The sequence below is a fragment of the Pseudochaenichthys georgianus genome, chromosome 23 (assembly GCF_902827115.2).
Source record: "Pseudochaenichthys georgianus chromosome 23, fPseGeo1.2, whole genome shotgun sequence".
Taxonomy (NCBI): Eukaryota; Metazoa; Chordata; class Actinopteri; order Perciformes; family Channichthyidae; genus Pseudochaenichthys; species Pseudochaenichthys georgianus.
The window spans coordinates 18,585,926-18,657,545 of NC_047525.1; the positions used below are offsets into that span (position 1 = coordinate 18,585,926).

At 41.5% G+C, this 71,620-nt stretch overlaps 4 protein-coding genes across 6 annotated transcripts; all 4 read right to left on the minus strand.

The window, feature by feature from the left end:
- Positions 1 to 6,007: 6,007 nt before the first annotated feature.
- Positions 6,008 to 19,520, minus strand: etnk1 (ethanolamine kinase 1). The gene is made up of 8 exons (XM_034074685.2): positions 19,208 to 19,520; positions 17,418 to 17,677; positions 16,851 to 16,991; positions 14,587 to 14,729; positions 10,446 to 10,529; positions 10,204 to 10,364; positions 8,907 to 8,980; positions 6,008 to 8,683 (listed from the first exon to the last, which is right to left on the minus strand). Exons 1-8 carry the CDS (start codon positions 19,352 to 19,354, stop codon positions 8,611 to 8,613), a joined length of 1,083 nt encoding a protein of 360 aa, XP_033930576.1. The 5' UTR covers positions 19,355 to 19,520; the 3' UTR covers positions 6,008 to 8,610.
- Positions 19,521 to 21,460: 1,940 nt separating this feature from the next.
- Positions 21,461 to 32,496, minus strand: pyroxd1 (pyridine nucleotide-disulphide oxidoreductase domain 1). Of its 2 annotated transcripts, none has more exons than XM_034075285.2 (13): positions 32,184 to 32,496; positions 31,991 to 32,071; positions 31,640 to 31,759; positions 31,137 to 31,265; positions 29,339 to 29,412; positions 29,058 to 29,254; positions 28,868 to 28,965; positions 28,610 to 28,712; positions 28,405 to 28,517; positions 23,760 to 23,882; positions 23,191 to 23,328; positions 22,625 to 22,714; positions 21,461 to 21,816 (listed from the first exon to the last, which is right to left on the minus strand). In XM_034075285.2, the coding sequence occupies exons 1-13, from the start codon at positions 32,259 to 32,261 to the stop codon at positions 21,658 to 21,660; spliced, it is 1,503 nt and encodes a 500-aa protein (XP_033931176.1). In that variant the 5' UTR covers positions 32,262 to 32,496; the 3' UTR covers positions 21,461 to 21,657. The 2 variants fall into 2 exon arrangements, with proteins under 2 accessions (XP_033931176.1, XP_033931175.1); XM_034075284.2 differs by having other exon boundaries at positions 28,405 to 28,520.
- A 2,503-nt stretch (positions 32,497 to 34,999) lies between these two features.
- On the minus strand, positions 35,000 to 38,247 carry LOC117439319 (islet amyloid polypeptide). The gene is made up of 4 exons (XM_034075216.2): positions 38,195 to 38,247; positions 37,165 to 37,260; positions 36,407 to 36,547; positions 35,000 to 36,310 (listed from the first exon to the last, which is right to left on the minus strand). The coding sequence occupies exons 2-4, from the start codon at positions 37,242 to 37,244 to the stop codon at positions 36,136 to 36,138; spliced, it is 396 nt and encodes a 131-aa protein (XP_033931107.1). The 5' UTR covers positions 37,245 to 37,260; positions 38,195 to 38,247; the 3' UTR covers positions 35,000 to 36,135.
- A 2,348-nt stretch (positions 38,248 to 40,595) lies between these two features.
- On the minus strand, positions 40,596 to 55,490 carry LOC117439373 (solute carrier organic anion transporter family member 1C1-like). 2 transcript variants are annotated; one of them, XM_071201804.1, is made up of 15 exons: positions 55,399 to 55,490; positions 54,715 to 54,850; positions 53,485 to 53,587; positions 53,219 to 53,351; positions 53,010 to 53,131; positions 46,725 to 46,871; positions 46,501 to 46,599; positions 45,659 to 45,892; positions 45,375 to 45,539; positions 44,317 to 44,512; positions 44,016 to 44,181; positions 43,233 to 43,417; positions 42,842 to 42,906; positions 42,377 to 42,494; positions 40,596 to 42,251 (listed from the first exon to the last, which is right to left on the minus strand). In XM_071201804.1, exons 2-15 carry the CDS (start codon positions 54,814 to 54,816, stop codon positions 41,726 to 41,728), a joined length of 2,361 nt encoding a protein of 786 aa, XP_071057905.1. In that variant the 5' UTR covers positions 54,817 to 54,850; positions 55,399 to 55,490; the 3' UTR covers positions 40,596 to 41,725. The 2 variants fall into 2 exon arrangements, with proteins under 2 accessions (XP_071057905.1, XP_033931174.1); XM_034075283.2 differs by having other exon boundaries at positions 40,597 to 42,251; positions 53,485 to 53,626.
- Positions 55,491 to 71,620: the final 16,130 nt, after the last annotated feature.

A 71,620-nucleotide genomic window follows, 5' to 3' on the forward strand; every position in this document is an offset into this window, starting at 1 on the left:
ATATCTATATATTTTATACTATACTGCTTACCGTTTTCATACTTTATATATCTTAGCATATTCATACACACTGTTCATACTGCTCACAGGCTGATATCTAGTGTATGCATACCCCTCACTGTTTATTCATCATTCAATTCATTCTATATGTTATTCTGTAGATTGTGTACATTACTTTTCACTTTACTGCTTGTTGCACCTGGTTAGAAGCTAAACTGCATTTCGTTGTCTCAGTACCTGTAATCTGTGCAATAACAATAAAGTTGAATCTAATCTTGAGCAGGAACAAATGTATTTACTTAGTACATATCTGACATTAACGATTAAACACATGTGTGCATTCTTTATAAATGCAAACCGAGTCAAGCCGACTCCGGAGGTGGCGGTATGCACCTTAAAGTTGTTTGCAATCCGCCAAAAAACCGAGAGAAGAAGAAGAAGAATGCAAAGAAGAAGATGAAGAAGAAGAAGCCGACTCGGAGCTGTCCGACTTCAGGCGAGCTTTTTGACACCTCCCCCGGCTGCGATCGGCTACTCTCGTCTACTTTCGAGGCGAGCCGCAATGTGTCTCAAACAAGCCTATTGTTCTCGTGATGGGAATTCCGGCTCTTCTTGGTGAGCCGGATCATTTGGCTCACCAAGAAGAGCCGGCTCTTTTGGCTCCCAAAGGGCTCTTCAGTTTACCACATATTATACCTTTTAATTAAATCAAATGTAGCGCTGTTTTGACTAATGATTTATATGTGTACATATATATCACTTAAATTATTCAAGACATCCTTTGTACTAAAGTATTCAAAAGTAAAAATTACATGTTTAATATAAATTATTTGCTGTGGCCAATTGTTTTCATTGCATTTACAGACCCGTGTAACTCTCTGATACCACCCAATGAATGCATTGACTTGCTTGTAGAACTACGCTACACAAAACAAATGGCAACACCTATAAAAACTATTTTAAAAAAGGGGCTACTGTATCAACCTATATAAAGTATATAAATATAGTTTTTCTCCCTGCAGGAGAGGGGAGCTTGCTTTGAGATCAACTGCTAGGCTGCAGCGGGGAGAAGAGGGGGACAAAAAGAGATCTCCGTCCTCCGTGTTTTATTCTTATAGAAGTAAGAAGAGAAGTAATGGGTCAGAAACCCTCCTTTTTACGCAGCGGTCCAGACATAGACATCATAGCTACGGCGACACATATTCAGTTGCCAGTTACTTTTGGCATTAGGGCAGGGATATCTTTCAAGGTTTGACATAATGAATTGTGCTACTTTTAAAGCAAGCAACGATGTTTTCAAATCTGTAATCAAAAAGCTCCTCAAAAACACTATAGAAGCAGTTCCTGCCGTTGTTACGTTAGTTCAAACAGTAACAACGGACTACTTTTCTTAGCGGATGCATGTCAATTTAAATCAATACATACAACTATTTTTTAAATCAATAAAATCTTTTTCTAAATCCATAAAAGCATTTCAATTATTATTGGGAGTCATGTCGTTACTTTGTTGAGAATGTGGCCATGTGTAATAAGCGGGATAATGTCCACATTGCACATTGCATAATGTGCCTTCATGCCGATCTAGATCCCTCCGCAAAAACAAAACAAAAAACGGCTCGTTCGCAGGCGAGAGCCGGCTCCCGTCGTTCACTATAGGAAACGCCCCTATAGGAAACGCCTCCTTGCTGCGGTCTGCAGCCAGACTCTATTGGAAATGCCACTAGGCTTGTTTGAGACAAGCAAGACCTGCGCAGACCTGCGCAGTTGCGATCAACGTCTTGCTAGTGCGTTGCATGATGGTTAGTCATTTTGTCCGACTTGCTCTGGAGGCTCGCCCACATGAGACTTTGAAATCTCGCGGGACAAAGACGCCCGCAGCCTTGAGAGCGAGGCGAGTTGGCGCAGTTGGCGCAGTTGCTCTCCACGAGCTGCGGAAGCGAAATGCTTGATGGGAAATGGCTCGCTGGTATCTCGAGCTGAGCGCTCATTGGTGGTGTTTACCACGTGCTGCTGATGAAACTCTCCAATTGGCTGGCAAAAGTTTGTTGTTGTTTTGTGTCAGTTTTACGTCGCCACATCCATTCCCATTTTTCATCATTGTTCCACAATGTTTATCATCATGAAATTAATATCTATATATTTTATACTATACTGCTTACCGTTTTCATACTTTATATATCTTAGCATATTCATACACACTGTTCATACTGCTCACAGGCTGATATCTAGTGTATTCATACCCCACTGTTTATTCATCATTCAATTCATTCTATATGTTATTCTGTAGATTGTGTACATTACTTTCCACTTCACTGCTTGTTGCACCTGGTTAGAAGCTAAACTGCATTTCGTTGTCTCAGTACCTGTAATATGTGCAATAACAATAAAGTTTCTCTTTAAGTTAAACCAAATCATTAAAATAAAATCTATTGCATCCACTTCATCTGCAACGAAAAACGCCAACGCAATTTCCGCCATTGCAAACCCAGCCAGTCAAGCCGACTCCGAGTCCGAGCTGTCCGACTTAAGACGAGCTTTTTGACACCTCCCCCGGCTGCGATCGGCTACTCTCGTCTACTTTCGAGGCGAGCCGCAATGTGTCTCAAACAAGCCTGGGCTGAAGTCGAATAGTCCATTTAGCTTAGGAACCTTCCTAAAGGAGTGAAATGACCCGGGCTGCAGTCGGATAGTTTAAAAATCAGCTCCTAAATTCTAACCCTATCGTCTATTCCTTGACCTCTGAGTGAAACGTCACGGGGTTAAGGGATAGTGGATAGGAGAATTTAAAAGGACTTAGGAGAAGAGACTGCGGTACTTTAGAGAATCCGAATGCACTTTCACTATCCGACGTGTTTATGATGCGCCAGCGGACGTCATTGTGTGCGTCTGCTGCTGTGGGGAAACTATGGAAACCACAATTTTCTATACAGCGGACGACAACATGGATGTTTAATAAGAACGAGGGACTACTGTAAACTCATCTAGAGACTCTGCACCGTGCTCTGATGCTGCTGCTTTGCTTTATGAACGTGGACAACAGAGAAACATATTCTTCAGGACCAAAGTTGGAATTGAAATAAAAAAGGAAAGTGAAACTGCTCGTCACCCTCTCCCTCCGGTCCACATTAATACAAATGATCCCAATACGTATGATTGTATGAACTAAAGATCTTAAAATCAATACAGATGTATTTATTATAAACGTTAGTCCTTAACATCTATCACTGTGTATATCACCATTCAAACATCTTTTAAAAGTTGAACAAACCCCACACAGCTCAGTGAAGACTGAAATGTTGACTTTATTTGATCATTTCAGTAAAAACTAAGGTTCATATTTCTCTCTTTGATTATAATACTGATGAACGTTCAAAACAAAGCACTTTGGCAACTTACCACCTATGTTTTAAAAAGCTTAATAAGCACCGTAACTTTCATGATATAATTTCTCCGTCATAATCGTTTTTTTCCGTGAACGGCCGACTGTTGAGTGACGGCAAATGCTGCGGCTGCAAGGCATTGTGGGGCAGCATTTTCGCTTCTCCTGCCGGTTAGGGAAGTCCAGTGGTTCCTAAGCTAAAGGAGGTTATAAAGGAAGTTTGAAACCTCCTTTCCTATCATTCTCATCATTCTAGAGTATTCGAACGGCACTTATCATGGCTGCCACTGAGGGACTTCCGGGTCATTTCACTCCTTTAGGAAGGTTCCTAAGCTAAATGGACTATTCGACTTCAGCCCCGGAAGTCCCTCAGTGGCAGCCATGATAAGTGCCGTTCGAATTCTCTAGAATGATGAGAATGATAGGAAAGGAGGTTTCAAACTTCTTTTATAGCCTCCTTTAGCTTAGGAACCACTGGACCTCCCTCACCGAGAGGAGAGGAGAACATGCTGCCCCACAATGCCTTGCAGCCGCAGCATTTGCCGTCACTCAAGATTTAAGATCTTTAGTTCATACAATCATACGTATTGGGATCATTGGTATTAATGTGGACCGGAGGGAGAGGGTGACGAGCATAAGTTTCACTTTCCTTTTTTATTTCAATTCCAACTTTGGTCCTGAAGAATATGTTTCTCTGTTGTCCACGTTCACAAAGCAGAGCAGCAGCATCAGAGCACGGTGCAGAGTCTCTAGATGAGTTTACAGCAGTCCCTCGTTCTTATTAAACATCCATGTTGTAGTCCGCTGTATAGAAAACTGTGGTTTCCATAGTTCCCCCACAGCAGCAGACGCACACAATGACGTCCGCTGGCGCATCATAAACACATCGGATAGTGAAAGTGCATTCGGATTCTCTAAAGTACCGCAGTCTCTTCTCCTAAGTCCTTTTGAATTCTCCTGTCCACTATCCCTTAACCCCGTGACGTTTCACTCAGAGGTCAAGGAATAGACGATAGGGTTAGAACTTAGGAGCTGATTTTTAAACTATCCGACTGCAGCCCTAGTGCTTTCTGTAGAGGGAATCCGAGCGAAGCTTACTTCCGGGTTTTAGGACGCGTCACTGCACCACTTGCATAGACCTCACAGCGGGCGGAACCTGTCATAAAGTCCGCGAAAATAAAGCCCGCCCATTTAGAGGGAAGATATGATTGGTCAATTGTACTGTCATTTGACATTACTCTCTCGTTGAGTTACTATAGCTGGCCCTCTCTCCCGTCTTCACATTCGAGACTGCATTTAACCCTTCACATTCCAACAGAAACTGAACAGGCAGATTCGAAGGATTTATTTCTGTGGAAATATTATTTTAAATACAATTAAATCAAGTTATTTTGGTAAAATTAATGAAAAATTTAACAACAACAAAATATAAAAAATAATATTTAATTTTTTTTTAATGTTTTCAAATATTATTTTTTAGAATATCTTAGGCCCTCCCTGACGGATCGCCACTGACCTATGCAGTGGTGTAAAGTAGCTAAGTCCACTACTTAATTACATTTTGTTCTACTTAGTAATTCTAGCCCACTACAATTCAGACTTAATTAATTAATCGTGTACTTGTACTCCACTTCAGTAATTGTATACCTTTAGTTACTTTGCAGAATTTGATTAGTGATGTGAAATATAATCAACATTTAAATAAGACTTTATGTGTTTTGTGATAAACACATGAAAACATCAACAATTAGTCAAATTAGTTAATCCAAACATTGTATATTATTAGAAAATGCCAATACTTCTGCCAATAATATTATGCCAATACTTCTGGTACTTAATATGTTGATGCAAATGCTTTTTCTTGAGTAACATCTGCAATGCAGGTCTTTTAATTGAGTATTTATAGACTCTGGTATTTCTACTTGTACAAGATCTTCTTCTACCCCTGCCTAAAAGTAACAAGTGGTTTTTAATGTCACCTTTGATTTTCGTCCTATGAGAAGCCAAAGGTCAAAATATGGGGATAACTTTAAACAGTATGTACTACTGCTGTTTGGAGGCCTTTCTGTCTTTCCTTCAACTGTTCTTCCTGTGGTATACTTACATGCCATTACCACAAAGGCGCGCTGTTTCACTCAATTAAGGCTGAGTTACATTTCAATCAGGAGAGACTTCATTTTGTTTAAAGAACATTTATTGACACATGCGCCATATGATAAATGTTAAGTCTTTGGCGATTAGACCCCAATCCTGGAATCGTATATCTAAAGGGGGAAATGCAACCGTGAGCATATAGGAAACCCTCCATGGGGTCTACACACTGGTGAAGATCTGGATTTGATGAAGAGATGGGATGAAGAGGAAGCTGAAGATCTGGATTTGATGAGGAGATGGGATGAAGAGGAGGTGTGATGAGATTAGCTCTCCTGGGCACTGGATATGATGATTTTTATATATATATTAAAATAACATGGGGCCAACATGTTTTTAATGTTGAAGTGCAATTTTAAATAAAAGTATATGCTAATGCTAAAAAGAAAAATCCCACATATTTTATTTTATAAACTGGTTAAGCAGCATCAAAGACAGATCCAACAGAGACACAAAATGAAAAGGAGGAGACACGGATAAGGGTAAATAAACTTTATTTTCATAGCATGTTTACAGTATTGAAAATGTCAGGTTTCTAATATCACCCGCAGGCAACTATTTACCTTAATGCAACTTTTAGAAAAAAAGAACTCCTTCTATGTACATTCATTCACATTTGATAACAAGCAAAGATAATATTACATGGGTTTACTGTACATATAAACATATGCTGAAGTGGCCAGAGGGCTTTCAGGACAGCTTTTTGTACAATGTTAAATAGTAGTGGAGGTTCATATTATTAGCACACTGAGATGACCTATGCATGATGGATGTTTCAGAAAGAGGGGAAAATAAGCCTTTAGGAAATATTTCAGCTGTTTGATTTTTGAAATTTAGAATGTTTGAATTATGTGAAAGTCATCTTGGACACACGTTAATTTAAGCGTGTTAATGGTAAATGTGGTCTGACAGTGTTCTAACCAATGGAAAACTATCTTTCACAGACCACATTTTCCTCCAACACATATTAAACCAATAACTTGTCAAAACACTCCCTTCATGAAAAATACAACACCAAATTAAAGACAGAAAAGAAGAGATAGGCCTTCAAACTTTTAAGTATAAATTAAGAGCTTTCACAGGCACACTGGCAGACTAGTGTGAACATGAGACTTGGACAACCCAGTATTGTCAGTAATTGTCTCTTTACAGTGCTTTGCAAAGATGTAACAGCAGAGTGCAACTGCGCATACATGCTATTTTTGAAATATTCAAAACACTTCTGGGAGTAAACAAGAAAACGTTTTTCGCCACATTGTTCAGGTTTGAATTGCGTCACTCTCACATTTCGTAATTCTTTTTTAAATATATATATTTGTCAAAGATTCATCTGCCATTGCATCAGCAAACATCCACATACTCAAAGACCTCGGCCTTAACAACAAGTATAAAAAGTCTATATATAACCGTTTCTGATTCTCTTTGTGCTACATTGAAAAAAATTATACATTGTGCATTATGTGCAAGCAAAAAACATATGTCAGCACTTTGGTGTAGGCTTGTTAAAGTAACCAAGAGTTGAACTTGTTTTTCAGGTTTTTTTTAAAAGACCTACTAAAGCTCATTTAAAAAAACAAAAACATGTAGGTGAAAGTAAATATCAAGAACAGCCATTACTTTCTTTGTCCAACAGATGATGCTCTTCTCCCTCAGGTTGCACTAACAGCTGGCTTTCATTACATTGTTTTAAACTCAACACAGATGTGTGTAACCAACATACTCTACTTTCTTTTTCGCCCAATTTCGACTTTTCAACATACCCTCAACATTGGGCTTAGCCATAAGACCATATCACACTAATCTTAATACATACTTGAATGAAGACTGGTCTACAAGTGTATAAAATGTCCTTGAAATTGGACAGGAGTGTTTTTTATTTTATTTTAAAGACGATTCCTTAACGTTCCCTGACACAGAGCAAACAATATAAATGTTTGGTCTTGTTTAGTACAGCACGTCGAAGTCAGAGGGAATACAGTCCCCAACACTGCTACTTAACCAAATCCCTATCTAGAGTTATGAACATGGAATGTTCAAATTACAGTGAGATGCAAGCTCTTCCCGATTAGATTTCGCCAAGTGTCAAAACATGAAATGTACATAACAGTGGAAAACTCCCTCAAGTCAAAACCCTGCTCGAGTACAACTCAAGGAAGAGGTTAGACGTAAACACTATAGGCTCTCCTACAACTCAATGTTTCTACCTTTAGTCCAGAAAGTCAAAACACACAAACCCTCAGCAAACTTCACAGAAACAATGACAACACGGCTAGTCTGGCCTACCACCCCATGCCCATAGTCTGCTGAGGAAAATAAGGGTAAAAACAAAAGTCACAAGACAGGCCACAAGTTTTTTGTTTTTCAAATGATTTGGCTCATACCACATGGCATTAATGGACATCACTGGCCTTTCCAAGTTGGCATTTCATTTTTTCCTTCATCTCGGTGCTTCAGCAAAGCAGGCTTTATGTTGCTTTCACTTTGTAATAAATGTGGTCGTTAGCTGGGCTGGCCCTCAAGCGTTTTTCCCATTGTTGCACATATAAGGAATATATGTCTCCAGGCAAACCTGGCAAGGTTAGTGTTTGGGCCACCTGTCAGTCATGGAAGTGGTGACCAATGTTTTGAATAACGTGACATTCCACCTCCGTCTGGTGATTTGAGCTACAAGAATAGCTGCCTACAAGTAAATGATATATATATATATATATATATATATATATATATATATATATCAAATTGATATCCCAATTTAAATTAGAATAATTTAACACATTTGGCCGTGTGGGGTTCACATTGTAGCAGTAGTCTTAAATCTGTACTTCACACGTGCCCACAAATGATGTGGGCTGCCGGTTAACAAAGGTGTGACAGCAGAGGATGGAAAAGCCTGTGGTCCATCCAATGTCTAGAGACAAGGACACGTGAAGGGGACTGTAGGCATCGAGCAGGACTGACTCTCAGTCTGGTTCTTCCCTACAAGGACCACCTCAGGGCGTTCTGCAGTCGACATGTGAAGCCCAGAGTAGGTAGGAAGGGAGGAAGAGCAGGAGGAGAAGAAGATGAGTGGGTGGGGGATTTTATTCGGGTAAGTTTAGCGAAGCCACCTCCAGTTTCATCTTGAAGTACTGGTTGAAGCGCAGGACTGCATATCTGGGACAAACAGAGAGAAGTGGCATCAGCGGTAAGATAAAAAATGTACCCGACACATTAGCTACGTGCACTGACAGACTGAGATGACACAAATTATATCAACCTGAATGCTTCACAGTTTGTTCTCACACATATGATATGATTAAAATAACTAGATCTGCTTGGCTAAACAAACTGGCTGCTGATAAGGAATGCATGAGGGTTTATTAAGATGTAAACTCACCCCAAGAAATCAAAGTCAATGGTGGAGACCTTGGCCTGAATCAGTGCCCAGAGACCCCAGAAGAAATGAGATGCCTAGACACAGAGGAGAAAGAGAGAAACAAAAGATAAGCATGTACTGTGAATGAAAACGTGTTTCTAATTACCCAATATGGCACACTGCGTCATGCACAAAGCCAGCAGAAGCCCTATGGCAACAACACCAAATAGCTGACACAGAAACACAAATGCTTCTCTTGCCCATCCTCCACACTGCCCTCTTTCCCTCTTGACAGTAAACAAGGCACAGTGAGGCTCAGGGGAGAACGCAGAGCCTTAGAAGGGTAACAAGTCATTAAAGAGAGCCTCCCATATGCTGGCCAATCATCACAAACAACCATCTCATCAGCAGGTAGTGCAGGTGATCCCGCATCACACTGTAATTCCTGTTTGCTGACCCAACACCCCTGGCAGCAGGCCTCAGGACGCTTACTGTGCTCCACAAGGGTTTGGTTTCAATTATTTGACCATAATAATTATTAGCTAACTGTTTAAAGAGGCACTGCCAACCAGAGAGGCTTAGCTAAGAGGCAACATAACAAAATAGTTTATGACTTAAAATAGCCTACAGTAGTTTTCCTCCGTAGTATCTCATGATGTGATTTTGAGCCTCAGTTTATTTTTAATTCTAGCATGAAGCAGAGTATGGTGTCTAAAATATGTCGTTTTCAAATTTGAAAAAATGGTATCAACTTATTGCAATATTCCTTAGGCAAACTTAACACTACATTTATTCATTTTTCTCAGTGACTTGAATTATACACAAAATAACACTGTAAGAAACACATAATAATGACATGGTTTGTATGAAAATTGTCCATCAGTAGCAATTTCTAGGTTAATTTTGCAGAAAAATTACTTTTAATTTTTTTTTTTTTAAAGTTCAGAAACTTAAAAGATAGCAATTCTTACATGAATGGATTTCTTCAAACATTTTCCCCAGCCCGATATTATTTTTTGATAATAATTTATTAATATCTGTTTTTTTTTATTATGTTTATAAGATATCTTATTTTATTTAATATTTGTATTGCTCATTTGTTCTCCTTTTTTAAATTATAATATTTTATTTCATTCTAAAATGCAACAACTATCACAGTCTTATTTCACACGGGATAAAAAAAGTACTTCTGATTCTGATACCTCCCCAACTTGAAAATCGAGACATGACCTCAATGCTAGTCAGGTGCAGATGTGCTCGAGTGTAACCCTATATGGTTCTTAATATAATAATATTGCATGTTTAATACATTGCTTACCAGGGCAAATTTGTTGACTTGGACGTAAAGAGTGTCCACCTCTCTGTCGGTCACCACGCTGCCCTGGCCTTTATTCTCCTTAAAGGCCTCCAGGTAGGAGCGCAGCCACTCCAGCTGGAAGGCCCGCTGAGGGTAGTGACTATAATCCACCTCATTCAGGCCTGCAACCCATAAACACGCAGTTCAAACACTCCGTAAACATTGTACACCTGCAACTTTGTCCTACATTATCCACAACTCACCAGCAAACTCGTTGAAATGGTTCCCAATGTCGTAGGCTTGGTAATTGTACCCAGCGTACTCGTAGTCAATGAACTTTACATGGCCTGGAGAGAGAAGCAGCGTTGTTTAGACAAGAGACACGGGAAGAAGACATCAAATGATGACGTATTTTCCCTTTTATAACTCAGAATGTCAAGGGTTTTCATTTTACACTGTAACTTATTTCCTGTCTGATTGGCTAGTCGGCTAACGTCGGGCAAGGGGTAAGAGCTTGCATTTTGAGGAAAGGTAGACTGTACAGGAAATGAAATAAAGACACAAGTCACAAATCATGCTGCTAAGATTAAAGCAAGTCAGAGTCAATCCATGTATTCACAATAGGAGATCTAAGTGTGGGACAGCATACCCAACAAGGTATCTTCATGGAGGTTAAGCATTCAATCTCCAATTATATTTTAGTAAACAGATTAGATGTACTTCTAACCCACTTATCACCTTTTTTTCCTACAAAATAAGCAGCAGGCATACATTAGCAGAGATGGAAATGTGCAAATACTGATGCAACACATGGCAGGCATACAAACAAACTAGAGTAAAAAAGGAGAACATAATTGTTGCTTTTTATGCATGCACAAAATGAAGGGGAGATGAGCCAATGCTTATGTGTGTAAGACATGGGGGCATGAGTGCAAAGAAAGAAAAGGGAGATAGGCGGTAGAATACAGAGAGGCTAAAGTGGTGTGTAGAAAAGTATTGTGAGCTGCCAAAGCAAATGTTAAGCAACACACTGTTTGATACACGCTTTCTTTTCATCTGTGTTGACTCACGACAGACGATGAAGTCGTCAATAACGAGAGCCAACTGCAATTAAAGCTCCTACATATGCACTAAACTCTGGAGCCGCAACCATTTAAAAGTTTTTTTTTTACAGTCTTACAAAGTGTACGAGGGTCCCATACTTCTTGATGTCAACCCACGGTCCACTTGAATGCTTCAAATTCTTCTCGGATATTTTCAAGAAGTGTCGCTTCAAACATTTAGATCAAATGTTGGGGTCAAAGAATGTGTTGATTGCATTTGTAGGCTAGCAACTTAATGAGGTGTTGACGTTACCAAAGAGGGAAGTGGGGTTTAAAAAAAAATGGTGGCGGTGGATCTCAAAATACAAACCCTTACTTTTAAAAAGCCCGGTTGTTACAGAGATATAAACAAATACAAAATATAACTTTAACCAACAATACATTTATTCCAATGTCTCCACTCTTGGTTTTTGGCTAATTACTTTGGCTTAACATATGGAATATTAAGTTTTGAGGTGGTGCTGGACTACAGAGAAAGACACTTTGAGGTGGGTTACCAGGTGGCGTGTAGGTCTTAGCGGGACACAACTGAACACCTCCGGGCAGTGGCTATAGCCCCCCCTGTGCAGCAGATGAAAAGGTTGGGGCAAACACATCTCTCACACATGCTCACTCTCACACGGACATATTCGTCTTTTTTTTTTTATCCATTCTTGCTCCCACGCTCAGTGTCGGAAAATATCAGGCCCTGCTGCAACCCTCCCCCCCTCTTCATACATGCAAACCTCACTTCCCAGTTCTCACAACACACCCCTCCAATGCTCCCTTCCCATTGGTCCACTGTGAACCCAACAGCGTGACACCTCTGCAGCTTCTGCAAATGACAGAATCTTTTTAGAGGCTTCCTTTCGGCCTCTTGGTAAAATGAGTGCATGTTTATTTTTCTATGCAAACAGAGTAAAGTGAGAGGAGCAGGGACACTAAAGCAGCCCGTGACACAGTAGAGAGAGAAGGAAAGAAAAAAGCACTTGTTGAGTCTATTGGAACATTTGACCGTGTTTTGGAGATTCCCCTACTTGTTTATGTTTTTATCAATAGAGGAAGTGGTGGACTTTTGGTGTCGCGCTTGGCAGACAAGTGGTTTCAACTACAGCTGAGAAGTGACAGGAAACAGCCTGGTATCTATTCTGTCTTTTTTCGTGCCTACTCTGTTTTGAGAATGCGGATGTGAGTTTGCAGTGTAGATGGTATAGAGCGCAGCAACAAATGCAGCAACTGGAATTAAAGTCATAGACTTCTTTAGGGCGTTGGTAGGAGTGGTCTTTTTGCAGGCTTAATATATAATGTGATTAAACTAGAGTTACTGTCATAAGGGAACATTCCTTTTGATTCTGGTTTTTAATCTTCATTATGTCTAAAACAATTACTTCAGCTGTCCTTATTAAAGCCTGAAACATGATTCAGCAAGTCTGCAAAGTATGTACAAAGGCACAGGATTTAACATGTTGTGCGAGGAATACAATTCATGTGCAACACATTCGCCGCTCCTTGTGGAAGTTACAATTGGATTTCCAATAATTTAGGGAGATCTGGGTGTTGGCGCAAATCGAATGAAATCGGTATTAAAGTCAGCACTCATTTGATTTGCATAACCACAATTCAAATCAGATTCTGCAGGCGTCCTAGAAAATATATTTTTCTCTGTGCTGAGGTCAAAGCATTTTTGCAGAAGCATGTTTCCGCTTCAAGGGATAAAGCTGATGATATTCTAAATAATAACAACAAAACCCATGAAAATACCAAAACCAACAAGGCTTTTTGTACGTCTTTTATTACTTTCCAACTGCCCCGGCCTGTCTGTGGCTCTCCATAACAACTCCATTCATCCCTCGTCAAGACAAATCTCTCAAAATGGGGTCACAAAAAAGGCTTAAGCATGAGTAAACAGTGGATCTATTGACTATTTCAGTATTGGATCAAAATAAACTGCAACAATCATGTCACCCAGTGAACTGTGGCTCACTGTTGCAGACAACAATGGGTCTGTTATCACGGAGGAATAAGCTATAGATAGGGTTTTGACTACACAGGCAATACATTAATATGTTAATCTGATCAATTCAATGTTGGTTTCGGTCTTTTTGACGGGATTTGTCGCTGATAAAAAATATAAAGAATATCGCCAGACACATTCTTCTGCTTATACGGTCTGCCAGTGATCAATATTGATGCTATGGAGTGGAAATTGCTGAGTAAGGAGCAAGAAGTAGCTTGACACTTTAGGCATTTGGCTGCTGCTCAGAGTGACTCAAAGTGCAAACCTTAAAAAAAACATTCGTGTAATAACCAGCAATGTACGTAGCCTCTGTACTGTCAGAGGGAAAACTCGAGTAGCATTGGAGGGTAATAGGTAGTAACGTGGCTCCTACTGCTGCCATGAACTCATCCCGATTAGCCTGAGCAGAGGGCAGACTATGCGAGGGCCCTCAAAGCCGCCTGAGCGTGAGGTTTGTCTCTCTCCATTGCCTCCCCAGGGCAGGGCGGCGCAGGGCAGCCACAGCCTCGGCTGTCATTCCTATGGGAGAAAGGCTAGACACAAGGAGCTGTGAGAAGGGCCCCGCCCCTCGCCGCGAGCCGACGAGGGGGCTGACAACTCTCAAACCACCCCACCCAGCCTCCCACATGCATATAAAACCCCGGTACTCTCGTCTTTTCCCCGCCTGCTAAAGCAAACTTGTACACGTTTCCCTGAGGGTGCTTGATCTTCATCCAAAAAAACATTTTCTAAAGCACCAAAAACGTGTGCTGTCAATACAACTTGGTATGTGGTATGATGTAATGGCATTGTTTGCTCAGGCTGATTACTGTTGTTCTAGGTTCAGCAAAGAAATAGAAAGACAGAATAGACAACCGTTTTTTTAAATGGATTCCAAATTAAAAACTTTTCATTCTCCTTTAATTCAGAACAATGCTTTATTACAGGGGCTCCCCCAGGATTTAATCAAAAGGTATGGATGATTGTAATCCTAAATGTCAAGTAACAGATTGTTTGATTTAATGTGCTTTTTGTATTTGAAGCAGATACACACCCTCCAATCAACATACATATTAGATTTCACCCATTTTAAAATCTCTCTAGAGTGAAACTAGATTTGAATGACAGGTTTGTCTCTTCTCACCGTTCTAATTCTACGCCGGCAGCCCAATGCAAACGCTGATAATGAGTGAGGCATGTGACTAGGGTTGAGGAAGTGCAGTTAATGCAATCCTACCTGAGCGCAGAGACCAATGCAGTTCACACTACAACACAATTCAGTCACACAGTAACGTCTTTGACTACACTTGTGCAGTTAATACTCACCTTCCTCCGCATTATAGATTATGTTTTTGCAGAGAAGGTCGTTGTGGCAGAGAACTACAGGGGAGCCCAGCACAGACAAGCTCTGCTGGAGCCACACCAGCTCTTCTCGGAGGCACCGTGGGCTGGGCACCTCCATACTCAACCTGGGGGGGGGGGGGGGGGGGGGGGCACAGAGGAAGAGAGGGGAGTGTTAATAGAAGGAAGGGTGATTCCAATTCTGCACTTTAAAAAAGTACTTTCATTTAGGGGACTAATTCAAAAATAAACTTCACTTAGCACAGGCTGCTTTCCGACTCCCCCACAATAGAAGAATGGGTAGATAATAGTTAATGACATATACATCACGGCCTACAAATGAATATATTTACTAAGTTATAGTCAGAATGGGTTTCTATTGCACAACAGACTATAGAGTGAACAAACTACTGATGAATAGTTCTGCTGCCACGAGAAGCTTATATTTGTCAGATTTGATCAATTTAGTGTGACAACAGCTGTCTGATAGAAACCCAATTTTAGCAGACGGGGAACATTTCTCAAAAGTATGATAAGTTTTGTGAAAAGAATAAATAAAAAAGGTGAATTGAAATCCTTCCAATGTTATTACTAGAATATAATATTTTGACTTAAATCCTCACTACAGCTTATCAGCAACTACAACTACCTAAAGAAGAATTATTTCTAGTTTCACAATGTTTAACACTTTGCTCATGCACAGTGCTAACTACTCACATCGATATCCTTGTCAAATTCCATTTGTTTTATGCAAATAAGGAATTGCCTTTGCGATGCTAACATTTTATTGTACCAGGATATGATCATGAGACAGAGGCAGATGATAACCAAACAGTGTGTGACACAAAATAGAAAAGGGTAGGTTTCGATACTCGTGGTTAAGAGCCACATGCCAAGTTGTCCAAAACGTTTCACATACATTAACTTTTCGGATGTTGCGGGTGTCTTATTTATTATTTGGGAACCTCCTCGGAAATGTACTGCCTGCAAAGTCAGCGCTTGTTATGGATTTATTTTGAGTGCCAAAATATACAAAGGTTGTCGTTATTGAAACACAAAGGTCAAACAGGGAAGACTCAATGGAGCCAAAGGGCCCCAAATAGTCTAAACTCAATTGGCCTGGATTGTTTTGTGTCAACACTAACACCCGGAATAGAGGTCATACACATTTTTGGATAAAGGCATAATTACAAGGTATGCTTATTTGCATGATGCCAGACGAAAGCAGGCTGCTGCTTGTTGACGCATCATGCTTATTGACATTCGCTCTGCTGTGTTAACGCTCCTTCCAGGAATCCTAAAACTTGAATGTGAATTCCTACCTCCCGAGAGCATGAAAGGAATTCAACAAACGTACTCAGACGTGCTTGGGCTGCGTCACTGCCCGAGCTAATAAAAGAGATCACAGATGCAAGTGGAGATAACAGAAATATTCAACAGGCCAGCCATGAGCTTTCAACTAATCATAATCTGTTCAACAATCTGATTTCTTTTGAATCCAAATGTATATTTGATTCACTATACTACTTTTGAAAGAGTTGTTCTTCCTTTCCTGTTTTTATATCTCTATAGTTTAATTGCTGCAACTCAAAGGTTATTTGTCTATCTATAGCGAATAAAAAACACTGCAGATAACATGTTCAGTGACTCATGAACTGTACAAATTGTTCTATACATTTCGCAACGGAAAAAACGCACATACTTTCTGGGCCTACCAGAGAGGAAATAACTTACCAGCTGACTGTGGTATTCATAATAATTGAAATGTGGAAAAACAAAAAACAATGGCTGTGGATTTACTTGGCTGTTGTGACGCATATGTTAAAACAAAGCAGTGATTGCTGACCATTTTCCCACCACTCTCGCTTCATTTCAGAAGGCCATGACGTTGTGAAAATATTTTTGTATTGGAATAATCAGAGGAGAAGAAGAATATATGTTTAAGGGGTTTGTGTCATCCCTCTAAAATCTGGATTTTTGGACACTGAGGTGACAGATGCTCACAGATGGCCCTACTAATGCTTAGAACCCTATATAAACACTATGCATTACTTTGATGTGAGCAAATCGTGTTCATTTTAATAGTGTAATCTCTGTACTTCCATCCGAGTATTCTGTACGTTTTTTACCTTTACACCATTTTCTTTTTTTTAACAGTTGTATTTTTGCTCCTTTTCTTACATCGTATATGATATCCTCATACTGTGTTTATGTTTAGACCAAAGCAAAATATGTTTATGCGGCCTCACCTGGCGTTCTTCTCAGGGTCCTTGAGGTATTTGGGGATGAGAGCGAAGTACTTGCCCATCTTCACCCACAGGTCGGACTGGGGCACCCAGCCGTTGTGGGCGTGGATGACATGGTACTTAGCAAGCTGCTTGGCAATGAGGCTGCAAGATAGAAAAGAAAGGAAACATTTGCATTTGAAGTAGAGCATCAGCAGAAAAAGTTTACTACATTTTACCAAAAATTCACATTTTAAGGCAGTTCACTATATATCTACCACATCTCCACATGTCGCTTGGCTAGTTGTGGAATGTCAGTTGTCTAAAACTGTTTCATATTTATGAATATAACAGTTGTCATTTGTACCAGTTCTTGAAAGATTTCTCTTTAGCTGGGCCTACATTTTCAAAGACACTTTAAGGCAATGACTGACAGCTGTTTACATCTTGTGAGGCTGGGGTTGTTAGTGTGAGTGTAACTGTTGAGCCTACACGACTTGTCCGCCGATTTAGGTGACGATCGGGTGGCTTTGTTGGAAGAAAAAAAAAACCTGACCCTTGCTGCATGACAAAGCAATATTTAGTTTTTACCTGAACACAGGCGGGCTGCGTATGTGCTCAGGTTCCAGGGCAGTTCCTTGCAAAAATTCATAACAAAGGCCATTGTTGAAGGTGCAGTATAGGTGTGGGGCACAGCGGTTTGCATGTAGTACTCTGAAACTTTTCACTTCATTTTCCCGGTCAACCAACAATTCTGTTTTGTTGCCATATATACGGACCAGAACCACATCCTGCATGAATGCACCAATGTAGCAGCCCAGCAGCTTGTTGGTGATCCCATCTGTGAAAAACTGCAGAGAAAGAAAGGGGAAAAGCAGAGAACAGGTGAATCAGGGGTAAAACAAATCATTATCTGTCCTATGGTTCAACTACTAGATACACGCCTACAGTGGAACAACAGTAGGATCATCCTCCGCATTTTACTATTTAAGTACTGTGCATAAAAACCTACATTGTTTTGAGTATTACGTAATTACTGAGGGGAGTCGGTATCTGGCAAGCCACACTAAAGCAAAGAGGAATTAATGTAGCAATAGAAAATGAAGGCTTGTCCGAGTTGATTTAAGCTGAACTGTCTGCCATGATTCTGGGAACATTTTTGGGGGGCGGTGGAGCTAACATACCAGCCCTAATTGTTCGCTGTATAAGGGAATGACTGAGAAAAACAGGACGGTGAGGAATTTTATTTTTCATGTGAAGCTATGGCAGGCATTTGCTGAGTTTCCACTTCTCCCCCCATTGATGAATATAGGCAAGCATGTGACCAGCGTGTTTACCAAGTGGAGCCACACCCCCTCTCTCTCTTAGTGTAAGGGAAATATATCTGGGTGTTTGCCCAGGCTGTAATGTTTCAAGGTGCGCCTAAAACATTTTAATGTTAAGGTCGTAATGTTCCATTTTCTGTTGCCTCACTTAAAAATGTTTGACTTTGGAAGACCGAATAGGACACTTGCAGGATTACATTAAGTAGTCATGTGTCAAGCTCTATTTGTCAACCATGTTTCTTCTAGAAGTTTACAGGAATAGTCTATGTACACTTCGTCAGCCCTCTAACCAATCTCATAAACTCCAGAAAGTGTCTATAGCTCACAGAATGATGATAACTGTGGGCTATTACGATAACAGACACACCTCTACTCTAACTACACAAATACCTGCATGTTAATGACCTTTGGGACCTTTAATTCGATATTTTAGTTCATGTATAACACCCAGGTCAACCTGTATGCCTCGTTTTCAAACTGCGTCAAAGGCGGTGTGATGCTCCCGCTGTCTGGTCATATCCTCAAGTGTTAGGAATGCTATTTGTAAAAAGGGGGGGGGGGGGGGGGGGGTGACTGCAGTAATATACCATGGAAATGATTTACAATGTGGATGTCAACAGCTATTTGATATTAACATTAGCATATGGTATCATTATTAAAGTTGGTGTCGTCTGTCATAGGAATATATTAGTATAAACTACCTTCAGGTTGTCATATGGGACTAGGTTGCTAGCTAAAATCGCTTCTTTTTTATATATATATATCCTCGTAGGGAAATTCAGTTATACTCTGATCCTCTGTACATAGATACATAATATATTATATATGTAAAAAGCTCATGCTTCTTTGTAAAAGCTTGGTTTAAATGTTCAATCTCCCTCTGGTAAATATACCCAGGATATTCAAGTGCCTAAAGAATCGCTCTGATGTTAGCAGGCCAAACTACCATGACCTAAATCATGTCGAATTTAGCGCGTATTTACAAGGTGAAGGAAATGTCATACTAACCAGACTTACGGTGCAGTAAAATGATACAATACAATAAATAATCGGCACCTTGAGTTTGACCTCGGATGGCTTCCAACTCGGTCTCAGCTCCTTGATCAGCTTCAGAGCTCCGGATCTGTAGTCGCTTTCGTCAACTGTCACATCTATTTTGGGCACAGCGGGAGCCTCGTCGGGTACGTGAATGTAGCTTGCCATTGCTTATCTTTATTTCTTGAAATATCTTAAACTCTGACGATAAGCGTACGGTATGCTGCGGCTAAATGCTGAGTGAATGTATGAAAATATCTGACGAAGGCTGGGTATATATTGCTGTAGTCATCGGTGTGTGCGGCAACGCCTCTCAAAAAAAACCACCCACAAGAGAAAAAATGCTCTCGCAATGCATGCCGGTAGTCGAATGACTCACTGGAAGCGCGTGATCAATGCGTCAGAGGGCACCGTCGGCGGAGTTTAGTTATTCAAAGCATGTAAAGATGCAACGTTATGCTTTTGCAATGATTAACACAAATGACAAAACAAAATTAATTTACTGAGAAGACACACACGATAACGAATTGAAAATATAACTCGAAATTCTTCTCAGTTATTATTCCATTCGCAATACGTTGGTGGATATACACGAGCATTCACTGCAAACGCACTACGCTTCTGACGTCACATCCGTAATCTACTTAAATTAGATGAGTTTTTTGTCACGAACGAAATATTTAAAATGTTAAACATAGAGGATAGATACATTTTAGCTGAAATTAATTCGGTTTGCTAGTCTCATACACAGACAATTGATGTGTTAGCGGTAAAGGAAAAAGCTAAGGTTTTCTGTGAACGCAATTCATTTATGTTCCTATTCGTGGTTGTGGGCCTAAGGATTCTGCTGAGTTAAAGCTCTACCCTTACCCAATTGTTGTATTCCTCATTGCATTGCACATTAAGATAACTAATAAATCATTGATTTATATAGTTATTGTCTGAGTGACAGAGTATAAGAACATGTTATATATCAAAGAAAATCCAAGCTGTTTCTTAATGTGGGCTCATCATGCCATTGTATCTTTTCTATGATATCTTTAATTCCACATTATTCATTAAAAGAAGGTAGAGTTACTGCATGCCATGTATAATTCAAACCAATAATCTTTGCAACAAGGATTCAGGTCAATTTCAACTTGCAAAACATATATGCAACCCTAACTAGGTTTATAAAAAGTACACTAGTGGAAACACCCCCAAAGATTCCCCATGGCCGAGCCCCTCTAAATATATAAATCTAAATATACTTCATAACAATGGTGGTGTATTTCCATCTTGACCATTAGCCAGTTCAGCCGTGTAATATCTGTTTCACGCTGGCACACAATCCATGCCAGGTCTGACGAGTTGCTTGGTAACACACTGTGTAAAACATTACAAGGGATTTCATTGCACGAATGGTCCCATCCTCCATATCCATCAGGGATTTTAATTTGATCTTGATACATGTGCCACCATGGGGCAGCGTTGACTCTTGTAAACAATGCCTGTTCTCCACCCACACAGGTTCACACTTCCAGGTGGGAGGTGTAGTTAAAGTGTAGGGTGTCATCCTACCTTTAGTGTCTCTTTAGTAAAGGGGCGTTTTTATTCATGTTTACTGCCTTTATTTACTCTCTTTTGGATACTTTTGCAAAGGTTCTAAATAAGGGAGCATGTCCCCATATACTCCTAATTACTAGTAGACCGTATGGTCACATAATGCTCAGCTAGTAAAAACACAAGGTTGCCATAACAACCTTTATCAGCCAATAGAAGCAGCTAAATTATTGTGGGCAGGTGCATGCCGGTGAACCACTGAGCCCAAAAAACAAACATCTATAAATGCAAATCTACAGGCCAACCAAAAAGTAGAAATGCGTGTTTGACATCTTTTAGTCATTTAAATTCTCATTGTGGAGATGACTCTTTTCACTTTTCGTCTATCGTTTCTTGTCCCTTTAAAAGGGGATTTTCGAATAGCAACATCTCCAAGAGCAGCATATCCGAGGAACAATAGACCGCATTATGTGCGCCTGATAATGTATTTTGTTACAATCGTTGCTGAGGCACAGGAGGAGCCGTAGTTGAGGTTGATATTTGATCACGAGTCACTTAGACAACATAGCAACAAAATCATTATCTTTATTCAATGCCATATTTTCCCGAACGTATCACTTTCTTTGTGGATTAAGTGTCTAATTCCTGCCACAAGTGATGGATTTGCATTCATGCTACGAATAGATGAAAACGTTTTTTTTAAAACATCACTCAAGTTCTAATTGAGTACTCTTGGTTTTGAAAATAATTTATTTTAAAGCAAAATAATTCTTACATTTACAAGGGTCTTAATAAAATTAAGATCATTGCTACTTCATCAGAAAACTACTTCCCTCGGCAATACAAAAAAAGAAACGGACTAAATCTGACATGATAGAATGCATTTTGCCTTCGCAGGTCTTTCGAAATTATTTTCTTTCCTCTCATGCCTAATCAAAGTAGTCCTCTATATCAATGTTAGGGTTCAGCAGCTCCTCTCCATAGGGTGTCAGATCCATCTCGTTGAGGATCAGGTTTTCAAAGGTCTCCTCCAGGTCTGTTTCCCCGATTAGCACAGCTCCCACCATCCGACCTCCACTGAGAACGACCTGGAACAGGAATACAGCGGTAAATTGTGTGAAAATGAAATCACACATGTTGATTTTTCCAATAGTGGGTAAAATCAGTTTGATGACATGAGAAAATACATCTACAGTATATCTACAATTTGGAAAGATCAGCTGATCCTGTTTTGCCTCTGGCTCAATAGCAGCATTAGACCATATCCACAGAAAAACAGTGGTTTCTTTCACACTGCGACAATCAATCAAACGGAAAATCTTTCTAATGGCATTTGGTGCCACAGGAATGTCTAACAGCATCCAAAAAGCTTGTGATTCCATAACGGCGTAACACATCAGCTGTAGGTCTGATGACAATACGACTTTGGAAGCAAGGGCCTTTATTTTGAGGGTTCCTGTGTGGCATGCTGGTATACAATTTAAGGACTTACTCTTTTTTGTGGCAGTCATTATTTACAGTCCGTTCAGCGACTCAAGAGACAAGAATGGAGTGGATTGTTTCACAAGTAGCGAGTTTACAAGCTAACACTAATATAACAAAAGAAGCTAAATCATCAGCAGACAATATCTAATGGGTTGTGAGATTGAATGTTGGAAAATGGCTTTGTCCACATTTACCCATCCTATTCTACTTTTGAAAGTATTATTGACAAATCAGCAATTCAAATTGACCACAAAAAGAAACAAGAATAATGCAAATAACAAAAATAAATTCTGGAATCTGCATTCATATGTTAACTTTTGTTCACAGAGATAACTGCTTACATTTCAGCCTGGCATGTATGTACATTAACACACAACAGAAAAAGTGTACTGTTTTTCTCTTAAGTATCACCTTGACATACTCCAGGCCTTTGGTACAGCGTACCAGCAGCTCATGGTCGGACCCCAGCCCCTGTCCATTAAACTTCCCCAGCAGGACCACCTGTGAATGACCAGCAGAGAGGAAGTTGTTTAAATACACAGTGGGAATGAGCCTAGAGGTAGGAACAAAAGGCTAATATTCAGACTGAAGGCAAAAGTCAGCCAAATCAGATATAACCTTTTCAACTCTGATTCAGGCCACTTTGTAGGTTGTTTTTTTTTACACATTAATTTAAAAATAAAACGAAATGCTATCTTTAAAGGCGTACATGTGTTCTTCTGTACAGTAAGACACTGTAGTGCATGAGAGTTGCATTATTTAAATTTTAGAGTGACCAGTTCACAATGTAATCTGATATTGGCCACATTGGAAAGAAAAATATGTAAAAAGCCAAACTATATCTGAATTGAGCACTAAGACTTTTGAAGGGACCTATAACCACCTTAAAAGTAATGGTTATAATTTGTAGGGTAGATGATTAACATATGAGTTATTATTTCAACACATGCACTCCCCTGCAGTGGAAAGTCACCTACCTTGTAGTTGAAGAATTTGGTAATGTGTGAGAAGAGTTCGAAGCAGAAGTCCAGTTCTATTGGTTCTGACAGGACTTGTGCCGCCATGCAGCGCCCGGCGTACCAGCCCATCTGACGGGCCTGCGTCCACAAACGCATCTGCACACAGCACAGAAACAACTCTTTCACATGTTTAGGTGAAATTATAACACTCTTTTTCAACTTTTCAGCTTTGCAGCCGTTTATAGACTTATCTAACTCCTTGATGAAACATAGTTATATTTAGCTCTCCTGCCAATGCCATGGGAACTGAAACCTACACTGACGAGATTCAGGACAAACTGCCAGGTGCAGTGTAGTGGTGCTGAATGCAACCATTTATGTCTGGCCCTATTTTCCCATTGCTCATTTTAATTTGTAGAGCTATATACATTTTGAATGAACAGAATTGAATCAAATAACATTGGTTTGTATCGAATTGTGAGCAGTATGGGAAAAGTGATGATACATGAAATATATCAGAATAATTTTCAGATGGCATCTTTACAACTCTAGTATCGGCTGAACTGGCTAATGACTTGATCGTGTACCTGCTGCCACATCGGGCTGTGTTCCCAGCATGCAGTGCACACGTCTCCTGCAGCATACACGTCTGGCTCTGATGTCATCATGTGGTCATCTACCTGCAGGCCCCCATCATCTGCCAGAGCAAACTAAAAAAGGTAAAACCGAAAAGAAAAAAAAAAAGGAATTCATACCAAATATATGACTAATACTTTATAATGAGAAAAAGGAGACACAAAGCAATTTGCAAAGTATTTGATGTAAAACATACGTTCATTTTGATAAGGTGGCTGTACATAGGGAAAGCCTTTCATTGGGAACTTAAGCTTATAGGGACAATTCACCCAAAAATCTACAATGTTGTTCCTTTTACCTTGAGTGCTATCAATCTATCTGGATTGATATTCAGCTTTTGGAGCCGGAAGCACCAAAAATACATTAAAGACATTTAACAGCTATGTCTCTTTCAAGAAATAATGATCAGACAGCGAGAATAACAAGTGGCAACCCTCATCAAAACAATATAGAGTGATAAATTGTGCTGCAGTTAAATATATATATATATTTGTATTTATATTTTGGGGTGAAATCCTTTTAAACCAAGAGTGATAAAAGAAAACCTGTCCTTTGGTGACATCTAGAGGTCTTAACACCCAACTGCTTCACTTAACATCCAATATGGTGTACTAAAAGATGCAGACTTGTAGTGTTAGCCAAAATAAAAGGCTAATTCTTTCTAATTTCTCTTTCATAACTAGCCTACCCTTGCAATTATTTTCAAGACATGGTCCTGTTCATAAAGGCAGAGCTAATACTCTTTGAACAAAATTGTTGCCATTTGTTGTGCTTTAGTTACTAGCTGTACAGTTATGTGACCATATGATGGCAAGAAACAGAAGGATTTACTTGAATCTGAGACCCTTCAAAGCAAATTGTATTTATTTGTCATATATAATAATAATAAATAATAATCCTTATATTTATTATTGTGCTTTATCAAAGACTCTCAAAGCGCTTTACAAATACACATTACACATACAGATCATATGTAATGGTCATCTACTGTGGACAATACCCACAGGAGCAAATTCGGGTGAAGTGTCTTGCCCAAGGACACAACGGCCTGACGCAGTGGGGCGGGAGCGGGTTCCCCAACGCCCCCTTGATCTGATGATCAAACGCACAGACCACTGCGCCACCCGTCCACACCATATATGAGTTTACTTGTTTAATGTAATTGTAAAACCATTGGGCCACTGAAAATACACAATAACAACTCAGGAGGGAGCCAGTCTAGATTTCCTTTTGAGGGCCACCAGCTGCAGAGAGTTAACTAATTAAAGGGACGTGGCCCCACAGCTGTGAAAACTCAGCAATCAGGTGTCCATTTTAGGTAGCTCTTTCCTGGAGCGTCAGACAGGCAAAGACATTGGAGTCCTGCGGGAGTAAGACTGGCAAAGACATTAGAGTCCTGCGGGAGTCACGAGGGAGTCAAAGAGGAGGCAAATCCTACTTTGATTGAGCTAAGTATCGCTGGTGTTTTATTTTATTTGGTTGTTTAGCCCCTCATTCTATAATCATGTGTTTTCTCCATTCCTGTTTATGTGTCTTCTCGCAATTATCACTGGCCCCGTGTATCTCGTAATCGATATAACCGGCCTGCTCTCGTCTATCCCACGTGCTCCACTGAGATCCAGCATCTAGTTTCAGGCGGCCTGTGGAACTGCCAGTCAGCTGTTCCTAAGGCTGACTTCATCTCTGGCTACGCTTCCCTGTAGTCTCTGGATTTCCTTGCTCTCACTGAGACGTGGATTACTCCATTCAACACATCCACCCCAGCAGCTCTCTCTACAGCATATTCCTTCTCCCATACACCCAGACCCACTGGCAGAGGAGGTGGCACTGGTCTCCTGCTCTCTCCCAAATGGAGCTTTTCCCTCTTCAAGCTACCTAACTTCACTCCTTCCACCTTTGAATTCCATGCCGTCACAGTAACCCTATACAATTAACCATTGTTGTTCTCTACCGTCCACCAGGCGCCTTGGGGGACTTCTTGGAGTAATTAGATCAATATCCTCTCACACATCCCTGAAACTGGCCCTCCCGCTGTACTTCTCGGAGACTTCAACCTCCAGACAGGGAAGATAGACGAACTAACATCTCTGTTAACCGCCTTTGCTTTCTCACTGTCTCCGTCCCCACCAACTCATAAAGCTGGCAATGTCCTTGATCTCATATTCTCAAGGAATTGCACTACTTCTAACCTCTCTGTAAACCCGCTCCACACATCCGATCACTTCTTCATTTCATTCTCTCTACCCCTTTCCAAACATAACAAACTAATCTCTTCTGATCCTGCACCTGTCCGTTGTAACCTTCGTTCCCCCTCTACCTTTGCCTCATCGGTGCTCTCAGCCCTCCCTTCCTCTGACTCATTCCAATTGCTGCCTCCAAACTCTGCTGCAGAAACTCTCCTCTCTACTCTCTCATCCTCTCTGGACTCTCTCTGTCCTCTCACATCTCGGCAGGCTCGTCAGTCCCCTCCTGCTCCCTTGCTAAATGACGCACTGCGTGCTAATAGAACCGTCCTTCGGACAGCTGAGCGGAAATGGTGGAAATCCAAACACCGTGACGACCTCCTAACCAATCAGGCTCTCCTCTCCTCTTTCTCTGCTTTGATCTCTCAGGCAAAAAGCACTTTCTTTCAAGATAAGATCCAATCTTCCTATTCCAATCCTAAAAAAATATTTTCCATCTTCTCCTCCCTCCTGGACCCTCCCAAAGCCCCTTCCCCCTCGTCCCTTCTGTCAAGCGACTTTGTTAACCACTTTGATAAAAAGGTTGATGATATTCGCTCTTCTTTTTCTGACTCACCTCTACTCACCGCTGGGTCACCAGACCCTCCTTTCACCCACACACTGACCTCCTTTTCCCCTCTCTCTCCAAGTGAGGTTCTTACCCTCATTACCTCTGCCCGCCCTACCACCTGTCCTCTGGACCCTATCCCTTCAAACCTCCTTCAGACTATCGCTCCTGATATTCTACCGTTTCTCACCCATTTCATCAACACTTCTCTAACTTCTGGTCCCTTTCCAAACAGTCTCAAGGAGGCAAGAGTAAACCCTCTCCTAAAGAAACCCACTCTCAACCCATCTGATGTTATAAACTACAGGCCTGTCTCTCTCCTCCCGTTCCTGTCTAAAACACTTGAACGCGCTCTCTTTAGACAATTCTCCTGTTATCTCCATAAGAACAACCTTCTGGATCCGCACCAGTCTGGTTTCAAGGCAGGTCACTCCACAGAAACTGCCCTCATTGCTGTCACTGAGGAACTGCACACTGCTAAAGCAGCCTCCCTCTCCTCTGTCATCATCCTGTTGGACCTGTCTGCTGCATTCGACACGGTGAACCATCAGATCCTCCTTCGCACTCTCCAAGAACTTGGAGTTTCAGGCTCTGCACTTTCCCCTCTCACCTCAAAGACCGCACCTACAGGGTTACTTGGAGAGGGTCCGAGTCCGACCCTTGTCAATTAACTACAGGGGTCCCTCAGGGCTCTGTTCTTGGTCCCCTCCTCTTCTCCTTGTAAACAAACTCGCTCGGATCAGTCATTAGCCCGCATGGTTTTTCATACCACTGCTACGCTGACGACACCCAATTAATGCTGTCCTTTCTCCGCTCAGAGACCCAGGTCATCGCACGCATCTCTGCTTGTCTAGCTGACATCTCTCAGTGGATGTCTGATCATCACCTCAAGCTCAACCTTGACAAAACTGAAGTGCTTTTCCTTCCGGGAAAAGATTGTCCCACTCTTGACCTAACTATCAACATCGGCACCTCTGTTGTTTCCCCGACTCAGACTGCAAGGAATCTGGGTGTGACCCTAGATAACAACCTGTCCTTCACTGCAAACATCGCTGCTACAACCCGTTGCTGCAGATACACGCTTTACAACATCAGGAGGATGCGTCCCCAGCTGACCCAGAAAGCAACACAGGTTCTGGTCCAGGCTCTCGTCATCTCACGCCTAGACTACTGCAACTCCCTCCTGGCTGGTCTACCTGCATGTGCCATCCGACCTCTGCAGCTCATCCAGAATGCAGCGGCTCGTCTGGTCTTCAACCTTCCTAAATTTTCCCACACCACGCCGCTCCTCCGCTCCCTCCACTGGCTTCCGATAACTGCTAGAATCCACTTCAAGACAATGGTACTTGCGTACCATGCTGCGAATGGATCTGGCCCTTCCTACATCCAGGACATGGTTAAACCGTACACCCCAGCACGTGCACTCCGCTCTGCATCAACCAAACGGCTCGCTGCACCCTCGCTGCGAGGGGGACCCAAGTTCCCATCAGCAAAAACACGTGGGTTTGCTATCCTGGCTCCAAAATGACATCAGGACAGCATATAGCTTACACACCTTCCGGCGCAGACTGAAAACTCATCTCTTTCGACTCCACTTCGAGCGATAGAACTATTAACAAAGCACTTATATACTAATAAAGGGCTGGCTTATCTAAAGCCAGTTGAGTAGCACTTGAAATGTTTTTGCTCTATGAAGCCTGATGTACTTATATGATTCTGTTTTCTTCAAGTTTGTATTTTGTTGGTCGAACGCACTTATTGTAAGTCGCTTTGGATAAAAGCGTCAGCTAAATGTAATGTACTTACATTGTTGCCATGGAGAAATGGCTCAGTGTTTGGCACGACACCGGTGGCGCTGACAACAAAATCACAGCCAAACGTTTTACCGTTGGTCAGTTTGATGTAAACTGGCCAGGATCCTACTGAGAGGAGAGAAAAGGTTGAAAAGTGACACATAAAAGGGAAGGATGAGTCAGAGTTCAGATGGAGCAGCAGCATGTCTGGTTCTCACCATTCTCATGTCCGAGTGTTTGCGGAGGGGAATTGAGCAGCTCCTCAGAGGTGAAGATCTTTTCCACCTCACACTGATATTCCAGTGAAACTCTGCGGGTCCCCTGAACACATCGGCAGGGAAAGGAGGTGGAGGAGAAAAGGAGGAAGGTATCACAAAGCAGAAGGTCATATCTACACGTATAGACCTCCCAAGCTGATCCATGCTTTAGGAATCCCACAGAGGCTCTCAATATCAAAGATAAACACACTATCTCACCTGCTCTGAACCTTGAAGAACTATCCCTTCATGCCAGTCTGGGCCGAGGGCACTGCCAGCCTCTGTAGAACTAGAACCTTGCCTTCGTGCATGTCTATCTGAAAACACACATTAAATGTTTATGTCGGTCGGAAAGATTCTACGAAAAGAGAAGAGAAATCCACATGTAGGGAATAAACCAAAGATAGACCTGCTGTGAAGGTGTGAGATCCTCCAGGCGCTGGTTCCTCCGTGGTGTAGCGAGGTCTCTTACAGGGAGTGTCTTTTTCTGGTTTGGCAGCCTCCAGAGATGGGATGAGGAACTGTGCGGCCCCCGCGTCAAAGAAGGTGTTTCCTATGGCCTTGTCCTTCACTGCCCAGATCACCTCACAACCCTCCACTTCATACCTGTGCAGAACATGTACTCTCATTCAGGAGAAACGTACACATTATTATTATTTTTTTTCAGTATTTTGATCATAGTTCACTTACACTAATTCCAGTGCAATCCCTCCATTGCCAACAACAACAATTCTCTTTGCCTTGGATAACCGCTTCTGTAACTCCTGAAACAAATAAACAGCGAAAACTGTTAAGCATCACATGTTTTTTGCTGTTATGTAACTTCTGTTTTCATCCTACTGCATTCAATTGCTGAGATTAATATAATTTAATTTAATCAGGCAGTATGATCAGTCTTCACCACTGAGGACAAAAACATTCACAAGAACAGCAAAACAGAAGCAACACAACTAATACAATAAATAATAATACGGCTAAATCAAGAACTCACTCTGTGACTTGCGGTGTCCCCCAAGGATCAGTCCTTGGCCCCACCCTTTTCACCATATACATATCCCCTCTTGGTCGTGTCATCAGCCGGCATGGAATATCTTTCCATTGCTATGCTGATGACACACAACTCTACATCAGAGCAAACCCAACCCCCTCTGCACCTCTGCCATCATCCACAATAACCACATGCCTGGAGGAAATAAAGGTGTGGATGAAGCACAACTTCCTCCAGCTAAACAGCTCCAAGACTGAAGCCATTCTTATTGGCACTCCACATCAGGTCTGTTCATCTGCCATCACCAGCATCACCTTCTCCGGTCAGAACATTCCACTCTCAACAACGGTTACCAATCTGGGAGTTAAAATGGATCCTCACCTGACCTTTGAGGCCCACATCAAGCAAATATGCAAGACCTCTTTCTACCACCTGAGAAATATTGCGAAACTCCGCCCCACACTCAGTCTGCCAGATGCTGAAAAGCTTGTCCACGCCTTTGTCTCCTCCAGGCTGGACTACTGTAACGCACTTCTCATTGGGGTTCCTAGCAAGAACATTCAGAAGCTGCAATACATCCAAAACACAGCTGCTAGGATCCTGATGAGAGTGCGGAAGTACGAACACATCACACCCATCCTCAAATCACTGCACTGGCTCCCGGTCTCACTCAGGACTGACTACAAAATCACCCTCTTCACTCATCAGTGCATATATGGAAATGCTCCCTCCTACATCAAGGAATTGCTCACCCCACAAACCTCCACGAGGAACCTACGTTCAGTAAAGGCAAACCTCCTCATCCCACCAAGGACAAAACTGAAGACCATGGGAGACCGAGCCTTCTGCTCCGCTGCTCCGAGATTGTGGAATGCCCTCCCAAGCCAGCTGAGGACACCACAGACTGTGGAGGCTTTCAAAAAAGGCCTAAAAACGCATCTTTTTAGAATAGCGTTTAACTAGATTTTTAAATCCCCCACATTATGCCATGCGGGCATGAATGTCACAGCTTTTATTATGTTGTTTTAATTGTTTTTTTATTGTTGTTTTGTTTCACCCTTTTAATTTTTAATTTTGTAGCACTTTGAGTTTTGTTTACGCAAATGAAAAGTGCGCTTATAAATAAAATATATTATTATTATTATTATTAATAAGTAAAATGACATTTAAAACAACTACATGAATCATTAAACACACCAGATAATAAGCATGTATTATTACATTGTACAACTGTATGCAGGTTTTTATTGCCTTCATTTTTTAAAACTGACAACAATAAAGACATTGTAGTAGCGGCAGTTGTTGAAATGTTACTGGATGAACCTTTGTAAACAGTGTTCTAGAAATGACTATCATAGCAGAAACATCACAGAAATAAGAAAATGGCAAATCTTTTCTTTGTTCTATTTCAAACTGCTTCTTGCTTTTGAAAGAACTTCCTTATTAGTTCAGACCTGCATGTCGATGAAAATAGAAGCATCCAGAGTGATGGGGTTGTACCTGGGCGCTGTCTGTGTCCCGTATCCCCAGGACGTAAGGGTTTTCCTGGGTTAGGAGCTTAGGTCTTCCCCCGCCGCAGATACACAGCTTCTCATAACCAAAAACCCGGCCATCTGTAGTTTCCAAAGACTGAGAATAGAAAGAAGAAAGGGAAATAGTGAATCGTTCTCACATCCAGCTTAGCTATTAATTTCTCCTTTTGAGAAGTAATGTTTATTTTCACTAACTAGTTAGATTAGATCACATGCTGTAACCACATGTCCACAAGGTGGCGATAGTAGACAGATAATAGTAAATACACCTTATGTTGAGATGTTGTGCAAGAAATCACTGTCTGAATTGTATTGTTAATACATTTTAATAAGTAAACAACTAATCTGGAATAACAGCATGCATGGCTTAAGTTACAGTTACATAGACATATTGTTCTTGTTATCTAATAAAGCAAATCCAACCAGATACAACGTCTTATTACCATTACACACTCCAAAACAGCTACTTACATGTGACCGTGTGTGAAGGGATTTGACAGCAGAGTGGATGACAGTCAGGTTGGGAAACTTTTCCTCCAAAACACAGGATGCTTGTTCTTCAACATCAAACTCTTCCAGTGTTTTGGAAACCTTTGGCAAGCCAAAAAGAAAGGGTGCAAGATAAGGAGAATGGCCTTTGATTGACATTTTCTTTATATTATTTTCTGGTGATGCATGAATTGGCTGGGACACCAAGGAAGCAACCATGTCATCTGTTAGTGTACATAAACAATGTGTTGTAAAGGTCATCATCATCATCATCATCATCATCATCATCATCATCATCATCATCATCATCATCACCACCACCACCACCCTGACCTGTCTGTAGTTTGTCACGGTCTTGATATGGGGGCTTGCTGTGATCAGAGCAACGTCAGCTGACGGAATCTGTGATGACAGCTGTCAATGAAAATTAAGGTTAATGTTAAGTAGCTACATTGCATGCAGTAAAGTAATAAAGCCTATGGTTCATATATTTATTTTGTAGACACCTACACAAATTCATATTCACCTGCTCAACACATGTGACACCCGCAATGCCGCCTCCTACAATTATAAACCTAAATGTTTTCTCTTTTCTATTGGCCATTCTTTAAGGTAATGGCTAAGCTAACGCTAACTAGCTAACACTAGCTCCTTTTGCATTTGATGTCTAAATGGTCGCTATATTAGATTTCTCTCTACATGGAGACGTTGGTAAACATTTAAAAAACCTATTGGCAATTGGCTATAGTGCTAAAATGCTCTTAGTAAATTGTTGTGATAGCTAGCTGACCACATTCTTCTTTTGCACATGCCAACCAGTGCACTGAAGAAACGTAACTTCCTTGTTTACAATTAACTACGGCAAGCAGCAGGAAACGTTTTCAAACGCAAGTCTTGCAGTACACTTGACTGAAGGCACCCGCAGGTATGGTTAAATACCAGATGTAAAATGTTAATCCATGAAGCATGTTCAGTTTAAGGATCCAGGTGTTCCAGGCGTCACTTACATGTAATTATTTGTTAACACTGACATAATTAAGTATTTTTCTGTGATTAACAGTATTCCACATATCTGCAGTGTAAAATCACAGACAAGTATTACCTTTTTTACCCCTACCTTTAATTATCATGTCCCGATTGTCTTGTTTATAAAATCATACATTTATATTGGTCAAAAAACAATTAAAGTAGGGGCTACCGTTAAAAAAACAGCAATTAAACAGCGTTCACTTTCTCTCATAAACAAGGCATCAAGGGAAAATATAAAGTCAATTTGCTAGGTGATACTAATTGGAACAGAAGTGTACAGTAACAAAGAATTCTGTACTAATACTTAATGCATAATTTAATATGTTGCTGTACAGTGTTTATTTGCATCGAGAGGAAAGTGTAAGTGCATTACATATGTGAGAGTAAAATTTGACAATAACAGCATATTATGTCATAGCTAACATAAGAACATATGTTGGTGTCTAGTTCTAGTCTATGCATTAACGGACCTGTATCAATTAAGTGGGAGCAGGTTACAGTCCTTTGTTATGTTTATATTTGGATCTCCATTGTATCTCTAATGTCAGAGATTAATGTTGTTGCAAATCATATCTAAAATTCCATCAAAACATTCATCCTCCGTCATTACTGCAGTGATAAACAACTCACCACCGGATAACAGTTGAAGCACAGTGCCATTTGTGGTTTTACATGAAGTAAGTGACAGATCTTGACACGATCCCCATTCTCTGCAGGGCGTTTGGGCGATAATGGCTCCATTGTTTTTGGATTCATCAGCAAAAGTCGGCACTTGTTCTATTTTTGAAAAACCTTTTATGCCGTTGTTCACCATCCATGGGAGTATTGATGTCAGTGTCTGAGATGATTAGGTCACTGGTAATCAAACACGGGTTAATGCTGTGCGTCATACCTACCCTCTTGATTTTCATTAGGTTACCCTGAATAACCTCTACAGAGCACATGACTACATTGGATACAGCACTGTGATCACACATATAAAGGAATTTGGATAATGGTGTTTGCTCATAAATTAAGAACACTGTATTTCATTTATGCAACATATTTTATATTTTGTCATTGATAAAAATTGCTCTTTTTTTCTGGATTAATTTCAATAGACTGTGGGGGTGCTTCTGCATTAAATTAAGCCACTTTTTCTCTATTCCAAAATGCCACAAATTACTGTACACTATCACCAGGAGTTAAATAGAAATGTGTAAAGGGGAGCCCGGGAAATTGGGGTTAATAGCCTCCATTATTGATCGCATTATGGGATCACAGCTAATTAACCTGACTATATTTCTTTACTTGGCCTGTAAATGCTAAAGGTTTTTATTAAAAAGTACAAATATATACTAACATGTTTCACATCTTGACTAAATAAATAATAAATTCATTGAAAAAGCTGCTGTCAAAATGAACACTTGTCACAATACATTCACATTATAGCCTATCCACTATACAGGATTATTTAAACACACCTTTGCAGAATGCAACAATAATTCACAGGATAAAAAAACAACAGCATGTAAACAACAAAGAAGTATCACTGATCGAAATCATGAGCTATGACTTGTAACTCCATCTGAACAACATGTGATCTCTCTCCCCTCAATAAATCTTATTTAGGGTTTTAACTGGTTATTCACCAAAATATAAAAGTCGTTTAGAGTAATATTTCATGAGAAGAAAGTGGTGTTTGTAAAATTAGATGACAGGATAGCTTTTTGGTTGGCCTTAAAGCAATAGCTAGAATTTTGCCTATTTATTTTCTTGTCTTTCTTCTGCCAGCAACTGTTAGCTTAGCATACAGACTGGAGTCTGCAAACAGCCAGCCTTGCTCTGTCCAAAGGGACCAAAATCTACCATTAAACACATGGAAATAACTCATTTAATTCATACATTGTGTTATATGTGTGTAGGCTAATCTTTACGCAACCTTGAGTCTGAAAAATACAATTAGCTGTTTTAGGGCAGGTTTGAGTGTGCTGAAACACCAGTGACGTACTAGCTAGCTGTTTCAACTCTTTAATCAGTCCTTATCATTACAAATCTCAGTTAATTAACACACCATATGATACGTGTCTAATCTGTGCATAAACTGAAGTGATAAATTACAATTTGCTGGGCACTAATGGCTCGTACCCGCGGTTTATTAGCTAGCTGTTACCCTTATATTTTCAGTGCTTAAACTAAGCTAAGCTAAATTGCTGCCAGTTCCAGCTACATTTCAATCAGGAGAGACTTCATTTGTAGTGAATGAATAGCTTTATTGACATGCACAAATGGATGAGAAATATAGTCTCTGGTGATAAGACCTCATTGTGACATCATAAAGAGTTGGTGAAGCCATAAGTAGAATAGGAAACCTCCATATGGAGCATTTACACTGGTTGTGAATAAGAGAATGTCAAATATATGGATGAGATGAGTAGAAGAATGAGCTCAGTCTGGGCGCTGAATGTGAATATGTCTGGAAGTGAATGTGATGAAAGGGGGACATTTGACAGCTTGGTTGCTGCTAACCATCAATCAATCAATCAATCAATCAATGTTTATTTATATAGTCCAATATCACAAATGTTACATTTGTCTCAGTGGACTTCACAGTTTGTACAGAATATCAGTATGACAATACGACACCCTCTGTCCTTTGACCCTCACATCGTACAAGGAAAAACTTCCGGAGAAAACCCACAGTTTTAAGGGGAAAATGGGAGAAACCTCAGGGAGAGCAGCAGAGGAGGGATCCCTCTCGCAGGACGGACAGACGTGCAATAGATGCCGTGTGTAAATTGAAAAGATAATACATTTGCTAACCTATCAAATCACCATAATATATAACGGTTGTATGTGATGTAGCCAGAAGTGACACAAGAAAGCAAGGCATGGTGACAATTTCATATCACGTGAAAGCTGCTCTAGGCTAGGAAGTGAACTTCCCAAAAACTATTCCTGGAAAAGGGTGTGCAGAAACACATGATGAAACCCTTATTTGTGCAGGTTAATTCTGAGGTTTGTCTGGGACATGAGGAAGCAAGTTGGGAACTGTTTACACAAATGTAATACATGTAGTACTAGCTGATGATGTGTAATAATGTTGCTTCAAACGCGTGAAGATTTTTTAAAATATATGTTCACAATTGTATTATCAAAATCAACATTTATTTCATAGGGCTTTACATTTTTTTTCTTTTATTTATTGTTTTTTATTTACTTCTTTACTTCTTTACTTCATTCCATTGCGAAACAGTATCCACAGAGCCACAACACACACACAAAGCCAGAACAAAAAAACGCATTGTCTTTGAAGGTTTAAATTAAAGGCACTGTTTCTTATAAAATAAACATCATCATCATCACCATCAGTGTCATCGTCGGTAACGTCATTCTCACAATCATTGTTACATAAGATGTCTGGTTATATCATCAGAGCAGTGGGAGTGCTGGTGGAGGTTCGTCAGCTGTTAGAGAGGCAGGTAGTTGGGGGCCAACAAGAGCTCCCTTTTTCCGTAGGTGCCAGATCCCACATTGGTCGGTGCGTAGACGGTGCCAATTGTGTTACTGGAGCGCACCAGGAAGTCTGATAGCCTTTGGGTGACGCAGGTGGCTGTGTTGCATTTTCTCTTCTCTATGCGGTGGCTAAATCAAAGTTATCACAGAAATAATCAGACATCACAATACAGAGAAAATATTTTTTCAGGTAAGGATGCTGGTGGTTTCCATAAATGTTGTTACCTGTCCATGGCTGTGAGCCCCCTCTGCGGCCGTGTACTCACAAACCCGAGGAACGGGTTGGATATCAGCCCGGGAGCTAACCAGCTGTCACTGTCTGGGAGATCACTTTCCTGCTCGCTGGATGAGCTGGGACTGAAGTACCTGCATTACACAGGGAAAAAGGGCCAAACAGTTTTACACTGATAGCTGATCATACCCTCTTCAAAACATCCACTAGTCCCGAGAGCAAGAAGAAAAAGTGGGCACTTAGCTCCTCACCAGTTGCACTTTCCCACACACGGGCACAATTGGCATCCATCTCCAGAGTTATCAATGCCCTGAGGCTCCTCACACAGAGCATTACAGCCCTACTCATCACACAATCTCCATGATATTCAGCTGCTTGTCTACTGACCTCAGATCTGTTATGATCAACACTTCAGCTAAGTGAAAGTCTTTGAACTCTGCTCCTAATCTTAAACCACTAAATGAGTGCACAGCCACATTGTAAATGGACTGCATTTCATAAAGCGCTTTTACATACAGAAGTCAGCATTCACTCATTCACACATATTCATTCAGACAGAGCCTGCCAATGTGCAACCTGGTCAAGGAAAACTTACATTAACACACATTGCCATCAGGAGCAATTTGGGGTTAAGTATTTTGCCCAGGACACATGACCATATTAAATGAGTGCAGGGGCTGGGGATATAATCACTTCCATTTGATGGATGACTACACTACATCCTGAGCGACACCCCCCTGTATGCACTCACCTGTAGCGTGGGGCAGGAGAGACGCAGCCCAGCAACACAAGCAGCATCAGGAGGAGCACAGACATCTTTAAGTGATCCATGTTGTAGGGTGATTACCTGAATCAACACAGCAAGAACAGCACTTGATTCATGGTTACAGAAGGCTATTGAAAACAGAGGAATACATCTTTTGCATGCAATATATAACCAAAAACACCTGGCCAAAAGTCAGGAACAAAGACACCAATTCAATTTTATCATCCGTACAAAATGTAAGAGTTCAAATTACATAGATTTGTGTCATTACAATTAGCACAAAAACAGAATATACAATTAAAATATTTGCTCAATAATTCAGCATTGATTGTACACCAAGCACCTGCAAAAGCTCACCTTAATAGTTATAATTAGGTTGGCAACAAACAATAATTGTTATATGGATTCATCTGTTGATGATTTTCTTTAATAATGTATTAATGTGTTAACATAGGAGAACATTTACAAAACAATTCCCCTCACTATTTTCTCTAAGGCCAAAGCAATATCTTTCAAATGCTTTTTTTTATCCAACCAACAATCTTAAACCAAATTATAATTCATTTATTTAATATAGAAGATCTGATAATGGAAAATTAGAAGTATTGGACATTTTGCATTAAAAAAAGGACTGATCCAAATCAATTTCAAGTCGGAATAGTTATTCTTGTGTTGTGTGCAAATAAAAAAATATATATTATTATTGTATAGATGGCTTTTTGTGATGCTTTCTTTAAAATAATCCCACATTTCTACATCATAATTTTATGGCACATTTCCCTGTTGTGCGACAAGTCCTATTTAAAGTGTCCTTAGAAACAATTTACATTTTCAAATAATAATATACAGTAGTTCAGTTGTTTTGTCAAATTTCAAGAAAGAAAACACAATCCTGAAAGAGGTAGAGATTTCAATTCGAAGAAAACTATTTGTATACAAATAAAAACAACCAATTGGATTTATACACATACTGTATAAAAGCCAAGCTAAGCCTGAGGAAAGACAGAGAACTTACTTTGAGTTGTGGTCAGTACCCAGCAGATCCCAGTCTGTCACTGTAGCAGTCCAGGGTTTGTCGGACTGTCACACAAACCGGCTCCAACAGTTATAGGCTCATCGCTCAAACCACTTGTGACATCAGCTCTGTCCAAATATAGCCTTGCATTTTCATTTATACAGAATAGGGATGACGAAGGGGGCGGAGGGGAAATCTAAGAGGGTCTTCTATATGCCATAAGCACACTCAGTGTGACTCTAATGTACACTCTTAATCTTGTACACACGCAGACAAATGCTCATTTTCACAGTGAACACACACAATCACACACATCTTTGTACGTCAACATCCTCATCATCACCTTCGTCATCAGCCCCCGAGGTGGGACTGACCCACGGTAAACCCACACCAGGAAGAGGAAAGTTGTCTTTCTATTTACCTTGAGACACATAATGAAGTTTTAGGTCACCAAACTCTGGCCCTCCTTCAGCCTCCCTCTGGGCTTCATGGACGATGAATACTAAATATGAATATGAATTATCGTTAATAATTAATGGTGTCTCATTATTTTGATGGGACACGTCACAAACAAAGTACTAATTAATGAAGTGACGGTAAAACTTGTGAGTAGCATTTGACGTGACGTGACCTGCGAAACTGAAAAATGTCCAATTAGCATTCGCTTGATTTGTAAAAGTTAAAAGCAAATATTAATAATATTTAGTAATTATTCTTCGCTTCAAAACTGCTAAAATCATAATTATTTTGTATCAACAATGGGCTAAAATGTGTAATGTTAATGTTGTCATAGTGAACTCCCCACAGATATTTATCACCAACGCATTAAGGCATCTGTTTGTTGTTTTGTTTTTTTACAGTTGTAACTTTACTAATTTGGTTGAGAGGGTCAACCAACATCCTCATTGTCTTTTTTTGTTCTAAATCGCAAACTATTTTAATAAATAAATTGTGCTTCAATGAAAAGGACCTGAACTAGTGATTGAGAAAACAGACTTGCCAGTAAAATGTTTACTAAAGTAATGAATCAAGTAAGAAGCAGGATCATTTTCTCGTAGACTTCCATACAATCAGACTTATTTTTGCAACCAATAGAGTCGCCCTCTGCTGGCTATAAGAGAGATTGCACGCTAAAGGCACTTACACATGAGCTTGACTTCTCAAACCTGGAGGTTGCTGTTATGTAAACTAAGAGGAGCGTTTATCATAGAGTTTATCATGGACTAAGTATTGTCAGGTGGCTAGAAACATTAATCTTACACCACTTCCTGCATGTGTCTACTATGATGGCTAGAGAACGCACGCTTGAAAAACATTATTCCGCTCTATTTTATGTCAAGACCACACAGTGTCATTTCTATGTAAACTAAATGTTTGTCTCATGACTATGACTCAGTCGTGAACAATACAAGTCATTGTATGTAAGATGTGGGGCCAGTTGGACAATATACCATGCGTTTTACACCAACTTCCTGTTTCATGAAATATTGTGCATGAGAAGTGGTATGACTACAACGTAAATTGTCTAAACGTGCCCAAATCTCACATGTATCCTCAGGGTTCATGTCTGAGGAAGTTTTAAGATCAATAAGATGCCTCTCATGTGAGGTAACCACTTGATATACTGTAGGAGCAGTCATAAAAATGCAATTATCAGTGAATGCAAGAAAAATAAATTAAACATTATATTTGAAAGGACCACCTGGACCATGTTTCTGATTATCCCACAGTCTCAGTGGGGAGATGCCACCACAGGCTGCTGGTAAGTGCTGCTGGTTCTCACCACAGCTTGGAGATAACTGAGAAACATAGTGCATTGCTAATGGATATTTAACACCCTGAAACCCATCAAGGTCCCATGAACACCTCCTTGTGTTTCCTGTAACTTTCCCAACTGCAGACAAAAACATGGGGACAAGATAATTGTTCTACTTTAACATGGATTATATAGTTTTCACGTACAGCATAATCAAAGTTGATTGAGTGTACATATTATTTCCAATGCCTGCTAATGCACCATGTCGTCAGCAAACTAATTTAATATCTAATTGACCTATTAAATATTTAACTACTCCAGTGGATTCGAGAAGGGAGTTTAGAAAGGTTAATGTGCATAATCTTGAAATAAATTACATGTATAAAAGTAGAGAAAGTGAGATAAATTAAGGGGTTGGTGTATATGTAGGATTATATGTCTATTTTTAAAGGCTAAAGTCTGGGGAAACGTGTTTCTTGTATCACTCTCCTTTCTTGTCACTTGGATTTCGTTGGCATTTTAGGCAGACATGGGTGGCATCTCAATTTATTTCTCAGGTCACGGAAAGAAAGACATGGATTTGGGCTAGGAAGTAAGAGCTCAGTGTTGCTCTATTAGTATTCCTGCAGGACATGAGAGGGGTCAAGAGTCCCTGGGGAATAATTAGCCGATAGGTAGCCAGTGCCAGAAAAGGTAAAAGTGCTGTAACCTCTGATAATGACTATGCATGTTTATTATTGTCAACTGGGGATGTGTCCACTCTACTTTAATGATAGACACTCAGATGTATGTGCAATACCTGCGTACAAACAGTTTTAGGTAGTAAGTAACAGAATAACCAGATTACATAATCAGATTATAAAAACAGAGATGTTGCGTAATATCTATCAAATATTAGTGACACACGTAGTTAGTTTGTGTCTGATTCATCCACAGACACAAATAAATACATGTTAACGTCATCAACACCTAGCTGTACTGGGGGAAAAAAGGACAGTTAATGAATGACTCCTGGTCATTCATTAACTGCTGGTGGTTTGTTGTTTGTCTGACTAATAACACATTGCTCACATTGATATCTGCTCTAAATTAATTTGCACTAATATGTAGTTCGTCTTCGCTTCACAGAACCTTTTAGCATATTTCAAATAATTGTTCTGCTTTTAATTTACTATGACATACCGTGTGTTTGAATTATTTGATAAAGATGACGTATTATGTTCATTTACAGGTTCATATGTTGTGCCTCTACGATGACACGTTTACCTTCTCTACTGTTCAGAAAGGTCTTCATTTTTCAAGCAGGGGGGGGGAGTGTGTGGGAGAGAAACTCCCTCTGGAGGGAACTTTGGGATTTTAATATTCACAGACCATTTACATGCACAAAATCCCAGTACATAAAAGGCGAAAGCCCCCCAAAACAAAATTGGGCCTCTTTAAGTCACACATTCTGACAAAGGAACATAACTTTCTTTAGCATGTTGGTATTGACATTTATCTCATAAAAAGAAAAACATCCATTTTAGCCAGTATGTTTTCTCTGTGAGGTTTTTCAGTCCAGGCATCATGTGCATTTAGAAGTCAATGTTTTGAGTGTTGTGAGCATGGTATCATTGGTAGCCCATTTCCTCTTCAGGGCTAAGTGTTATAACAGCTCTATACTGTCATAAAAGAGGGCAAAGAAATACTGGTAGCGTAGAAGGTGAAACATCGATTTCCGCTTGAAAATCCAAGTAAACTTTGAGCCTAATTCAAGAAACATATCTAGATCAGTTTCAGTTTGTATGAGACCACACCTCAGTTTTGTGGTCCATCAGTTTCTTTGTTTCTAACTTATTGTCCTCTGTGAATTGGTCCCCCTGTGCTTTATTCTCCACACAAACCTTGTCTCTTAGGTTCTCTTCTGACTCCAGCTGGTGCATCTCTATCGTTACTTCCTCACTTAAAGGAGGAGTGAACTCAACAGTGATGTCTGTCAGGGGTGTGAGCTGTTGCCTCTCCTGGGTGATATTTGTGGAGTTGAGTCTGCCATCGAGCAGCTGTTCCTTTCTGTCACCCTCCTCCAATTCTGTTGTGACTCTTACCCAGAATTTGGGAGCTTGACGTTTTTTTTTGGGCTGATCCACCGTGGTGTTGTACGCTTCTTGAAGTTCAAGATACTTTTTCTTTACAGGTTTCGTTTTCCGTGTCTCTGCTTCTCGCTCTGGTTTCTTAAACTGTCGTCTGAGGAGGACGATGACGGCGATAATGAAGAAGTAGGAAGAACCGCTGAGACACGTGAGCAGACCCAGGAAGATCGTCCTGAAGATAGTGAGAGAAGATGGACTAAATTAAAAGGTAGTAAAGGGAAGAAATATTTATTGCATTGGTATTGAAGAAACAACCATTTGTAAATTAATCCCATTCTATTTCCTTGTTTGGCGTACCTGTACATATTAGAGTCATACAAGCGACATGCTCCCCTGCCCCCACACTTTTTGACCGACCACTTTAGGCAAGTGGAATCAATCAGGGCCCCGAAGTACACAGGTGCAGGAAGTCCACCTACGGAGAAGGTAATGCCCAAAGTGAGAGTCAGAGTGAAATATTCTGTGCTTTTTTCACATTTCCCATCTTAGTTTGACTGCCACACACAAACTAGAAAAACCTTTTATTTGTCAGAGAAGAGATTGATTTTTTCAAAAAATGTACAAATGTTTTTTAATAATAATAATAATAATAATGGATTACATTTTTTAATTAGAGCGCTTTTACAGGTGCTCAAAGCGCTTTACAATTACATATTACACATTAGACATGTAAATGTCAATACTGTGGACATTACCCACAGGAGATTTAAGGAGATAAGTCTGAATTTTAAAGTAAGAAATTCTTAAAAAAATAAATCTTACCCAGAGTCCTTGTTACCAAGGCCTGGATACCCAGCGCAAGGGATTTGAGCTCTGGTGAGATGCATCTGAAATTACAAAACAACACCAAATTGCAGACCATTTACATGCACAGAAATATATATAACACAAAAAACAAACAAATAGCCTAATAGTAAAAGTAAAAATATGCGTATAGTACTGCAATATATAACGTGTTTATTGGTGTATCAGCATTACTAAGAGATGAATTCTGAATTGCACAGTTTAATAGGGTTTGGCTGCTGACGGTGTCTGAATGAAAAATATGAAGCTATAATTAGAAGGCTTACGTAGACTCAAATCATACAAATTATGCAGTAGCACTTATTTCCCCTATTATCATGATTCCCTGCTCTGAAATGGGTGCACCGACCGTATGATGACCATGTAGCCAGGCGTGGCTCCCAGAGAGTTGATGAAGTAGCTGAGGACGGACACAGCCATGTAGGACGTGAAACTCCGGCTGCAGTCTTTAGCATGAGGACACTGACCCAGCCGCACTGACGTGCTGCTGCCGGCCGGGAAGGAGGCGGACACACAGCTGCAGTTGTGAAAGACCTGGGAGAGAGAGACACTGAGATGAAGCGTGATGACTTACTGGAAACCATGTATTTATAATTTGAAGAACAGAAAAATGTATGCAAATAAAATGTATCATACATTTCAGTCACTCTCAAGGGCGATAAAAGGACCTTTGAGCATTTTGTAACAGACATTGCGTGACCTTGGATGGAAACACATTGGATATTTTGCTGAATAAACTGCCTGTTGCTGTTAAGACATACAATAAACTTTTGTAAAAGTGTTTTATAATATCATTAAAATAGGTGAAAAATGGGATAAAGTAAAAAAATGCTGACGTATGGGACCTTACTATTGTCAAACACTTATTAATTTAGGACAATAATAAAATAATATGAGTTTAAAATGTCAAATAAATAGAATATAGTTGGTAACTGAGAAAGTTATATTGTAAGTGGTTTGATAAAGTAAATATTTCACATACGTAGATAGAGGAGAATTAGAGAGGATGAAATGGGAGAGATCTTGGTGTGGCTGCTGAGTTGTTTTTCTGTGGAATTAGTCTTGGGAGATGGCAGTAATACTTTTTTTTTTTAAAGAAGAAAAAGGATAATTTCCCTTTGTGCATCCCTACTGTGTTCTTGCCGTGACCACTGGAGCCAATGCAGCCTGCCATACAGGGAGAAATGTAGGTGATGCCGCTGTCTGAGCACACAGGGTCCCACTCCTCTGCTGAACAGGAACAGTCTCTGTTACACTCTGAGAACAGCATGCTTCTGTCAGATGATATACCCTGCGTCCTGATGGGCAAAGAGGGTTTATATTTTATATATTAGCTGCAAATAAAATCTGAATAGTAACTTGAGGCAGTAAAAATAGTTCCTAGGGTCCATCATTTTGGTTCCTGATCGTCTTTATATACCCTCAGCACTGACCCGTTGTATGAGATGGTGAGCCCAGCCATGGGGATGTTGTCACACTTGGTGCCGAACTGTAGCAGCAGGAGGAGGTAGGCGAGGAAGGAGGTGGCAAAGGACATCTGAGCTCCTGACACCAGGCTCAGTTTATACCGCTTCATCAGCAGCCCTCCCAGGAAGATCCCTAAAGCCACCGCCGGCAGGTTCAACACACCTAGAAGAAAAACCACACTGGACACTGGTTTCCCTTATCCACTGAATGTAGTTCTGTTCTACTTCTGTGCTGCTTGGTTCAAACTATTTGTTTAACTTTGTAAACAACTTAAGAAACAGTGTGCTTTTCCACAGACCAAACCAGAGCCACTTCATGACGTCACCGGTTATGTTGATGCTTTTCTTAGCAAGTGTTAATATCCCACACGACTACAACAATGACGGATCAACAATGTTCCTGTTGCTCCTTTTCTTACAAAGCCAGATTGAATCAAACAATGACTCCTGCAATGTTTTACTCTTCTCCAGAGTGGTGTGGAGCCTCCTAAAGAAGCAAGTCTCTTCATATCAGACTCTTGAACTTTATCTAAAGACACTAGCCAGGTTTTCATCCAAATGTATAATTTATTTTTATTCGGCACATTAATTGTTTTTCAAACCCACCAGTATGCGATTTTAAGAGATGTGCATTGAGGTGAGCAGTAGGTGGTGCCATTTGTCAAGTCGGATTTCAAAAGAAGATATTTTGAAAGAGTCTGACTCAAACGGTGAAAAACAATGTATTGACTGGATCTGGAAACAATTATTCATGTCATTAGCAGAGCAACAATCTTTAGTGGTGGCATTATTTGTTTGCTACAGCTGTTCCTTGCACTTTGTCATGATTTGCTTTTGTCAAAACAACAACTTCTCCAACTGCTCCACTTGTTACTGTTAGACTACACTTTAGCATTTACTGCTAACCCATAAATCTTATGTTTGACATTAATCAGCAAAAATCCCTTGTGGGAAGAGCAGAGATGTACATATGAGAGTTTATCTACAGATAGCATCTAAATATACACATTTTCTTTTTGTTTTACCTATGAGGAAGTTGGCTCTGGAGGCAGACTGTCCAAACTGCTGTTCCATGTATTTGGCCTTGAAGGTGAACAGGCCAATGAAGGAGTTGAACTTCAGGATGCTCCCACAAAGGAGCAGGAAGTAGGCAGGAGTTCCCAACAGGCGCTTCAGCGAGGGGAGAAACCCTGTTGAAATACATATTTTAAAAAACACAAGCAAAGACCATATACCTGCACACATACTACCATTCTGAAGAATACCAATTTGAAATGTAGTATTAAAAGTATACAAGAATTCTCTCAACCTTTGGCGATGTCAGTCAGCTTGATGGCGTGATTGTTGTTGGAGGCATCCTTTGTCACCTCTATTGTCTCACGTGAGGAAGTCAGCTTGCCTTTATCTCCCTCCTGCTTCGGCAGCATGCGGGGCAGGAACCAGAAGGGAATGCTGGAGAGGAGCAGGAGGACGGAGGACACCATGAAGCCCAACCACCAGGCCCCCACCCAGCGGGCATCTTTAGGGGTGATGGTCACACTTTCTGGGTGCCAGAAAAGAGCATTTGAGTGAGCAGGAGCAGGAAGTTTAATTCTTTACTTCTTACAAATGACTTACTAGTTAGTTACTTTCCTTGGGTGAAGTGAAAATAGTGGAAACCCAATTTTATTTCAGGGGTAGGATACTTGTCACACTTGTTAGGTGGACTGATTGTCTTTGTTTGACAAATAAATTAGTTCAAAGAGACACTCACTAATCTGTTCTGACAAACCAAAGAAACTAACTTATAATTCAAATTATGAATTTTAGACAACAACTTTCTTAGCATAAACCAAGTTCAGACTTTCTACACGCTTTGCTAGGTGGCTAACTAGCTTAGCAAATGGTAAACATTTACGCATTTTAAGGAAATACATATTGAACGAAAGCCGCACTCGCAAGACACATTCAACAAAAAAATATCCTACACCAAATCTGATTACCTGTTTAAAAATACAACAATTATTCTAAATCTGGCAATAGGCTACTGAAATGAGGAATAACCATTGCAGATTTAGTTAGCGGTGGCTAGCTAATCAAGCTAATATTAGCATTTAGAGTGGAAGCTAACTATAACTGATGATACATGCAAAGCAAATGCATTACACTTACCCATATCAACATAGCCAATGTCAACATACAGTTTGGCACAGTAGGAGCCCAGGAGGAAACCAAACATGGGGCCCAGGAGAGTTATGGTCTGAAGACAAGCTGTGTTTAAAGGATGCACATGATTAGGAAACAACTTCAAACTATGTGAAGGTGTAAAGAAATGGACATATTTTATCACCATTTCAAACCCCAATTGAAAATCAAGATGAAGATGTATTTCTTACCTATATAGAAGGGTGAGTTCTCTGCTTTAGCAAAGTCGTCGATGTAAGAGATGCCTAAAGGGGTAACCGGGGTTTCTCCGATCCCCCGCAGAGCGTTCCCCAGAAACACATAGATCCACATGTGGGAACCAGACTCTCTCACACAGGCTTCATGAAGACACAATAAGAAAGCATTATATGAATTATGTCACAAAGATGGTTTTTGAGATTTTGCATGGCAAAAAAAACATCATTGCTGTGAATGTGTGTGTGTATGTGTGTGTATTTACAAGAACTTTTGACAGATTGTCATGATATTTTTGCTTCTAAAAGAAGACTTTGGTGTACGTGTATCCAAAGCTCTTGTGTTATTGAGAAAATCAAATACAATGAAATTCAATATCTGTGTGTGGCTTTAAGCTTGTGTAGCACTGCATTGTATGTGATTTTCATATTCCATATATATCTATTCTATTGTGTTCCTTTGTAAATACTTCTGAACAGGATCAGTACGTTGCCGTCTGTGGGTTTATGATCTGCTATTGTTAATAGAAGAATGAATCATGATTCAACAATAGAAAGACTAAAGCAACATCTCAGCTGCAGCCCATCTCAGAGAAAATAGAATCGAGTAGAATAGGAGAAGTTACTCAAAATATACAACAAAATACAATAACAAAATACGTATCCTAGATTTCTTTATTTCCATAAATAGGACAGATGTCTGCCTTTTGAATGATGCTATGAGACCTGATAGCCCAACATATTATTTTTCTGTTTCTCTTTCCAGCATTCAGCATGACGGCATATGAGGGCCTTTGTTGGTAGGAAAACATATTACAGTACAATATAAAAACAAGTTTACAATCGCACATCAAGAAGGAACATTGAAAACACAGACTTTTTCTGAAATTAAAGGGGTAAATAGGTCAAAGAAAACCCACTATTTTGAGAGGAACTTAATCATTTTTAAAGTGTACCATTTCAGAAAATATATATTTTTTTGTCATACATTTAGTTTTTTTCCATTATTATACTCGGCCTCGCCTCCAAAATTATCACTATTTATTTTTTAACCTACGATGGCGTTTATTCGGCTGGTTTTCAGCTCTTATTTGCATTGCCCCTTGCAGTCCACATCCAATGGATCAGTGCAGTGACTATGTGCAGTATGTAGACGGCACAGGAAGTGAGTGGCTTTGAAGGTCAGAGCAGGATCAGTGCATTCCATGGATGGTTGAAAGAAAGCCAGTGAGTTGCAAAGGTTTTCTAACCAGGTTTCATGTTAAGGCCGTCTCTGTGTTCCTGCTACTGTTCTGGTTTCTTGTTCAATGACGATAGCAGCGGCAACTAGTATAGCTTAATTTCTCCATTCAACACATCCACCTCAGCAGCTCTCTCCACAGCATATTCCTTCTCCAATACACCCAGACCCACTGGCAGAGGAGGTGGCACTGGTCTCCTGCTCTCTCCCAAATGGAGCTTTTCCCTCTTCAAGCTACCTAACTTCACTCCTTCCACCTTTGAATTCCATGCCGTCACAGTAACCCATCCTATACAATTAACCATTGTTGTTCTCTTCCGTCCACCAGGCGCCTTGGGGGACTTCTTGGAGGAATTAGATAATCTCCTCTCACACATCCCTGAAACTGGTCCTCCCGCTGTACTTCTCGGAGACTTCAACCTCCAGACGGGGAAGATAGACTAACATCTCTGTTAACCGCCTTTGCTTTCTCACTGTCTCCGTCCCCACCAACTCATAAAGGTGGCAATGTGCTTGATCTCATATTCTCAAGGAACTGCACTACTTCTAACCTCTCTGTAAACCCGCTCCACACATCTGATCACTTCTGATTTCATTCTCTCTACCCCTTTCCAAACATAACAAACTAATCTCTTCTCATCCTGCACCTGTCCGCCGTAACCTCCGTTCCCTCTCCCCCTCTACCTTTGCCTCCTCGGTGCTCTCAGCCCTCCCTTCCTCTGACTCGTTCCAACTCCTGCCTCCAAACTCTGCTGCAGAAACTCTCCTCTCTACTCTCTCATCCTCTCTGGACTCTCTCTGTCCTCTCACATCTCGGCAGGCTCGTCAGTCCCCTCCTGCTCCCTGGCTAAATGACGCACTGCGTGCTAATAGAACCGTCCTTAGGGCAGCAGAGCGGAAACGGTGGAAATCCAAACACCGCGACGACCTCCTAACCTATCAGGCTCTCCTCTTTCTCTGCTTCGATCTCTCAGGCAAAAAGCACTTTCCAAGATCCAATCTTCCTATTCCAATCCTAAAAAAACTATTTCCCATCTTCTCCACCCTCTTGGACCCTCCCAAAGCCCCTTCTTCCTCCTCCCTTCTGTCAAGTGCCTTTGTTAACCACTTTGAAAAAAGGTTGATGATATTCACTCTTCTTTTTCTGACTCCCCTTTACTCACTGCTGGGTCACCAGACCCTCCTTCCACCCGCACACTAACCTCCTTTTCCCCTCTCTCGCCAAGTGAGGTTCTTACCCTCATTACCTCTGCCCGCCCTACCACCTGTCCTCTGGACCCTATCCCTTCAAACCTCTTTCAGACTATCGCTCCTGATATTCTACCGTTTCTCACCCATTTCATCAACACTTCTCTAACTTCTGGTCACTTTCCAAACAGTCTCAAGGAGGCAAGAGTAAACCCTCTCCTAAAGAAACCCACTCTCAACCCGTCTGATGTTATAAACTACAGGCCTGTCTCTCTCCTCCCGTTCCTGTCTAAAACACTTGAACGCGCTGTCTTTAGACAACTCTCCTGTTATCTCCATCAGAACAACCTTCTGGATCCGCACCAGTCTGGTTTCAAGGCAGGTCACTCCACAGAAACTGCTCTCATTGCTGTCACTGAGGAACTGCACACTGCCAAAGCAGCATCCCTCTCCTCTGTCATCATCCTTTTGGACCCGTCTGCTGCATTCGACACGGTGAACCATCAGATCCTCCTTCGCACTCTCCAAGAACTTGGAGTTTCAGGCTCTGCACTTTCCCTCATCACCTCATACCTCAAAGACCGTACCTACAGGGTAACTTGGAGAGGGTCCGAGTCCGACCCTTGTCAATTAACTACAGGGGTCTCTCAGGGCTCTGTTCTTGGTCCCCTCCTCTTCTCCCTGTACACAAACTCGCTCGGATCTGTCATTAGCCCGCATGGTTTTTCATACCACTGCTACGCTGACAACACCCAATTAATTCTGTCCTTTCCCCGCTCAGAAACCCAGGTCGTCGCACGCATCTCTGCTTGTCTAGCTGACATCTCTCAGTGGATGTCCGCTCATCACCTCAAGCTCAACTTTGACAAGACTGAACTGCTTTTCCTTCCGGGAATAGATTGTCCCACTCTTGACCTGACTATCAACATCGGCACCTCTGTTGTTTCCCCGACCCAGACTGCAAGGAATCTGGGTGTGACCCTAGATAACAACCTGTCCTTCACTGCAAACATCGCTGCTACAACCCGTTGCTGCAGATACACGCTTTACAACATCAGGAAGATACGTCCCCAGCTGACCCAGAAAGCGACGCAGCTTCTGGTCCAGGCTCTCGTCACCTCACGCCTAGACTACTGCAACTCCCTCCTGGCTGGTCTACCTGCATGTGCCATCCGACCTCTGCAGCTCATCCAGAATACAGCGGCTCGTCTGGTCTTCAACCTTCCTAAATGTTCCCACACCACTCCGCTCCTCCGCTCCCTCCACTGGCTTCCAGTAACTGCTAGAATCCACTTCAAGACACTGGTACTTGCGTACCATGCTGCGAATGGATCTGGCCCTTCCTACATCCAGAGGAGGAGGGACACAGAACTAGGGCCAACAGGGTGGGTGGAGGGGGTCTGGAGGACGGGCTTGGGCTGACAGCCCAGGGGCACAGCGGAGGACCCGGAAGGGGTCTCGGGTGGATGGCCCGGGGGCAAGGCAGAGTTTGAAAAGGGGGTTATGGAGGGGTGAAGGCAGTGGCAGGAAGAGTCAGGGGGCAGGGCTCGAGAGCGAAGACGGCGGCTCTCAGGGGGCTGGGCTCGAGGGCGAAGACGGCGGCTCTCAGGGGGCCGGGCTCTCGGGGGGCCGGGCTCGAGGTTGGCAGGACCCCCGGCAGGAGAGTAGTCGGCGGGGCCTCCAACGGCACAGGACAAAGGGTTGGCAGGACCCCCGGCAGGAGAGTAGTTGGCAGGACCTCCAACGAGACAGGACAAGGAGCTGGCAGGACCCCCGGCAGGAGAGTAGACGGCAGGACCTCCAACGGGACAGGACAAAGGGTTGGCAGGACCCCCGGCAGGAGAGTAGTCGGCGGGACCTCCAACGAGACAGGACAAGGAGCTGGCAGGACCCCTGGCAGGAGAGTAGACGGCGGGACCTCCAACGGGACAGACATACGATTGGTAGGACCCCCGGCAGAGGAGTAGTCGACGGGGCCTCCAACGGGACAGGACATGGAGTTGGCAGGACCCCCAGCGGAACCTCCAACGGACCAGGACATTGGGTAGGGACTTGAGACGTGACTCGAGAGGGGAACTAGAGAGGGAACTCCAGAGGGGACTAGAGGAGAGACTAGAGGAGGAACTAGAGGAGGGACTAGAGGAGGAACTAGAGAAGGGAACTCGAGAGGGGACTTGAGAGGGGAACTAGAGAGGGGACTCGAGGAGGGACTAGAGAGGGGACTAGAGGAGGGACTAGAGGAGGGACTAAAGCAGGGACTAGAGGAGGGAACTCGAGAGGGAACTTGCGAGGGGGACTCGAGGAGGGACTAGAGAGGGGACTAGAGGAGGGACTAAAGGAGGGACTAGAGCAGGGACTAAAGGAGGGACTAGAGGAGGGACTAGAGGAGGGAACTCGAGAGGGAACTCGAGAGGGGACTCGAGAAGTGACTAGAGGAGGGACTAGAGATGGGACTAGGGAATTGACTAGAGAGGGGACCCGAGATGGGACTTGAGAGGAAACTGGAGATGGGACTAGAGAAGTGACCTGAGGAGGGACTAGGGAAGGGACTTGGGAAGGGACTAGAGATGGTACTAGGGAATTGACTAGAGGAGGGACTTGAGTAGGGACTAGAGATGGAACTCAAGAGGTGACTCGAGAAGGGACTTGAGAGGGGACTCGAGAGGGGACTCGAGAGGGAACTGGAGAGGGGACTAGAGGAGGGACTAGGGAAGGGACTTGGGAAGGGACTTGGGAAGGGACTTGGGAAGGGACTAGAGGGGGAACTCGAGAAGAGACTAGAGAGGGAACCAGAGAAGGGACTATGGCAGCTGGGGCAAGAGCTGGGTCTGGAACCATGGCTGCGGGGGCCGGAATTGAAGCCAGAATCATGGCTGTAAGGTCCGGTTCTGGAGCCGGAAACATGGCTGTAAGGTCCGGTTCTGGAGCCGGAAACATGGCTGTAAGGTCCGGTTCTGGAACCGGAAACATGGCTGAATGGGCCGGCTCTGTAGCCGGAATTGAAGCCAGAATCATGGCTGTAAGGTCCGGTTCTGAAGCTGGAAACATGGCTGTAAGGTCCGGTTCTGAAGCCGGAAACATGGCTGTATGGGCCGGCTCTGGAGCCGAAACCATGGCTGCTGGGGCACGGGATGGAATCCTGGCCCTGCGTTTCCTACAGGCCCCTTGGAGACACCGTGGACCTCTACCAGTACAGAAGTCAGACCCCAGGAAAGGGTTAGAGGCTTGAGAAAAGTTTCCAGGACCACTGGTAAAAAGTTGTAGCCACTCAGGCAACAAACTCCTGAGCAACCTCCTGGCGTGCCTCCTTCAAAGCAGCCACTATACCCCGTATAGATGAGGCGTCATTCCACGTATACAAATTTTACTCCAGAGAGCACCCAAGACGGTCCGCCTGAAGCATCAAAAAAGCTGAATCCGCTGGGTCCATATTTGGTCGGTTCATAATGTTATGGTGTGTGCAGGAAGCAGGACCCAAATGCAGATTAATGTGACAAAAAATAGCTCCTTTATTACAAGTCTAACTATTAACAAACACAGAACAGAACACTCACCGCAGACCACATCAATACACAAGACGAACCGACAAAGACAGACAGAAAAACCAGAACTTAAATACACACAAGACTAATCACACAAACAAGACACAGGTGAGGAGGGAGGAGAAAACACAGGGGCCACAGGTGAACACAATCGGGTAATCAGACACACCAGGGAAACTAACGACAGAAAACCACAGACAGATCTAGACAAGACACCAACACAGACAGATCTTAACAGTAATGTAGAGGTTTGCCATATAGTGTTCATAAACACATCCATGTGACCATTAGGTTGTAATTCAGCAATCTTACCTTTGTCGTCTCCTTTAGAACGAATCTGAATTTCAGGTACCTCTGTTGCCAATGGATCCGCACAGGTAGCAATTCTTACACTATCATTGTGGAAAACCTGAATGGCTGTGTTGTATGTGTAGCTGTGAAACAATGAGATATAAAACAGGATTCAAAGGTATTTTTTCACCAAGTTTTGTTTTGCTAAAAAGTAGGCTGTTGGCATTTACCGTCCCATGAAGAAGTGTGTCAGGCCGGTGAGAAAGGACCCTACAGCCATGATGAAACAGCCCACAGCGATTAGTCTGGGCCGATGTAGCTTGGCCCCAAAATAGCTGACGGCAGCGAGAAACAGCAAGTTGCCTACCTCCAAGAAACAGGAACCAAGAGCACATTTCGAGAATCATGAGCTAAAGTATCTATCTGAAAGAAGAGTCAGGAATGTAAGAGATCAGATGCTCAAAAGATGAAGGGTTAAATCAGAAGATAGACTGACCCATCTCAAAACTCCCATCTATGAGTCCAACGTGCGTGCTGGAGAGGTCGAAACGTCGCTCGATCTGAGTGAGGGAGCTCTTCATGTATGTTCCTGTCAGAGCCTTGGAGAAGCAGGCGAAGGATAATGCCACAATAAACCACTGGAAAACACAAGTCATCAAAAAAGTCCATTATTACACATTTTTAATCAAGCTGTGAATAAAACGTTTTCTGTCAATATCAAATACATATTAAGCTTTCATGCTACATCTACTTTCATTTTCCTAATGTTAATGCTATGCTACTCCAGGTAAACAATCAACTAATGTGTTTAAACCTATATATATATATATATATATACATAGTTATCATAAGTCTAATTATTATAGCCACTTTAACAAAAGTCAACAAACTAAAACAGCTTAATAGTTTCTTCCTTCTTCATAACAGCCTCCAGAGGCTTTACTCTCTGTGTGGGCACCCTGGAGTCGCTTTATTATAAGTTAATTCCCATCTGGGATTACTGAAATTCTCCTGTATGTTTTGCTGAAATGTATTATGTTGTACAGAGGTTTTCACTTCCAGTGTAAGCCTGATTTGGCTTGGTCTGTGAATTCTCTTAAAAACCTTGGGTAGATCTCATAAAACAGTGTGTATATTTCAATGTTTTTGGCTGAGTTTTGTTGATAGGGATTCTAAAAAGTTGCCTTTCAGCTTTACATCTACTGAGCTAAGAAGAATGAAAAAGTATGGAGTCAAATTATTGATGTGTTTTGGGAGAAATGCTTCATTCATGCTGATGTAGTGCTGCAATCAGGCAATGCTGATCTCAGGACTGATACTGAAGTGTTTGACAGAAGTTAATATGCTGAGAGACAAATGTGGCCTGGCAAGATTTTTGAAAACATCATCGAGATCATCTCTTGGCTTGATTTTAGGTACTTTTTGGGGAAGCTTATCCCTTAAAATACTCAAATGACCATGATGATGATGTGTCTCAGATTGTAAGCATTGATCCATCCATCTTTCCACTATTTATACAACTGTTTTGGACATTAACTGAGGTTTGAATGCTCAAAATAACAAACACATGGTGTTTCGTTTTTCACTTGTGGTTTCCTGTTGATGTATTTATGTATTGTCTTGTGTTTTTTGTACCTGCATGTGCCTACATCTCTGTTTTCTATGTTTTACCTGGCTGCAGAACAAATATCCCTTTCTGCTTTTCTGCTTTTGATAGCTTCAGTACCTTGAGAGTGGAGATGCCAGGGCGTTTCCTGGTCTTCTGATCAGCGTCACACAGAGCCTGCTGGCTGGCCATCTGACCTAGGTCATCTCCTGCTTCCTCCATCTACAATCAATGCTTGGCAGACCTCTGCTGGCCACTGCAGTGCAAACAATAGATAGATCAAAGAAAAGTAGGTCAAAAGTGTCTTCACTCATTCATTTACCCATTTTGTAACTGCTTATGTTACATCTAGTAGCAAAGTTGAGGGTAGAACTAAAATAATAGTTTAACATTTTGGGGGAAAAAGCTAGTTTTCTTCTCTGACTGAGAGTTGCAGGTTAACGTTATCAATAATCTCATTAGACTCTTAAACATTAGAACGAATATTTCCCAAAATGTCATACTTTTACACACTCATTACATACAACTCTGGTATAATTAGATATATTTGTGGTTCACATCATAATAAAGAGTATCAAATACTTTAACAATCTTTTTCTATCAGTAATCGATTGCATACTAATGTATCAAAGCTAGAAATATTCTGTCAAAGATTGTCACAAGGGCGCCTTAAAATGACAATGTAATATTTAAAAAAGAAAGTTTAAAAAATACTTATTATTATTATTTACTTCAATTAGGAGTGTATGATATTAAAATGCATCTCTGAATCAGCAAAGTGAAAACAGAGCAGCTGTACCATACCTGAGTAAACCAAAACGTCTTCTCTCAGCTCAGTAAACGTCAGGAGCTGCGGGTTGAATCCATGTCAGAGAGGGAAAATGGTGTCGAACTGATTCCTCTTGTTGAACAAGTGAGAAGGCAGGAAACCTGTAATAAAGTACCACAACTAACCAGGAGGGGTTTCACTTCACAACTGCAGTAATCCCCCTCAGGTTTAGCCTAGTTTTTAATACTCCCGTCTGATCTTAGACAGAGAGCCCTTATCAGAATAATTCAAATTTCAAATTTCAGATAACAAATCACTGCAAGGCAACTACTGAGGAAGTTTGATAAAATAGCTAGTGCATCTCCAGGCCGGAGTCTCCTCTTCTTCTTCTGCTCTTCCTCTTGAAGCAGCCATGTGTCTAGCCAAACTGCCCTATTCTCCTGTGTGAGGGCAGAGCAGCTAGTGAAACCAGCGGGACAAAAGGCCTCTCACATTTTTATTCCACACACATGCCAACCAGTCCAGGAGGGGGACACCAACAAGACAACCCTGTCTCCTAAAAATTACGTTCCCACAGAACTGAACTGCATTCTCAATTACGTTTAGCTAGAAACATTTTCTCCCACGTTACGTTTGTTATGAACGTATCTCAAATACGTTTATTTTCTACATATCTTCTAGAAACGTATTTTCTCCCACGTTACGTTTGTTATGAACGTATCTCAAATACGTTTATTTTCTACATATCTTCTAGAAACGTATTTTCTCCCACATTACGTTCGTATCTCAAATACGTTTATTTTCTACATATCTTCTAGAAGCATATTTTCTTCCACGTTACGTTAGTTATGAATGTATCTTAAATACGTTTATTTTCAACATATCTTTGCCATTTATTGTCTTGCTTATAATAATGATAATAGTTATTTATAAATATCATTTTAGAGCACACCTTTGAAATCGAGAATCGGGCTCGATATATGGTTAAATTAAAATCAGTAGGCGAGGCTGTAATTTCGCCAGCTGTTACTCTCATGAGCGAGGCAGAACATAATAGTTTTAACATGCCAAAAAGCTGCGGTGTCGTTTATTGCACCTCAAACATTAAAACAAATCCAGAGTTACGTGTTTCTGTACTTCCTCTAAGAAGAAAGGACAGTAACAGAAGAGCTCTGTGGCTTCAGGCTTGATCGCCGTTCAAATGACAGCGCTGGTTTCCCCAAAAGTGGGCGGGGCTGTAAAGTGAAGTAGATTTACTCTCATCTATTATTCAAAACCATTCTATTTATTCTAACGTAAATTACATGCCAGTGTTTTATCTTTTATTTATTTGTTTTTATTTTAAATCGTATAATGTCGGACTTTTTTTCCGTCTGTGAGGAAAAGAAATGGGGCTCAGAGCCTCAAAATACTGAAATCTGTATTTTTTGAAATCTTTTCCTTCCATCCATCCATCCATCTTCTCCCGCTTATCCGTGGTCGGGTCGCGGGGGTAGCAGTTCCAGCAGAGAGCCCCAAACTTTCTTTTCCCTGGCGACATCAACCAGCTCTGACTGGGGGATCCCAAGGCGCTCCCAGGCCAGCGAAGAGATATAATCCCTCCACCTGGTCCTAGGTCTACCCCTTGGTCTCTTCCCAGCTGGACGTGCCTGGAACACCTCCCTAGGGAGGCGCCCAGGTGGCATCCTAACTAGGTGCCCGAACCACCTCAACTGGCTTCTTTCGACGCGAAGGAGGAGCGGCTCAACTCCGAGTCCCTCCCTGATGACCGAACTTCTCACCTTATCTCTAAGGGAGACACCAGCCACCCGGCGGAGCAAACCCATCTCGGCCGCTTGTATCCGCGATCTCGTTCTTTCGGTCATGACCCATCCTTCATGACCATAGGTGAGGGTAGGAACGAAAATGGCCCGGTAGACAGAGAGCTTTACCTTCTGGCTCAGCTCCCTTTTCATCACAACGGTGCGGTAAAGCGACTGCAATACCGCTCCCGCTGCTCCGATTCTCCGGCCCATCTCACGCTCCATTGTTCCCTCACTCGAGAACAAGACCCCGAGATACTTGAACTCCTTCACTTGGGGTAAGGACTCATTCCCTACTTGGAGTGGACAGTCCATCGGTTTCCTGCTGAGAACCATGGCCTCAGATTTGGAGGTGCTGATCCTCATCCCAGCCGCTTCACACTCGGTTGCGAACTGATCCAGTGAGTGCTGAAGGTCGCAGACCGATGAAGCCATCAGAACCACATCATCTGCAAAAAGCAGTGGTGCAATCCTTAGTCCACCGAACTGCAGACCCCCTCCCCCACGACTACGCCTCGAAATCCGATCCATGTATATTACAAACAGGATTGGTGACAAAGCGCAGCCCTGGCGGAGGCCAACCCTCACCGGAAATGGGTCCGACTTACTGCCGAGGACCCGGACACAGCTCTCGCTTTGGGAGTACAGAGATTGGATGGCCCTGAGTAGAGACCCCCCTCACCCCATACTCCCGCAGCACCTCCCACAGTAACTCCCTGGGAACCCGGTCATACGCCTTCTCCAAGTCTACAAAACACATGTAGACCGGATAAGCGTACTCCCAGGCCCCCTCCAGGATCCTTGCGAGAGTAAAAAGCTGATCCGTCGTTCCACGACCAGGACGGAATCCGCATTGTTCCTCCTCAATCTGAGGTTCGACAATCGGCCTGACCCTCCTTTCAAGTACCTTGGAGTAAACTTTCCCGGGGAGGCTGAGTAGTGTGATGCCTCTGTAATTGGCACACACCCTCTGATCCCCCTTTTTGAAAAGGGGGACCACCACCCCGGTCTGCCACTCCTTCGGTACTGTTTCCGACTTCCACGCAACGTTGATGAGACGTGTCAACCATGACAGTCCCTCAACACCCAGAGCCTTCAGCATTTCCGGGCGGATCTCATCCACCCCCGGGGCTTTGCCACTGTGGAGTTGTTTGACGACCTCAGTGACCTCCCCCCGGGAGATTGGTGTTGATCCCCCGTCATACTCCAGCTCTGCCTCTAACATAGAGGGCGGAGTTGTCGGGTTCAGGAGTTCCTCAAATCTTTTCCTTCTAATTTATTATTCTTTTATAAATAACACACTGTTATTTACTCAACAATAACACACAATTATCCTTGTTTTTATTTATTCATTTAATTCTATAATCTTGGGCTTTTTAGCTGTAAATAAAGTCACCGGAAACAGACGGGACATTTTGAGCGATACACACCACAAACCCACTAAACTGATTACCCAAGATCCTCAGCTTGAAGCTTGTTGATTGGATGTTTTAGCCGCAATGCACGCTGGGATATGGTGTTGATATGATATGGAGATATGATATCCGACAACGAAAAATAAAATAATACCTAATTCAGAGTGTGTTTGCTTTTCTCTTTGGAAGTCATCACATAACGGCATTGTAATACACGGTTCGGCTGCATTAAATATTACACATCTGCCGTAATTCTTTATTTATAGAGAGACAAACGGGAGAACTGCTGCCAAAACTGAATACTTGACGTGGATCATAAATATATCAACAATTAAACAACATCTTCAATTTCTTTTCACAAAATACGTCTCCTTGCAGTATCAATAGTAATTCGGCTGACTTTTATATTTGATCCAATTGGTATAAAGGTTATATTTACACCATAACGGTGCACAGCTGATAGAAAAGGACTTGTAGTTTTTAAAGATATTACTGATTTTCTTTGAATATAAGAATCTAAATACTGAGTTGAGAGAATAGTCAGGGGATTTGGGTGATGGGAGACACATCTATGGAATCACAATTTCAATAGCTTACCATTAAATGACGGATAGCCTATGCCTTTCTGTCTGTGATGTTTTACAAATCAGATATTAATGTGTAGAAGTAAAACAAGAGAAATAGCAATATCCTGTAAAATTATGTAAAAACATGAATAAAACTACACATCTTCAGATGTTATACATAAGTGTCTACACTAATAATACAAAGTTATTATTAGTATGCTGTGTGTACCTTGTGTGCACCGCCTAGTGGTTAAAGCATGTTATTGAATTATTTTTGTTGAATAATCTTATTTGATTAAAACAATATTAAGAGTACATACTTTCATAGGGGGAAAGTAGAAGGTCAATGATAGAAATATAGAATATAAAAAGTCAAGAAGATACTAAGTGATCTCTACAATAAAACAGTTTAGTGCCGGATGTACACAGATATTAATAGGAGGATGTGCAAAACAGAAAAACGAATGAACCTTTATTAACACATTAAAGAATACTTTAGGTTAAGGTCTTCTTTTAAACAAGAAAAAATCTTTGGGGGTATCTATCTACAGATGAATATTAAGCCTGACAAAGTACTTAACGTCTAAAATATTGCTTTCCTGCAATGTTAACTATAAACACTTATTTTAACTGATATTATACACATTAATTATACTCTTATGTATGTAGATAGAATAAGAAATGTGCAGAATATGACAGTTTAATGGTGGAGGTATACAGTACACACATATTGATAGATGTCTGTTGAGGAACCTGCGACCCAAGTTGTGTATAAGATCAATACACCTTAGAAAACCTTGACATCTTGAAAGGGATATGCAAAATAGTCATTATACAGTTTTTAATTAACTATTAGTAGAGAATAACGAGTAATGAATATACTTTATAAAGATCTGCAGATACATGTTTAGTCTTCTCAAGCACCAACTATCAAATATCTCTTCTGATTGTTGGCACTTGACAATCACCTTCCCTGAATTGTATTCAGGTGTAACTAAAGTCTGCTTTAAGGGTTGTTTATATTCCACATCATTAATCAGAATCTGCAAAGTAACTAAACTAAATGTAGTGGAGTAAAAATACCAGGTTAACCTCTGAATTGTAGTTGGGTAGAATAACAAAGTAACAATGAGCTGTCGTGTGGGTATATATTAATGCTGCCCATTATGGATACAAGCGATTTTCACCCATTTAGTAATTACATGTTTTAAATGTGTACACACCAATGTGTTTCCTATCGCCTAAACCTCCAGGGCTGTACACAGTTTAATACTGTCAACTTCTAAATTTGGGAAAAACGTCTTTTAAAACTACAATTCCCAGTAGAGACGTGCCATAGAGAACATGTTGCGAAACACAATAGCCAGCATGTGTAGTTCTGGTGGGGCGTTCGAGTCCAGTTTTGAATAGTCTGCCGTGGTTTCGTTCCATTTCAAAGAGCTTGACGCTCAGCGTAACCTTGGCGCAACATCACGGGGTTTGTCAACGGGACTGTAGTCCCAAACGATAGCTGGGGATTATGGGTAGTGTAGTGTCTTCGGCCATCCTAAATCTCGAAATGTCCCGTCTGTTTCTGGTGACTTTATTTACGGCTAAAAAGCATGCTAAAATGCCCAAGATTATAGAATCAAACGAATAAATAAAAACAAGGATAATTGTGTGTTATTGTTGAGTAAATAACAGTGTGTTATTTAGAAAATAATAACAAATTAGAAGGAAGAGATTTTAAAAAATACAGATTTCAGTATTTTGAGACTCTAAACCCCATTTCTTTTCCTCAAAGACGACAAAAAAAGTCCGACATTATACGATTTAAAATAAAAACAAATAAATAAAAAGATAAAACACTGGCATGTAATACGTTAGAATAAATAGAATGGTTTTGAATAATAGATGAGAGTAAAATGTACTTCACTTTACAGCCCCGCCCACTTTTGGGGAAACCAACGCTGTCATTTGAACGGCGATCAAGCCTGAAGCCACAGAGCTCTTCTGTTACTGTCCTTTCTTCTTAGAGGAAGTACAGAAACACGTAACTCTGGATTTGTTTTAATGTTTGAGGTGCAATAAACGACACAGCAGCTTTTTGTCATGTTAAAACTATTATGTTCTGCCTCGCTCATGAGAGTAACAGCTGGCGAAATTACAGCCTCGCCTACTGATTTTAATTTAACCATATATCGAGCCCGATTGTCGATTTCAAAGGTGTGCTCTAAAATGATATTTATAAATGACTATTATCATTATTATAAGCAAGACAATAAATGGCAAAGATATGTAGGAAATAAACGTATTTAAGATACGTTCATAAGGAACGTAACCTGGGAGAAAACATGTTTCTAGAAGATATGTAGAAAATAAACGTATTTGAGATACGTTCATAACAAACGTAACGTGGGAGTAAATATGTTTCTAGCTAAACGTAATTGAGAATGCAGTTTAGTTCTGTGGGAATGTAATTTTTAGGAGACAGGGTTGAACAAGAGAACATGGGGGAGGTGAAGGGGAGACAGATTCGTAACTCCAAACCAGGATTATTTTTCTCACAAGATGTTTAATGGGAAAGAAGAAAAGTCCAAAAAACCTTCACAATAAAATCATCCCATCTGATTCTGTAGGTGCGCTGGATTGCTTTTTTAAGAGTGATAATAATAATAATAATAATTCCTTGCATTTATTATAGCGCTATTCCGGTGCTCAAAGCGCTTTACAGATACACATTACACACAGTGGCGTGCACAGACATTTATAGGGGCAGGTGCTCAAGAGGGAAAAAGGGCACCTTCTGAGTCGTCGTGGCGGTCGCGCCGAAATTGTGCGCTCCGAAATTGTGCGCAAAAATGTGCCGGATAATGGCGGATTTTGTCTGTTTCTTTTCGGTTACTTTATTTCGGTTTTAGGGTTAGGTTAGGGTTAGGTTATTTAATTCTTATTTTTGCCTGATTTTACTGATTTATTATCAAAAAAATAATTATTTTAACATTTATTTTTATTAAATAATTGACGCCCCTGGTGGAACCGCCAGCTGCCTTAGTAGTGTGAGATTTATTAAAAAGGCACATCTTGTATGTCGTAATTGCATATATATTTATTTCAATAACTATATGCTGTCTGATGCAGATGCCTATCTAAAACAAATCAAATAGTAGGCTTACTAGCTTCTACACGCTCAAGCAACTGTAGTCAGGGATGCAAACTCATCAGGTATGAAAAAGGTGACAAGGATCCGAGCCCCCCGACCCCACGGAATATCGTCTTTAAAATTAGGAATAACAGAGGATTTTAGCAGTCAGAACAACTAAAGCAGCAGGTAATAATAACAGAAACGCCAAAGAGTTACATCTAATAGAAATATATAAAAGCATTTATTTTAATTGTGTAGCAGTCAGTTTATAATTTTGGCAGCACTGTTGAGCATTTTGAAAATGTATTTTCATGCCTCTTAGTATTTGTATAATACTTTTCTACTTTCACTTGAGGAACATTTTGAATGCAGGACTTTTACTGTAACACAGTATTCCTACACTCTGGTACTTCTACTTTTACTCAAGTACAAGATCTGAGTACTTCTACTTTTACTTAAGTAGCCTACAAGATCTGAGTACTTCTACTTTTACTCAAGTACAAGATCTGAGTACTTCTACTTTCATTAAGAACAAGATCTGAGTACTTCTACTAAAGTACAAGATCTGAGTACTTCTACTTTTACTCTAGTACAATCTCTATACTTATACCACCTCTGTTTATAGCCTATGAAAAAAACTATTACAAAACGAAAGCTAAAGCTAACGTTAGCAGATAGTGACAATGTATGCTCGATAGCGACCATAGCATTGCGACAGAAAAACGTTTCAGTTCACATCACGCTCTGCCGCTCTGCCGCTCTGCTCTGAACAACACATTCTCACTCCCAGGTCGGCCTATGTTGACGTTATGTCAAGTCCCCTGTGTCGGCTTTTTCCAACGCAAGGGGGGTGCCCTTAGCGTCCATTTTCTGCTTTCCGGGATGTCCATATGCTTCTATGGACGCTCATGGAAGCACGGCATTCGTTTGTGTCGACTGCCCTTAAAGGCAATGTGAGCGTCCATTCTCATTGGATAACGGAGAATTGTACACCCGGAAGTAAGTATTCCCCTTACTGTCGATTGATTTTACAGTGATATCTGCACTACTCATCGACTAAAAAACACCAGATTATCCTTGTTAATTACACAACATTGATTGGTTTAAATTGTGTGCAATGCTTTTGTATTTTCCCCCTTCGATTCGGAGAAACAAATATTTTTTCGGAGTAAAGGATGGCAGAAGACACTACACTACCCAGAATCCCCAGCTATCGTTTGGACTACACCATGTGCTCTGTTTGACAAACCCCATGATAGTCCTCAAGCTCTGTGATTGTAGAGTGTGCTCCGAGGGTTACTGAGCCTCGAACAGCACTTGAAATGGGATGGAACCACGGCAGACTGTCAAAAACTGGATTTGAACGGGTCCACCGCGTCCCAAGTTTTTCATTCAATGCAGAACTACACCATAGTTGTGTAGGCCTATATGATATGTCAATAAACCTTAGAACATCTTGAAATCTTGAAAGGGATGTGCAAAATAGTCATTATATACAGTCTTTAATTAACTATTAGTAGAGAATAACGAGTAATGAATATACTTTATAGGGATCCTATTAATATCTAATAATAAAAATAATGAAATTCAATAACAAAAGTGTTGTCAATATTAACCATAAACATTTACATTAGTGAAATGACACATCAATCAATGTTTATTTACATTTTATTTTTCACATACACATTAATGCAGCTATATAATCAAAAGTTTTAACACATACAGAGAACCTTTAAAAGCATAATGAGTACTTCAAATGTAAGTCCATTTGGCTAGTACTTACATACCTTTACTTAAGTAAGACTATAAAGGCAAGACTTTTACTTCAGTCAAGTATCTGAATACTTTGTCTGCTACTGTTAGTCCATGGATCCATTGCTCTTAATTTCCAGTCGTAAAGAGAACCAACTGTAATGTGTTCAAGTAGATGTCCTTTCCAAATGAATCTGATGGTAACATTGGGTCAATATTAGCATTAGCATTAGGCACTATTTTACACTCGTTGTCTCCAAGACCTACCGAAGGTTAACATCAGTGATGTACATCGGCTGGTACAAGCAGCAGGCTCAGCCCCGAGGAGCAAAAGAGAAAAGGGGTTCAAGATGTAGCTACATATCCAGTTACATCGACAATTATGAAGGAAAGTGACAAACAAAGCTGTAGTTACTGGCTAACTTTGACAACTTGACAGTCTTGATACAGTTTAAAGCGTTTTAATGATGTACTATTACGTTTTTTTGGATAACATGAATGATATCCAATTCCCCACAGTTTCAAACAAAGATCTACCTTCAGGGAGAGTGAGCATCAGGGCTAGCTGTTACAGGTCCATGAGAAAGCATGAAAAGCCTCACGATCTCAGAGTAGGGAGGACAATAAAAAGTGTTCATTGGTTCAAAGCCTCAATCAGGTTCATGTTCTGGGGTTTTGATGTGGCAAGAGTAGGTAACCTGTGATTAGGATTCAAATAAGCCCAGCTAGCTGACGTGTTGCAACAGATTACATAGTGATAAATACATGTGCTCACATCAACTGGTAGCTAGCTATGTGTGTGTAGCATGAAGGGGCTACAGATTTATTTTCGTTTTGTAACCCTCTCGTGTATAATGATAAATGTAAACGTAAACCCCCCTTTGCCCTGACAATACTTCTGATCTACCGGCCACCCAAACCCAACTCAGCCTTCATCCCAGAGATACAAGACCTTCTCACTACGCTATGCACAACCTCTGGCAATATTATCATACTTGGAGATTTTAATATTCACGTCGACTCCCCCTCCTGCCACTTTGGCACTGAGTTTCTGCTATTTCTGGACTGCCTCAATCTGACACAGCATGTTAATGTCCCCACACACGCCAAGGGCCACACGCTCGACCTGGTCATCACAAACTCCGCCCCCATCAGCAATCTGCTAGTGTATGACCTGGGGGTGTCTGACCACAAGACCATCTCTATCGAGCTCTCTTTCCAATCCCCACTCAGCAAGCCCAAACGCCAAATCCGCTTCAGGAACCTGAGGAACATCAACCCGGACACCATGACCCTGGACCTCCAGCATCTTTCTTCCGCCAACTTCTCATCAGTAAGTGAGTCAGTTGCATATTACAACCAGTCCCTTAAGAGTCTCCTTGATCTGCACGCCCCCCTCAAAACCAGGATGGTTACTTTCTCGCGCTCAGCCCCTTGGTACACCGGCGAACTGCGGAGAATGAAGACAGCTGGGCGTGTCCTTGAGCCTCAGGACTCACTGTTCACCGGTTAGCCTATCATGAACACCAGAAGGCCTATGCACAGTCCCTCAGAGATGCACGGTCCCAGTACTACTCCTCCCTCATCAACAACAGTACTGGAAACTCCAAGCAACTCTTCTCCACCATAAACCACCTCCTCAAACCCCAAAGTCCTCTACACTCTGACTCCAATGAGAAGCAGTGTGGCAACTTTGCCGCCTTCTTCACTAACAAAGTTGACACCATCCGCTCCATCCTCTCTAGCCCCTCTGCACCTCCAGTTACGACTGCTGACCCACAGCCTGAGACAACCCAGCCTCTTCGCTGTTTCACGGACATCTCTCAGCGAGAGGTTGAGGGCATCGTTAGGAGGATGAAGCCCTCCACCTGTGTCCTGGACCCCCTTCCGTCAGCTCTTGTAAAATCGTACATCTGTTCCATGAGCCCCATGATCACTAAGATTGTAAACCTCTCACTCCAGGCTGGCCATGTCCCCTCTGCCCTAAAAACCGCTGTCATCAAACCTCATCTCAAAAAACCCTCCCTTGACCCGGGAGTCCTAGCTAACTACAGACCCATTTCCAACCTTCCTTTTCTAACAAAAGTGCTGGAAAAACTAGTTGCTGCTCAGCTCCAGGACCACCTAAACTCCAACAACTTATTTGAGAAGTTCCAGTCTGGTTTCCGCTCAGGCCACAGCACAGAAACTGCCCTGGTCAGGGTCACCAACGACCTGCTGATGACGGCTGATGCTGGCTCTCCCTCTCTCCTCATCCTCCTCGATCTCACTGCAGCTTTCGACACCGTCGGTCACGGCATCCTCCTCCATCATCTGCACTCCACCATCGGACTCTCTGACTCTCCCCTTGACTGGTTCAGATCTTACCTCACCGGGAGAACAGAGTACGTCTCCTTGGGCGAGGCAGAGTCGGGTACCCACAACATCACCTGTGGTGTCCCTCAAGGATCAGTTCTCGGCCCCACCCTCTTCACACTCTACATGCTCCCCCTTGGCTCTATCATCAGCCGACATGGAGTATCATTCCATTGCTACGCTGATGACACCCAACTGTACCTCAGGATCAACCCTACCTCCTCTGCAGCCCTGCCTTCACCCACACTCACTGCCTGCCTGGAGGAGATACAGGCGTGGATGAAGCAAAACTTCCTGAAACTCAACAGCTCCAAGACCGAAGCCATTATAGTTGGCACCCCACACCAGGTTCGGTCATCCACCATCACCACCATCACCTTCTCCGGCCAGGACATTACCCTCTCCTCAATAGTCACCAACCTGGGTGTGAAAATGGACGCCCATCTGACCTTTGAGGCCCACATTAAACAGCTGTGCAAGAACTCCTTTTACCACCTCAGGAACATCGCCAAACTCCGCCCCACACTCACTCTGTCTGATGCCGAAAAGCTGATCCATGCCTTTGTCTCCTCCAGGCTGGACTACTGCAATGCACTCCTCATCGGGATCCCTAACAAAAGCATCCAGAAGCTCCAATACATTCAGAACAGCGCTGCTAGGATCCTGATGAGGGTGCGCAAATATGAACACATCACCCCCATCCTTAAAGCACTACACTGGCTACCCGTGGAACTGAGGATCGAATTCAAGGTCTCCGTCCTCACCCACCAGTGTGTCCATGGAACTGCCCCTCCCTACCTCAAGGAACTCCTCACCCCCCATACCTCCTTGCGGACCACCCGTTCCAGCAACTCCAATTTCCTCAAACCCCCCAGGACTAAGCTCCGTACTATGGGAGACCGGGCCTTCTGCTCGGCTGCTCCCAGCCTGTGGAACGCTCTCCCCGACCAAATGAGAGCACCACAGACCGTGGAGGCTTTTAAAAAAGGCCTCAAAACCCATCTCTTCAAAAGAGCCTTTGCCTAGACATTTTTATCACCCTTTTTATTTATTTATTTATTTTATTTTATTGCTTTTTTTATTAATTCTATCGTGTTGTGTAATGTTTATTTATACTGTTCATGCTCACTACTTGTAGCACTTCGGGATTTGCACTCAAATATGAAGTGCTTTATAAATGGAACTCATTATTATTATTAAATACATTAGCTAAACCCAGAGCCATATAATAGAAGAGTTACGACAACGGAAGTCCAAAAACGGTTATCGTCACGTGGTTCATGTAGACGAGGATCGTTCCCCGGAAGTTCATGGCGGGCAATGTGAATGCATTGATAACAGGAGATAGAACTACAATTTTTGGTAATTATTAGTGAATAAAGGTTTTGATTTGCAATATCTATACAACAAATCGATATGTGTATGTATTTACATCAATATGTTTTAAAAAATAAAATAGAATTTGCTAATATTAAGTAATAATATTAGGATTAGTGTGAACAACTAGTTTACATGTTAGGCTAACAGTGCCTTGGTTAAAGAGCCTGTTGTTGTTTATTTATAGCTTTGAATTCTTTAAAACCAATATTATCTTCTTAAACCTGTATGGTAGTCAGGAGCATCACTTTCTAATGTTTATTGATACATTTAGGGAGGGGATCTAAAGTAATGCTTTAAAATTCAGATTCATTTCTACCATTTTCTTAAATTCATGGTAGTTTCAGTAATCCCATGGTAATTGAGGACACAAGTTATCTAAATGACTAATGTCATCTTTATGGCTTTCAGAAAGGACAGGAGACCGACAGGTGACTATCAGCAGCAGCAGCAGCAGCAGCAGCAGCAGCAGCAGCAGCAGCAGCAGCAGCATGATGATGATGATGTTAAATGTGTTGTTTTAGGAACATCCATTGCAAATACATGGAATTCAATAAACATTGAATAGTATATCATGCAGTTTGTCTGTGCCTTTTCCTCCGTGTTGTCCTGGTTTGCTGTGCTGCCTCCTAGTCGCCACCATGGTTTGCTGTGCTGCCTGGGGATGCTCCAATCGCTCAGAGAAAGGAGTACGAATGTACGGCTTCCCCACTGACACAGAGCGGAGGACAAAATGGCTGGCTCAAGTCAGCAGGAGCAATTTCACGACCAACAGCAAAAAAATATGTGATGTAATTATATACAAACACTGCATTTGCACTTTTTCACCAAATGAAAACCACACCATTGGGAAAGCTTAATGTTTTGTTTAATACAAAACAACAGGGAAAGGCTTGAAAAAGAGTTGAGACTCAGGGTGCAGGGTGAGGGTCTCAGTGCAGGTATTCAGGCTCCATTGAATCCCCCTCTGGTTCTTGTGCTGAAAGAGGGAGTAACAGACAGGAGAAAGGGTTATACACACCTATATAGCACACCTGTTGGATGGGAAATTGCCTTGGGCAGATAAGGTGTGGTCTTTGTTCCCAACTGAAGTTATGGAACTTTATACTTTGTGAGTTTAACAAAGTATGACAAATGGCATCAGTAACAGATGTGATATGAATTTCTATAAAGTTGTCTCACATTCTTGGTCATATTTTATATACAGTATGTAATGAGTATAACATGTCCAGTAAGTATAAAGTGTTTCCTAATACTGTGTATTCAACCACTATGGAATATGTATGTGGGCAAACAAAACTGAGTTGGTCTGTGTGTGAAGTAACCTCAAGTCACTCCGCAGGCACATTTTAATGCAGACCAGTTTGTCAAGAGAAAAAAGGGCAAGACTAAGCTGAGAGCAGAGGCTATACCCACCATCTTCGTGCATCACCCTGTGGTCAAAAAGAGAAGGGCCCCTGCACCACGATTCACCCCGGGACATGTATCTACAAAGCCCATAGCTCATGATCACAGTTGTAGGAGCCAATTAACTGTGGGTATAAAGGTAGGAACCTATGTGTGTTGGGGAGAGGTTCCGCCGGAAGGCCCATACAGTTTTTGAACACACACACAAGGAGCACACACGGAACACACACACGGAGAACACACACGGAGAACACACACACGGGATTACAAGCAAAGCAAAGGTATTGTGTAAACAGTAATATTGTGTGGTGAATATGGAAAGAAGCAAGTAAATGGAAACCAGTCAAATGGAAATAAATGGACTGTTTCAAACTGGAAACTTTGTTTCTGACCTTTATTCGGCAGAAAACTTGTGTGCGTCAATTACACACACCAAGCGGATCCTCAGAGGCTTAAAGCGTTGGCTTAGCCTTTACAACAGCTATAGTGTGAAAGGTGACACAGGTATAATAAGTATGAACTCTTAGTAACAAAAGTAATATTTCTTATTTTTAAGTGGTATAATATTTTAAATGTTCGAAAATGTACCGTGCCATGTCTTCTACTTACATTAGTCTCAAAGATTGAGGGAAGAAGGGAAGGGATCACTGCCCTCCACCTGCCAGCACCCAGCCAGAGGCAGTAGGGCCTGGCTCATTTCGTGGCATCTGCAGGCAGTGGCAAGTCCTTCCGGCATATGCCACAGAGGCCGCTACTCTGTGGTAGCTGTGGCAAGTCCTTCCGGCATATGCCACAGGTGCCACAACTTGCCGAGGCATCTGCCGCTGCTCAACGGGAGTTGCCACAAGATGCCAGAGTAAGAGAACGTTTACGGTAGCTGCCACTCACCTTCCGTGGCAAATGCTGCTATTTAAACCCGTATTTATCGTGTAAAATGTCGCTGTTTTGGCATGACTTTATTGAACTGATGATCTGTACACAGGGTTGGGTTGTAACGGAATACATGTAACGGCGTTACGTAATCAGAATACAAATACCAAGTAGCCTAACTGTATTCAGCTCGCGTTACATTTGAAAAACAACTAATCCAAATACAGTTACTTTCGTAAACCTGAATTGAATACATTTTGGAATACTTATTGGAATTATTGGTGGAAAAGTTTCCTCACAAAATGTATCCTAATATTCATTACCGGCAGAACTGTGTGCACAGCGCAGCAGCATGTCTGTGAGGCCCCGCCCCCGCACGCAGATGAGAGAGAGATCTCTTTTTAAATATTGAAAGTTAGAAACGGAGATGGTTCGATAAAACATGCAAGATAACGTTTATGTAGCATTTCTTTATTGTCGAAATGATGACATTTCATAACTGGATCAAATCAAAGTGAATGGCCTGCTGCTGCTGAAGGCATGGGGCAAATATAAGTCCTTTGCCTAATGGAAATATATCAAGGACCTCCTTCATACTAACCTTAGCATCTCACTAGCAGTGGCAACTGCAATCAGTTACAGCTGCCCTAAGTCTGTAGCCAAGTCTAATAACACCAGTGTACAAGTTGCTGTGTCCATACAGATATTTATTTGTTAATTATTTGTCTTTACTAGTCATATACCTGGTTTATCGTAGCAAGTAGTGGAAACTCCCCTCAAGAAGCGACAATTGCCAAGGGCGTTGCAACCCTCACTCGCCAATATTTCATCATAAATATAGCACGTTTGTTTATTTTAGCAAACCATGCTTCAAGTAAAATGTAATAGAAATGATGAAAATCTTTTTGAAAAATAGAGATCGCACATCAGTCCTGACTCCTGTGTACAGATCAGTTCGATAAAGTCATGCCTAAACAGCGACATTTTACACGATAAATACGGGTTTAAATAGCTGCATTTTCCACGGAAGGTGAGTGGCAGCTACAGTAAACCTTCTCTTACTCTGGCATCTTGTGGCAACTCCCGTTGAGCAGCGGCAGATGCCTCGGCAAGTTGTGGCATATGCCGGAAGGACTTGCCACAGCTACCACAGAGTAGCGGCCTCTGTGGCATATGCCGGAAGGACTTGCCACTGCCTGCAGATGCCACGAAATGCGCTTGCTGTCTCTCGCCAGAGGAGCGCAAACAACAAAAACAAGCAAGGTGTCCTGTCATGTATCTGGAAGTTTGGGTTGGCAAAATGGAGTAAGAGAGGGACTTGAAAAACCTTGGTGGCTCTCTAATCATGTTGTTACAGTTGTCTTGGTTACAGCTCTCAAGTTGTTGTTTTTTGCCATTTCCACATCTTTAGAAAATATGAAATAAAAAATTGAAGTGAAATCAACCTCTTCTCTGGAGAACACACTTTGATTTCTCTGTCTTGTGAGTTTGCAGTCTTGCTCCTCCACCTGTAACTAGTGATGGCGAGATGAAGCCTTATGAAGCCTTGAAGCTTTCCAGCCAATTGGTTCGCAAAAGGGTTCATCTCA

Bases quoted from the DNA above. Each gene is read 5' to 3' on its own strand.
- etnk1 (XM_034074685.2), bottom strand. From the start codon at position 19,354: ATGGCAAGCTACATTCACGTACCCGACGAGGCTCCCGCTGTGCCCAAA. The intron at 17,678-19,207 runs GTGCCGATTATT...CTTTCTCTGCAG, and splicing joins CATCCGAGGTCAAACTCAAG to TTTTTCACAGATGGGATCAC. The intron at 10,530-14,586 runs GTGAGTATTAAC...TTCTCTCTCCAG, and splicing joins AATCTATAATGCGGAGGAAG to GCCATGTAAAGTTCATTGAC.
- pyroxd1 (XM_034075284.2), bottom strand. From the start codon at position 32,261: ATGGCCAATAGAAAAGAGAAAACATTTAGGTTTATAATTGTAGGAGGC. The intron at 31,760-31,990 runs GTCAGGGTGGTG...GGCTTGCCAAAG, and splicing joins CCGTGACAAACTACAGACAG to GTTTCCAAAACACTGGAAGA. The intron at 28,521-28,609 runs GTGAGAACCAGA...CTCTCCTCTCAG, and splicing joins AACACTCGGACATGAGAATG to TAGGATCCTGGCCAGTTTAC.
- LOC117439319 (XM_034075216.2), bottom strand. From the start codon at position 37,244: ATGGATCACTTAAAGATGTCTGTGCTCCTCCTGATGCTGCTTGTGTTG. The intron at 36,548-37,164 runs GTGAGTGCATAC...TGTGTAATGCAG, and splicing joins TCTCCTGCCCCACGCTACAG to GTACTTCAGTCCCAGCTCAT. The intron at 36,311-36,406 runs GTAACAACATTT...ACTTTGATTTAG, and splicing joins GGGCTCACAGCCATGGACAG to CCACCGCATAGAGAAGAGAA.
- LOC117439373 (XM_034075283.2), bottom strand. From the start codon at position 54,816: ATGGAGGAAGCAGGAGATGACCTAGGTCAGATGGCCAGCCAGCAGGCT. The intron at 46,600-46,724 runs GTAAGAAATACA...CTTTAAACACAG, and splicing joins GAACTCACCCTTCTATATAG to CTTGTCTTCAGACCATAACT. The intron at 42,907-43,232 runs GTCGGTGCACCC...TTGTAATTTCAG, and splicing joins GGCTACATGGTCATCATACG to ATGCATCTCACCAGAGCTCA.